Source organism: Capsicum annuum, chromosome 7 (genome assembly GCF_002878395.1).
Source record: "Capsicum annuum cultivar UCD-10X-F1 chromosome 7, UCD10Xv1.1, whole genome shotgun sequence".
Lineage (NCBI taxonomy): Eukaryota > Viridiplantae > Streptophyta > Magnoliopsida > Solanales > Solanaceae > Capsicum > Capsicum annuum.
Window position 1 is genome coordinate 22,206,702 of NC_061117.1, and position 51,316 is coordinate 22,258,017.

Here is a 51,316-nt window from a genome sequence, read left to right on the forward strand (position 1 = left end):
GTCGCAATAGATTAAAATAGGCGTCTCAATAACTCAAAAAATAACCGTCGCCATAGGTAAAGCTATGACGAAGGTTGTTTGAAACCGTCGCCATAGCTTGACCTATGGCGACGATTCAGACAACCGTCGCATAAACCGTTGCCATAGACCTATCGTAACGCCCACCTATGGGACCTTGCTGAACCGTTGCGGTAGATCTAGGGCAACGGTTTTTCTATCTATTGCAACGGTTTTGCAACCGTCACCATACGGGTAATTTCTAGTAGTGCATAACAAGCACAACTACAGCAACAACAACAACAAGCCCAGTGTATTCCCACAAAATGGGGTTTGGGAAAGGTAAGATGTACGCAGTCCATACCGCTACCTCCAAAGTAGAGAGGTTGTTTCCGATAGACCCCCGGCTCAAGATAAAGAATAATAAACAAGTGGATGGATGACACAACAGAAATCAGGGGTAAGAAATAATAAACACGTGCGATGCACGTGCTGTTAAACTAGTCAGGTAAAATAACCACATAGAATAATTTTAATAGATGTTCTGAACTACAATCCTTAGCAATAGATATCCAGTAAACTGCGTCTTCTTTCTCTCAGAGCAAATTACCTAATAGAAGCCACATATCCGATCACAATCATTTAAGATACATCATTTCAACTTTCAGCGATCCCAAATGATCCAAACTGAAATATTTTGTTCAAAAGGATGGCATTAGCACCTATTGTGTGTAGCTGCTGATATCAAACATGATCTGAAATTTGACAGGATAGGTTCATCTGTAGACTTACTGATTATAATAGGCCACTATTTATCATGCTAGTATAAGAAAAAGTGGAGAGGAACTTCATAAATGTCTGTTGTATGAACACATGAATCTTTTTCAATACCAACTTTAATAATCCCCCCAACTGGAATTACATTTACTTTGTCTTCATCAAGTTACACAACATAAAATAATGTTAAATCACACAACATAAATTGGTGAGGAATTGTCTTTCCAGTAAGTATAAATTGACTGGAAGACTCCATATTTGATTGTTAGAGATTGCAATGCATCAACAGCAGCATCAAAGCTTAGACCATAACAAGCACCAAAACTAAAAAAGGTGGACACAGTAAAGCATAACAAAAATTCTCAACCAAAACCTGGATGGGGAACCACCTCCAAGCAAATTCCAGCCTTCCTACCTATTAACTGATGTAAGTTCTTTTGTAGGGCCTTAAATAATCTTGAAATATTTTCTAGTGTATTAACTAATTCTTTCATATAATTTGTCCAACAAATATATATATGATAAAGTGCAGACGTGATGAGCTACTCTCGCAAATCACAGTAAATCAAACACACAAATAATAGAGTTAAGGTGTGTAGTCTAATGTCTACTTTTTTTAATAATTCATGCCAGATTGTAGTTGTGGTCAATGTCTATAGGACCAAAAATATGATTACGCAAAATACTATAAACTTCTCTGTCCAATAATTAAATCGGATCCAAGGACTCAAACTAACAGAGGAAAAAAGAAAATTTATTTCTTACTGCTTTGCTTTGATATTTGACATGCAGACATAAGGAATCCACACTAAAAGCAAAACCATGATCATCTCCTCCTCACCCCTCCGAGAAAGCTTTTTATGTTCTTTATATATCTTTACACCTCAAAAATATAACATTGTATCCCACACTTCAAGAGATTTTCGTCTCTTTCAAAAGTAGCCCATCCTATGGGAAGTCAGCTTATGTAACGTAACATTACACACAATTAATAGTGTTACAATGTCCATAACCTTGTTTAATTTCAAGCAGGTTGTTTAAAGGGGACTTGCCTAGTACAATTTACCCCTCTTTTATAGTTTGCGAGCTATTAAACTGGAACATAATTTACCTTGTACACATCCAAAGGATAACAAAGAAAGAAACCAAATAACTTACCTTTGAATTAGGTTCCTGAGTTTCAGTAACATGAATATCAGCTAGAAGTTTATCTTCCACAGTATCAACAACACCAGTAGCTGCTTTCGCCACGAATCGATGTGTCTCCAATTAGTGCAATGAAAGCTGTTGTTGCTGAAGAAAGGAGGAGAATTGGTGGGAAGAGAATTGATGGATTGAATTGCATGGAAATAGGAGTTGTCATTTCTGTTTCAATAGTAAACTAAAATGTTGAATATTGATGATGCACTTGAAGATAACAGTCCTCTGTTTTCTCTTAAGCAGTTTCTAAAGTAGGATAAGGTAAAAAAAAAAAAAAAGAGAATAGATGTCGGTGCACTAAAGTTTTCGCTATGTTCATGATGTTGGAAAGCGTCCGACTATAAGGATATATTATACACAATCTTATCTTATATTTTCTGCTATCACGTGATGCAAGGAAGATTTGGAGGCGTTCAACTTTGGTAATTTGGTGCTAAATAGTTGAGCTTTTGAACTAATTTTAATGCCAGGTGGTAGGTGAGCTGTACACTATTCTTTTTATTTTAGTTTTTTATAACGGTTGTGTCCGAGCTATCTTCCACTCACCCCGACTAGTTCCATAAGTACCTGCTACCTCCCACCGAGACTTGTGAATCAGATTGTTGGCCAACATTAAAAAGACCACAGCATCAACATCTGTAGCCTCGCTAAAATACTCATTGTACTTCCCTGTAAATCCCAGATTGATTCCATGGTGAACATACAACATAGAAGTTATTCCATCAAATCGAAATCTGTCAAACTTATACTCTTCTAGAAACCACCTCAAGTTGGAAAGAAGGAAACGAAGAACTTCCCAATTGGCATAGTTGAACAGCCTGCTATACCACAACTTATGGTACCCTCGCTCTCTGGTATAAAAGTAGGATTCTTGAGAACTTTGGGCGATGTCAAAGCCATTGAGGCCATCAGTGACATTGTTGCTTGCATGACTGTGAACTACATCCACCAGAACTTGTAAATCCAAGCTATGTGCTTTATCTATCCTATACTTTAGGTCCTCCGGGATCTACTGCTCACAACAAAAAGGTTTGTAACATGATATCTAAATGATCCATAGTAAGAATGTTTCATTCCAACCATCAACTGGACAGTGTTGTAGTTATTTGCCTTGATTTGGGGTAAAACATCATCTGGGAACTTCCATTACCAAGTCTTTTAACTTATGTCAGGGCGAGCGCAACTTGGATCGGACACAACGGTTATAAAAACTAAAATAGAAAGAGTAGTGTTCATCCCACCTACCACCTCTCAACTAGTTACATATACTAGGGTTAATGATAATATACCTGATATTGTTGTCTTTCTAAAAATTAAGAAAAATGTCTAAGCAAGCATATTACTCAATTTATAACAGACAAACAGCAAACTGCAAAAAAAATCATTGTTCGCGGGGCTCTATTGTGCAATCTATATAACTATATAGTTTGAAAAAACAGAACACAATTCACTATATACCCACTATGATTGCTCATGTACAGATTCGAGCAGTATTTTCTTAAAACCACAAAAGACACATGTAAACAGACTTTGTCGGTGTCATATAAGAGTTTGTGCTTGGAGAAAAATGCATACACCTAGTTCTCTCCACTGACTATAAGTAAGAAACTAATTTCTCTTCACAATACTAATAGCACTACCAATCAGATTTTCAGAAAAGAAAGTAGTACCAGGTAAAACAAACAAGAAAATAAGACAAAGAAGAAAAATTTACAGATTTAAACCTAATTTTCAATTTAAAAAAAAATACTCAAATCATACACCCAAACAAGAGAGAGAAGAAATATTTAAACAAATTTTTGACCAAAATCGCAGAACAAATTAATTATGAAACATACCTTGAGATTCTTGCAAAAATCACAGTGAAGAAAAGAGAGATGAAAATTCTAAAATTGGGAGAGAAGTGACAGTGAAGTAGTTCTGAAATTTGGGACAAAGGAGAGTGAGTGTTGTTGGGAGTGGGGGTAATAACCCGCGCCAGTCTTTTTTTTTTTTTTTTAGAAAATGACTTCCTACGCTAGGAAGTCATTTTTCTGAAATGAAGAAAAATGAGTTGGTTTAGAAAATATTTTCCTAACATTCTTTTATAATCAAATAATGGAAAATGAGATAATATTTTTCAAAAAATATTTTTCATCATACCAAACACACCCTTAAGGACTTAGAACTTTAGGAACTTTAAGACTTGGGAACTCCGGGAGTTTCTTCTGACCGACATAAATTATGTGAGCTAATATGGAGCCCAACATCTTGCCCACGTTGGGGAGACCTGTTCTATCCTTGCCATCGAAATAGAACCTTAACTTTAGTGATCACTATCTCGGCCTCGAACCCATAAATCTCAATCCTACGGTGGCACGTAGTTCTGGTACATGAAACCTTGGAATAATACCCAACTCGATGCTAAATACTACTCCCATACTTAGGCTTATGGGTGTCAAACGGGTTGGGCTGAGCCCACCCGGAACCGGCCCTTCTATTTTAATCGGGTTGAGGGCTGGTTTTGGCGCTAAACTGGCCGGGCCGGGTCGGGCCAAACAGTAAAAAAATTAAAACCCACCCTAACCCGGCCTACTTAATCCAACCCGGTCAAACCCACCAAAATCCGGTCAAATCCGATTAAAAAATCGGTCAAACCCGGTCAAAAATATTTAAAAAAAAAACTTTCTTTCAATATACATTACATATATCCACCTATATACATTATAAATACGTTAAATAATATATATATACACTATATATAGTATATACTACATTAAAATTTAAAAAGTATATACACATATACACAATTAGACAATTACTCATGTATACGCACCATTCAATGTATATATACTATTACTTATAAAATATACTACAATATATATAGATATGCTTATATACTAATTCATAAAACATATACACATGTATACATTAAATATACACGTGTATATGCACCATACAATATATATATACTACTACTTATAAAATATACTACAATATATATACATTATAATATATATAGATATAGTTATATACTAATTTATAAAACATATACACATGTATACGTTAAATATACACTTCTATAGAAGATATATACATGTGTATACGTACTATTCAATGCATATATACTACTACCTATAAAATATACTACAATATATGTACATTACAATATATATAGATATATTTATATACTAATTTATAAAACCTATACACATGTATATGTTAAATATACACTTCTATAGAAAATATATACACATGTATACGCACCATTCAATGTATATATACTACTACTTATAAAATATACTACAAGATATATACATTACAATATATATAGATATACTTATATACTAATTTATAAAACATATACACATGTATACGTTAAATATACACTTCTATAGAAGATATATACACGTTTATACGCACCATTCAATGTATATATACTACTACTTATAAAATATACTACATTATATATACATTACAATGTATATAGATATACTTATATACTAATATATAAAACATATACACATGTATACGTTAAATATATACTTCCATAGAAGATATATACACGTGTATACGCACCATTCAATGTATATATACTACTACTTATAAAATATACTACATTATATATACATTACAATATATATAGATATACTTATATACTAATTTATAAAATATATACACATGTATATGTTAAATATACAGTTCTATAGAAGATATCCAATTTATAAAACATATACACATGTATACGTTAAATATACACTTCTATAGAAGATATATACACGTGTATACGCACCATTCAATGTATATATACTACTACTTATAAAATATACTACATTATATATACATTACAATATATATAGACATACTTATATACTAATTTATAAAACATATTCACATGTATACGTTAAATATACACTTCTATAGAAGATATATACACAAATATACAAAACATATGCTACTTAATATAATAAATTAATAATATTTGGTAGTAAATTAATAATATATTAGAAGTAAGTTTTTAATTTAAAGTAGAAAACTATAAATTCAATTTAAAATTTTAAATCGTTAAATGAAAAAATATAAAAAGTAAGGACTAATGAGTGAATGAATTTGGGTAATTTTATTGATTGCAAAATGATCCAAAATTTATATTTTACATGAATGAAAAATCTATAAATTATGCATCATTTTTTCCAACTCATTCATGTTAATATTAGCGGGAACTTGCATAGGATAGTCGAAGTCAACGGGGGCAAAATCATGCATTGGACTTGATTCTTCTGAGTTCTCCCATAAAGTCATAATTTCTTCAGGTTTCAGCTCGTCGCTCGGCTCCGGTTCCATTCCTTCGTTTCTTCTTTCCGCTCTAATCCAATCTCTAAGACAAACTAGAACATTTATTGTATTGCTTCCCGATGAGTGTCGGTTGTCTCCAAGTTGCTATCGTCCCTGACTAAAGACGCTCTTTGATGCAACGGTTGACATTGGAACATTCAAGATATCTCTAGCTAATCTTGAAAGCACATGATATTGTGTTTCATTACTCCTCCACCAATCCAACGTGTTGATCCGTCGTCTGTGATCCTCTGGTGCCGTCCGAAGATAATAATTCAGCTCTTCTCGATAAGTTGATGTGTAAGTTCTCTCATCAACACTGTTCCAACAATTTAAATCATAAAATGAATCAGAAAAACCACTATGTGCCGGCCTTTTAGAAGATGATGGCTCCTCGGGAGGATGAGAAGCGACAGTTGGAGTGATATTTGTAGGTACGGCTAAATCAAATAAATCAGCATAGTGATTATATAATTTTTCTATGTAATCCTTTGCATCAGCCGTAGCCATCCACAAATCAGGTTGTACTTGTTCAGAATCATGGTTAGTATTTATTTCTAAGTAAGTATAAATAAGAGTACTAAAGTGGCACATATTATTATATTTCATGCACGGATTTAGCATAGCACCGACCAAGTAAATAGGGGAAATCGGGAAAAAATATTTTTTAAATTTCGTAAACATGGCGCCAACAGCTTCTTTATAACCTTCTTTACTTTTATATTCTTTGAGCAAACCAGAAATATCGGCTATATATGCCAAAATATTACAAACAGTAGGATAATAAGCACCGGAAAATTCAACCGTAGCTACATAAAAATTTTCTAAAAACTTAACAAGATCATTAATTACAACTCAATCAGAATTATGTAGCATGCAATCAGCAGAATCAGCAAATGAACCGCAATGTTGGTTAAAAGCTAGTGTAATAGGAATTCTATATTTATAACAAGTTTTTAAAAATTCATACGTAGAATTCCATCTAGTATCAATTTCCTCAGGCATCAAAATCGGTGTAAGTTCATTTTCTTGATATTTAACTTTAAATTCTCTAATTCTCGATCTACGAAAGACGAATTTTTTCAATATAAAGCTCAAAAAACTCAAGACCATCTTTTACATATAAATTATATATATGACATGCACACTTAATATGAAAAATTTCAGGCAAGGGCGGAGATAACGTAGATTTTAAGTTTTTTTATAGCAGTCTTGTTGTTAGAAGCATTATCAAAAGCAATACATAAAATTTTATTTTCGATACCATAATATCCGATAATTTTTACAATAGAATCAGCAATAAATTTTCCAGTATGTTTACCATAATAATCATTTTCATTTACAGCACGACCAAGATCAGAAGTTAGGGATAATCTACATTGAATATTTTTTAACAATGTTGATAAATAAAAATAATATTGTGAATGAAGTCTAAAAATATAGACCGACAAGTAGTTCTAGGAATACCGTTAAACATAAGATTATAAATTGCTTGTATATAACGAATAAAGGCATCAGAAGAAGAAAAATTAAAAGGCAAACAACCCACAGCTACCATTTTAGCTATTTCTTCCCGGTCCCTCAATTTATTATACTTCTTCGCTACGTGACCGGTTGCTGGGTCCATTCTAGTTTGCGTTGACCCACCAACATCCCACCACCTTGTGCAATATTTAACTCTCTTTTATGATCTTCATATGTCTCATTAACGTACCCGTACCCCTTGCTTGCCTCCACTTCTATGCTTATATATTTATTGATAAATATTGCATTGCACCTCAATATCTGATATATGTTCAAAAAATTGTCATGCAACACTAGTTCTTTTACGAGGTTTTGGGGCACTGGGAGGACGGGGAGGGAGATTAACCGATTTAGATCTAACGTTAGCATCTCCTACTGCGGGTGTCTCAGCAATATTTTCATTATCTTCGTCTAAATTAACCGCATCTATTTCATTTTCTTTTTCTATACCATAATTTTTCTGAGCTTCTACATAATCCATATCGTGAGCACCTACACCTATTTCTTCCTCAAAAGGTAGCCTTTCTCCATCACAACAATTGTATCACAATTTTGTATAGTACTTAGCCTATGTGCCACAACCACACTTGTTCGCCCAACCATCACTCACTCAAGTGCATCTTGTACTAATTTCTCCAATTGACTGTCCAATGCACTTGTCGCCTCATCCAACAATAACACTCCTGGATTTTTTAATATTGTACGAGCTATCACGATTCTCTGTTTTTGGCCTCCTGATAACTGTAGTCCCCTGTCCCCGCACCAAGTCTTATATCCATCTTTTAATGATGAGATGAAACCATGGGCATTTACTGCCTTCGCTGCTTCAATTATCTCCGATTCATCCACTTCTTCTGATGCTAGCGCTCCATAGGCTATGTTTTTCCTTATGGTTCCTGCAAATAATGTAGGTTCTTGGCTTACAAGTGCTATGTGCTTCCTTAAAAACCTCAAATGGTATGATCTTATGTCTCGTCTGTCAATTTTTACCACGCCACTTAAAGGATCGTAGAATCTTTCTATTAGAGCAATTATGGTGGACTTTCCCGATCCACTTTGTCCTACCAATGCAGTTGATTTTCCTTCTTCCATATTTATTGAGAAACCCTTGAAGATAATTACATTGGGCCTAGAAGGGTATGCAAAAACCACTTCACACATCTCGACTAGGCCAGTTATTTTCTTGGGCTTTGTAGCCATCTGAATCCTCCGGGTTGATTAAGGAACATCAATTCAACATTGAGAAGACTGACCCAACAACGTCTACACCTCTAACGAGATCCTTAGTCATTGTTCCTACATCCGCAATGACACGCCCAATGTTAATTAAAATCATAGAGATCTGAAACAGGGCTTCAGCTCCCGTATAGCCTTCTGCCATGAGATGGCCACCATACCAGAAAAGGAGAGCCCAGGTACATGTCTGCAGACTGTTGGAAGTGCCAAGTACAATCCCAGCGAATCCCAGCGAACCATGACTGCCGTATACTTTCTTGTTGAGGACCTTCTTGGGCTTTCTTTAGCATTTGAAGAATTCTTAGCTGGGAAGAAAATGCCGTTACAGTTCGTAGATTGGTAACTACTTCAGCTGCTAACTTGCTGCTTTCTTCTTGGGCCTTGATGGATTTTTGTGACATGCTTTTCAACAGCACCCCCTTGTAATAGAAGCAGAGTATCATGACAGGTTGGACCACGATCATAACCAATGCAATTCTCCATGCAATAACTAGGCAAATTGTGAAAGTGGTGGTTAATGCTCCAATTGTTTGAATGAGTAATGACATCCTGTTCCCAACCAAAGACCTCACCTGCACAATTATTAAACAAGAAAATGTTGTCATTAATAGCTCACACTGTATGACATTATTTTCTCCTTAATCTGATTAAAAAAGAACACACTTTTATATAGTTGGAAACTCTTTAATTTTAATATATTAATTTGTACTCAATGAAATGACCTTAGAGCCACAGAAATGTAGTGAAAGTCTAAACCATGATTCGGAGCAAAATGTAGCTCGTTCTGAAGCAGTGTGATTAGTCATAGACCACAATATAAAATGAATCTGAAAGGATAGAGAACGTACCACAGTGGCATCCTCAGCAAGTCTAGAGCATATCGCGGCAGTGAAATTCTCTTCCTTGTCGTACCATCCAATTTCAAAAGTAAGTATCTTGGACAACATCCTCTCCCTGACCCTTTTGGTCAATCTCTCTCCCATGGACGCGATGATATAGTGCTGAAGTATATTGAAAACAAGGCAAAGAAATGCTATCCCCAGGGAAGCCAGAGCATATATCTTAGTCTTCTCCTTAATCTCGTTATGACTAGGCAAGAAATACACTAATATCATTGACCCCATTACAACACCAAATGCTGGTTGAACTCCACCGACTAATATTGCTCCTATACATCCTAAAGTTGCTTGCTTCCATTCTGGCAAATTCATAGCCAACAGCCTTTTAAATGAAGGTACAGGAAATAATGCTTGCCCTGTAGTAGTCGAAACCGTTGCCTTTTTTATGGTCGAATTTGCTTCTATCAAGAGGCTCGGGATACTTGTGTATTTTATGTCACCGTGATATGCAGTTAAAGAAAATTGTGGGACAGAGGCAATGGTTGTACTGGGTTTTTCAGTTTTAGGTAGACAGACTGAGGACGCGTATAGTCCGTTTTCTTGGTTTTCAATTAACTCATCGTGTGAGCCAATTTCCTTAACCTGGCCATTTTGGACCACAGAGATAAGGTCAGCATTGCGGATAGTGGAAAGACGGTGGGCTACGATGATTGTGGTGCGGACAACTGAGGCATTGTCTAGAGCTTCCTGCACCATTCTTTCTAAAGCAGAGTCAAGTGCACTGGTTGCCTCATCTAGGAGGAGTATTCTGGGTGACTTAATTATTGCTCTTGCTATGGCTATTCTCTGTTTCTGTCCCCCAGACATCTGTATACCTCTCTCCCCCACCTGCATGTATGTTCTTCCAAATTATTAGTACTAGTATTATATTTCTAAAAGTAACCTCATAGTATTAATATCGATAGTAGTAATTTGTGATGCCCCAAATAGGAAGATAGAATATAAATTGCAATATACTCAGCAGTAGTTTTCAATTGATGCACGCTTGTAACAAATTATTCCAACAAGAGAAGACAGTCAAGTCCAATTCCTCTACATTATCCGTTATATTGAGTTTGCTCATACTCTTACCAATATCAAATTGTCCTCTAGTTGCCCTTGTCCTTACATAGCTTGTTAGGAAATAAGATTTCTCTAGAAATTCTTAGATATTAGATATTTTTTGGAATAGATTCTTCTAGAATATCCTAGTGTAGTATCTTGAATAAATATCTTGTAGAATTATCTAGATATTCTAGAGTACCAGAAGATAAGGATCACTAGATGTTGGATATTTCGGGTCATGGGTCGCCGCCCATATGAACCGACCCGACCCGTTTTCTCATTTATCAGGGAAAAAAAGAAAATCAAAGACTAAATTTTGAATTTTGGGGGGAAACAGTTACAAAAGAAAAAAGTGTCCCACACTCCTTATATTTTAAGTTTTCTTCTTCAGCAAAGTGTGTGACAAAAACAGAAACACAAAGAAAAAGACTCATCAACAAAAACACTAAACTGTAAGCATTTAGTTTGTGGACTTACGTTCCGTTTCCGAAAGAAACGAAATTAACATGGAGCGATTCTTTCGGTGGCAAAATCATCTTCTTCCGCTGCAACAGAAAAAGGTAAACACTGATTTTGCTCTGAATTTTTCTAACAATGGCATCAGAGAATAGGTTGAATTGTCCTATTTTAACATTATTTCTCAAGTTAAGTGTGTAAAAACTCTTGAAAAAAATTGTAAATTACCTGAAAAAATTAGTCTCCGGTTAGATGCGCCGCTAGTCCGGTCAGACACTGCTTATATGGTCAAACGGACAGCGGCTGTTGGTCGCCGATTATGGCGTCTTCAGACCATTTTCGGCGATGGTTTCGCCGTTGGTGGGTGGATTCGGTGGTGGAAAGTGTTTTTTTTATTTGGAATGGCTGAATTCGGCGAGGGACGGATGATTCCGGCGAAAAAAAATTCTCATCGAAATCTGGAACCAGACGCGCTGCTGTTGCATTTTCAGATTCAACTGATAATTTTTTTTGGGTTTCTTCTTCGTTTTAAGGATCCCATATATTTTTTCCCCTTTTTTTGACAAGAGTGAAGCATTGTTGATTAAAAAAAAGAGGGGTAAAAGATATGTACAGAAGATTGTTTCTGTGAAAAAAGATAATGAAGAAGAACCCACTTTTAAGGCACTACTTTAATATTGTTGTTGTTTTGAAAAACGTGTCTTTGGTGCCTTTGGTGAAAAAAAATTTTAAATGATAAATTAAGAGGGAAAAGGGTAGAAAATATTATATTACTGTTGTTGTATATTTTTTTATATACAGATCTTTTTTATGTTACTTCATGAATAGTAATAGATTTCCTTTTAAGGTATTAAAAAATGACTATTAATTTTTTTGGTGATACAAGTGGTTGAATTAGACTTGATATTTTTTTTTGCCTTAATAAGTCCATAACAATTTTAATAAATTTTGTCTTTCACGATGAATTGTGACATAAGTGTCACATTATGTGGTGAAACCATTCTCATTGTTTCTTGGTTCCTATTTCAGAAATGGCTGAATAGAGATGAACTCAAATCACTCCAAGTGGGAGTTCTGGATGTCGAGCAAAGAGACAAAGTGGATGAGCACGTCATCAAAGGGCATGTTTTCGAGGCCGTGAGATCATACGAAATGGTGTCCCCAGGGCAACACAAAATCTATTACGAAGTGAAAGGGCTATACAAAGGGAAAGAGAAAAGAAATTGAAAGAGTTTAAGTCTTTTATGATGTCACCTAACATTAGTGTTGCTAGCTTTATACATCTGTTTGAAATGAAACATGTAGAACTAGAAAACTATGTAGAAATCTCGGATTGGGAAACATTAGCTATTTTAGCAAATTCTTTCCGTGACCCTTGGGGCGAGAGATTAATTGATGTTTACCACGAGATTTGGCCTAGCGAGCCTTTTTGGGTGTACATAAGTCGCCTAGAATATTTGTGGAATGACTTTTATTTTTAAATTGACTTGTAACATGTAGTTATTTATTAACTTTATATTATATATATATATATATTACGTCGTTTATCTCTTTTTACGTGAATTTCATTCATTTATTTGAGTTTAAAATGACTTAATTGAAAACTATCATCCTGATACACATTAAGAAATTAATTTCTAATTTTTGTCAAGTGTTTAGTTCGTATACGATGATTGAATTCTTAAGTGTCCTTTCAATTTTACACTAAACATAAAACCTTTATATGAAATGATTTTCTTAAATGTGTAACTTGCATGCATAATTGATAAAATACTTCCGTGATTGTCTCTTAATAACAGACATGACATCAAAAAGTATAATTGCTGACTTGAACAAAGGAGAAAAACTAAATGGAGACAACTATGACAGATGTGGTATGTATTGGAAGAGCAAAACTCTTTTGAACGTATTAACCATGTCTTAAGTCTACCAGAAGAGGGAAATATTACACAACATAGAAAAGAACTTGAAGCTTATAAGGCTTGGAAAAAGGTTGATTCCATTGCACGTGGAATCATTGTAAGTTCTGTGGTTGATGACCTCATACATGAGTGTGAGGAATTTCCTACTGCCAATGCTATTTGGGCACAGTTGTGAGGAACAAATGGGGGTACTTCTGTTACTCGCCTCAGACAGTTGACCATCAAATTTGATACTTACAAGAAGCGTCATGATCAGAACATCAAACAAAATCTTAGGGTGATGTCAAATATGATAGCTCAACTCAAAAGTGTTGGTCACGTTCTCTCGGATGAGCAGCGGGTTTAGGCAGTGATTTGATCTCTTCCAAATAGTTGGAAACACTTGAAGGTCTACTTAACCCACAATGATAGCATCAAAACTTTTTCTGATGTTGCACGTCACATTGAACTTGAAGATGAGCAGCTCGGTGCTACAAATGCTGCTTCTAATACTTTTATGGAAGAATCAAGTGGTAATAACTCTTCAGGATTCAAGCATAAGAAAAGTGGAAAAATAACGAGAAGGGTAAAAAGACCGAAGAAAGACCCTCTAAGAAAAAGAACAAGCCAAATTCCAAGAAAGGAAAAAGTTTTTTCAAGAAGAAAGACAAGAGCAAGATGCAGTGCTACAATTGCCAAAATCTGAGGTATTTTTCTCGTAAATGTCCTAAGCAGAAAAAGGTAGCATTTATAAACGCAACTCTTAGCGTTACATATATTTCTAGCACTGCTTTATTAACTGATTCTTATCCTATGTGGATTGTAAACTCAGTAGCCACTGACCATGTGAGTCGAGATCGAGAAGCATTTGTGGAGTTCCATGGAGTTTCACCTGGATCAAGGTGGATCTATGTAGGAAATAATGCAAGATTTGAAGTCAAAAGGATTGGCACTTGTAAAGTAGATTTTCATGGAGGTCGGTCTTTAATGTTGCATAACATCCTACATGCTCCAGAAATTCGACGAAACTTAGTATTTGTGTCTGTTCTTTTAGATGTTGATTTTCATTTGTTTTTTAGTCGTAATTATGTAATAATTACTCTAGATAATATTTTTTATGGTTTTGGACATCGTTATGATCGCTTTATTATTTTAGATTGTAATCCTTCAACTTATGACTATTATGTTGGTCATTGTGTAATGTCATGTTATTCAAGTAATACTGATGCTGATATACTTACATGGCATGCTGGATTGGGTCACATAGGGCAAGATCGAATGAAAAGATTGGCAAAAGAAGGACATCTAGGTTCTTTTTCCAAAATTGAAATGCCAACTTGTCAAAATTATCTTGCCGGAAAGATTACATGTAAACCATTTGGGAAGGCTAAAAGAGCCGAATTTCCATTGCAATTAATCTATTCTGATATCTGTGGTCCAATGAATGTGAGGTCAAGGACTGGTGCTTCATATTTCATTATATTTATTGACGATTCCATGCGCTTTGGTTATGTCTCTTTAGTATCTCATAAATCAGAAGAACTTGAATGCTTCAAAAGATACATGAATGAAGTTGAGAATCAATTAGACAAAGGTATAAAGGCATTAAGAACCGACAGAGGACGTGAATATCTGTCAAAATAGTTTGAAGAACTGTGTATTAAAAAAGGCATTATCGGACAATTGACTACTCCATATACACCTCAACAAAATGGTGTGGCCGAAAGAAGGAATAGAACATTGTTAGATATGACAAGGTCCATGATGGCTCAAGAAAATTTACCAATCTCTTTTTGGGGAGATGCTCTATGAACTGTGGCCTACATATTGAATAAAATGTCTTCTAAATCAATATCTTCTACTCCTTATGAACTATGGACCGGTAATAAATCAAACTTTAATGATCTATGACCTTAGGGTTGTGCTGCATATATTAAAGATCGTTTTAGTAAGTTTGAAAAACTAAGTCCAAAAGGAAAGAAATGTATCTTTATAAGATACTCAAAACACTCCAAAGGATATGGGTTCATTGGTGAATTGAAAGATAGAAGTACTACTGAAATTGAATCACGAGATGTCACATTCCTGAAAAATAATTTTTCAAAGAGAAATGAAATAAAGGAAAATGAGCCTCTTTACAAAATGTAGAATTCAGATGATCAAATAATGTCAGAGGACATCCTTGATAATTCAATTGTTCAAGAAATGATTCTTAGTCCAAGTGGGATTCATGAATCCCGAAATCCTATTGAGGAATCTGAACTTCAATTACGTAAGAGTACCAGAAAAGGTGTACCTAGACGATCTTGTGAGATTGGGGATTATGTTTTCTTGGTATCTCCCATGGAATTGGATGAACCTAACTCTGAATGAGGCTCTATCGAGTCCTAAAAAAGATGAATGTATAAAAGCGATGAAAGAAGAATTAGAGTCTATAAAGTCTGGGATCTAGTTGACCTTCCTTCTAGGCGTAAAGCTATTAGGAACAAGTGGATTCTCAAAGTTAAACGCAAATCAGATGGGTCAATAGAAAGGCACAAAGCACGATTGGTAGCAAAATTTTTTACTCAAGAAGCTAGAATAGATTATGAGAAAAAAAATTTACCAGTTGTAAAATTTACCTCGATTCGCTTACTTTTTAGCTATAGTTGCACATTTAGATTTAGAATTACATCAAATGGATGTGAAGATCGCTTTTCTCAATGGGGAACTAAATGAGGAAATCTACATGGAACAACCTGTAGATTTTGTTGTTAAAGGCCAAGAAAAGAAGGTTTGTAAATTAAGCAGATCAATATATGGCTTTAAGTAGTCTTCAAGGTAGTGGTACCTAAGATTTCATAAGGAAGTGATTTCATTTGATTTCACCATGATCGATGAAGACCATTGCATCTATGTGAAAAAGTCCAATGAAATGTTTGTGATTCTTTCGCTTTATGTGGATCATATTTTATTAGATGGAAATAATTTAGAGTATGTAAAAACTGTTAAGTCATGGCTTTCAAAGTCATTGGATATGAAAGATATGGGTGAAGCAGACTATATATTGGGTGTTAAAATCCAAAGAGACCGTTCCAAGAAAATTTTGAGTCTATCTCAAGAGACATACATAATGAAAATTTTGGAACGTTTTCGAATGAATAGTTGCAAATCCATGGATACTCCTATAGCAAGAGGTGAAACTGTAAGCCTTGAAATACGTCCAAAGACTGAAAAGAAAAAAGAAGACATATCTTGAGTACCATATTCCAGTGCAGTTGGGAGTTTGATGTATGCTATGATGTGTACTTGTCTAGACATTTGTTATGCGGTAGGTCTGGTTAGCAAATATCAATATAATCCTGGAAGAGATCATTGGAAAGCAGTAAAGAGAATTTTTCGATACCTGAAGGGAACTGCTGATTATTCACTATGCTATAGTGGATCCAATTTATCCATAAGAGGTTATACAGATGTTGATTGGGCTGGTAACCGGTATGATAGAAAATCAACTTTCGGTTATGCCTTCTTGCTAAATGGTGGTGCGATTTCGTAGAAAAGAAAGAAATAAACTTGCACAGCCTTGTCAACTATGGAATCCGAATTTGTGGCTTGTGTATCTGCAGTACAAAAAGTTTTTTTATTTAAAAGATTCTTTGAGCATTTGCACATCACAAACAATTCTAAAGGTCCTATGATTTTATATTGTGACAGTCAAGTGGATATCGCATATACGAAGGATCCCAAATATCATAGCAAAACCAAGAACATCGATATTAAGTATAACTTTATAAGAGACATAGTAGCAAGTGGAGAAATAAATTTATAATATATTCCTACACGAGAAATGATAGTTGATCCCTTTACTAAAGTGATATCTAGAGACTTGTTTGAGAAACATGTTATGGCTCTAGGATTACATAGGATATGATTATGTATTGTAGATGACTTGATTATAATTATTATCAATATAAGGATCTTGAATTTATTTTCAATCTCATATGCATGCGAAAGTGTATTTTATTAATATAGTGTGTTGAACAAGTCGCGAGATTGGCTCTCTCACACGAGCAGTTGCCTCTTACGCAGAGGAACGTGAAGAGAAAAGTTCCACTATAAGATAATGACTTATTTTGTAAGAAAGATGTGAGTTTCTCTAAGAATATGAATTTGAGGATTATTAAAGAAAGAAACTCATGTTAAACATTTAGAAGTGTCTACAACTAGATTTGTACTATGTTGAATGGCTAAAAGAATAAGACACACGCACCAATATAAGGTGAGAACATCGTAGCACGTGTTTCATACCATGTGTGCTTAGCGACCAATGAGTTAATAGAAGAATGAATCCCTGCTTCTTCATTATGTGAGACCCTAAAAAAAAGTTATTTTAACTTTTCATTGAAATACTCTTAGACCTTTTACTGTTTCTTGAAGTTTCAATCGGTGTTTCTACTTCAGCATGTTACTAATAGCCATGAGAGATTCGGCAATGTGGTGCATGTCTAAGAAAGTAGTTGATCAGAACACATAGATTCAAGTAGAAAGGGAAGATGATTAAAATGAATGTTTTAACTTGTTTACACAAGTCGGCTATTACACTAACCATATAAGAGTCAAATGTAATTGTGTATATAAAGTTAACCATGAACTCGAGTTCACCTCTTTAATAGGATAAGGGATCGGATAAGTAACTACTGAAGTAGCGAATGATGTCTGGGGTATTGTAAGTTAAGTATCCTCATATTATAGAGAATTCTTTCCACATGTGATTAGATTCCTAAATGTCGCTTATAAAACCTTGAAGGTAAAGCTCGTAATGCTCATAGGTCGCACGAACTATTTGCCATATGAATTTGTGTCTTGTTGGTGTAGTACTTGCTCGGGTCTTGTCCACCATGTGCGAAGTGGGAGATGTTGGATATTTTGGGTCATGGGTCACCTATGTGAATCGACACGACCCGTTTTCTCATTTATCTGGAAAAAAAATCAAAGACTAAATTTTGAATTTTGGGGAGAATAGTTACAAAGAAAAAATTGTCCCACACCCCTTATATTTTGAGTTTTCTTCTTCATCAAAGTAAAAAAAAGAGCATCCCGGTGCACTAAAGTTACCGCTATGCACGGTGTCCGGGGAATGGCCATACCACAAGGGTGTATTGTAGGCAGTCGTACCTTGCATTTCTGCCAGAGGCTATTTTCAAGGCTTGAACCCATGACCTCCTGGTTACATGGCAGCAACTTTACTAGTTACTCCAAGGCAAAGTGTGTGACAAAAATAGAAACACACAGAAAAAGACTGCATCAACAAAAACACTAAATTGTAACCATTTAGTTTGTGGATTTGCATTCTGTTTCCAAGAGAAACAAAATTAACTTAGAGCAATTCTTTCGGTGGCAAAATCATCTTCTTTCGCTGCAACAGAAAAAGGTAAACACTGATTTTGCTCTAAATTTTTCTAATACTATATTTTTCTTGTAGATGTATCTAGAAGGATATCTAGAAAACAAGTATAAATAGGAGGCACATTGTGTATTTGTATCTATCCAGAAAAATAGAAAACAAAGAAAAAAAGTTTCAGTTTTTTCCTTCCCTGCAGTTTCTTTTGTAGCAATTTACATCTGCAATTTCTTTATATTTTTCTCCTTGTAGCTTTACTCTCCCCGTTCCTTTTGTTTTTTGATATGGTATCAGAGTCCATTTCTTACGGGATCTAAATCTATTTTTTGTTGATTGGTTTATCTTATTTTTAGTTCTTTTTCTTGGATCTATTTGCTGAAAAAACATCGCACCAAAAAATCAACCAACAATAGGTCCTTCGATTTTGTCAGGGAGAATTACCATATTTGGGCCATTAAAATAAAGGCTTATTTGAAGGCTCTCAACTTGTGGGATATTATTGAGAGAGGAGAACCTGCTGTCTAGCCATTGAGAGACAACCCAAGGAGAACCTGCTGTCTAGCCATTGAGAGACAACCCAACTCTCAATGATATCAAAAAGTATGATGAGTTGGTGACTAGATCTCCAAGAGCTCTTACTTCCATACATTCAAGCCTTATGGAAGTGATGTTTACAAGGATTATGGCTTATGAGACCGCCAAAGAAGCCTGTGATAAGCTAAAGAAGGAGTTTGAAGGCAGCAGTAGAGTTAAGTCTATTAAGGTATTAGCTTTGAAGAGGGAGTTTGAGCCCTTGAAGATGAAGGATTCGGATGGTGTGAAAGAATACTCTTCTAAACTGATGGATATTGTGAACCAAATAAGGATACTTGGTGAAAACTTTCTAGAAGGTTGTAGAGAAGATCACATGTTGATCGATAAAATTGGTATATCGATAGTGCGTGCACAAGGCACATGGCGATTGATGAAAATCTATTTGTTAGCCTGGACAGGCCTAATAGAACCAAAGTGAAGTTTGGAGATGGTGTACTAGTGTAGGCTCAAGGAAGAGGATCAGTGAAATTCCCTACGGACGAAGGTATGAAAATTCTAAACGATGTTTTTTATGTGTCAAGCCTGACTCAAAACTTGTTGAGTGTTGCTCAGTTGCTTCACAATAATTATTCACTTACTTTTAAGGATAAAAAATATGACATTTATGATCCTAAAGGTTGTGAAGTAGCTAAAATTAGCATAATTGGTAATTCATTTCCAATTTTATGCTATTCTGCTTAAAGTTGCTCTTTCAATGTTGAAATGAGTGATACTTGGCTTTGGCACAAAAGATTCGGTCATTACAACCTTGGTTCATTGGTGAATATGCAATCCAAAGGTATGGTGCTTGATGTACCTAAAATTGACATGTGCCGAGATATTTGTGAGTCATGTCAATTTGGTAAATTGCATAGACGATCCTTTTCTAAAGGAAGTCTTTGGAGGGAAAAGAAAAAGCTAGAGTTGGTTCATACAGATATATGTAGACCAATGAGGACCGCTTCTTTGAGTGGGAATAAATATTTTATTCTCTTTATAGATGATCTAACTCGAATGACATAGGTTTATTTTTTAAGTAGCAAAGTTTAGGTGTTTTCTGTTTTCAAAGAATTCAAGGTTATGGTAGAAAGGGGGAGTAGATGTTGGTTGAAGTATATCAGGTCAGATAATGGAACTAAATATACTTCGCATCAGTTCAGCAAGATTTGTAAAGATGTGGGCATTCAACAACAATTTATTATGAGCTAGACTACAGAACAAAATGGCATTTCTGAGAGAAAAAATAGAACCGTGATGGAGATGGGGAAATGTATGCTAGCAGAAAAGAAGATACCCAAATGTTTTTGGGCTGAGGCAGTCAATACCGTAGTATATTTTCTAAACAGTTTACCAACTAGAGCACTCCAAGACATGACTCCATTTGAAGCATGGAAAGGTATAAAGCTGTCTGGAAGACACTTAAAAGTCTTTGGTTCAGTCTGTTACACATATGTTCCTGATGCTAAAAGAGGCATATTAGATAACAATGCAGAACTCTGTATTTTATCAGGCTATAGCATAGCTGCAAAATGGTACAAAATGTATAATGTTTGTACGGAAAAGGTGCTTATCAGTACAGATCTTGCGGTGGATAAGTATAGCTACTATGATCGGGATCGAGATATTATTGTAAAGAACCAAGATGGGAGTACTTCAGTTGCAGCTCAAAATCCACAGACGAGTAATATTTCTTCCAATCCTATTATTGGAAAAGAGCACAATTAAGATGTTAAATTAACTTCAGATTCTCCTGTGTTGAAGACCAGGTCACTAGTTGAAGTTTATGAGCAATACAAGTTTGCTCTTATGGAACTGTCTTTCTTTAAAAAAGCAGCAGGTCATAAAGCTTGGATTTCTGCAATAGAGGGGGAGCTTTTCATGATTAATAAAAATGATACTTGGGAGCTGGTTGATAGGCCCAAACAAAAGAACATCATCGATATCAAATGGGTCTATAAAACGAAGTTCAATCCAGATGGCTCCATCTTCAAACATAAAGCTAGGCTCATAGTTAAAGTCTATTCCCAACAGCCTGGAGTAGACTTTGGAGATACATTTGCTCCTGTTGTGAGGAATAAGACAGTAAGATTTCTAATTGCTCTGGCAGTACAATACAAATGGAAAATCTACCATTGAGACGTCAAATCTGCATTTTTAAATAGCTTTCTTAAAGAAGATATTTTTGTTGAACAACCTGAGGGTTTTATAGTTGCAGGTGATGAAGACAAGGTGTATAATCCTAAAAAGGCTTTCTACGGCCTTAAACAAGCTCCGAGTGCTTGGTACAATAGGCTAGATACTCATTTGTTGTCTCAAGGCTTCAATAGAAGCCTAAATAAGCCTACTTTATACTTCAAAAATCAAGCTGATGGGAAGTTAATTGTGATATCCGTTTATGTTGATGATTTGATGATCAAAGGTGAAGATTCTCTTGCGGTTCAAGAAGTTAAAATGCGATGCTAAAAGTTTTTGAAATGTCTGATCTAAGAGAGATGTTCTTCCTGGGAATGAAAAATTCTCAATCTTCTGAAGGAATTTTATTTTCCCAAAAGAGATATGCCTTGAATCTCTTAAAAAGGTTCAAGCTTGATAAGTGCAAACCTGTTTCAACTCCACTTATTGTGAATGAAAAGTTAATGAAGGATGATGGAGAAGAGCGAGCAGATTCAAAACTTTATAGGAGCCTTGGAAGTTTGTTGTATCTGACTGCTACTAGGCCAGATGTAATGTTTTCAGCTAGTCTACTATCCCGATATATGCAAGTCCTAGCACCAAGCATCTTGGAGCTGCTAAAAGGGTGTTAGGTATATTAGAGGGACAACTGATTATGGCATTTGGTACAAAAGTGTGGAGAGTGGAATCCTTATTGGCTATTCAGATAGTAATAGGGATGGATGTTTCGACAATTACAAAAGCACATCTGGTTAATTTTTTTCATTTGGTTCTAGCATTTTTTTGGAGCACAAAGAAGCGGGATATCGTAGCTCAATCTTCAGCAGAAGCCGAGTATGTGGCTACTGCATCTGCTACGAATCAAGGAATTTGGTTGAGAAAAATCTTGTTTGATTTGGATCTTTTGCCAAAATAACCAATAGTGATCTATGTGGATAATAAATCAGCCACTGCTATGGCTGAAAATCCAGCACAAAACGAAAGGACAAATCATATTGACATCAGATTTCATGCTTTACGAGATACAGAGAAGAATGGTAAAGTTAAGTTGGTGCATTGCAGAAGTGAAGAAAACCAAGCCGATATTCTAACCAAGACTCTTCCCACTAACAAGTTTGAGTTGTTGCAGGGAGTTTCAATAAAAAATCTTAAAGACGAGTGTTAGGAAATAAGATTTCTCTAGAAACTCCTAGATATTAGAATTTTTTGGAATAGATTCTTCTAGAATATCCTAGTGTAGTATTTTGATAAATATCTTGTAGAATTATCTAGATATTCTAGAGCAGTAGAAGATAAGGATCACTAGATTTTTCTTGTAGATGTGTCTAGAAGAATATCTAGAATCAGCCATAGACAAGTATAAATAGGAGGCACATTGTGCATTTGTATCCATCCTGAAAAATAGAAAACAAAGCAAAAAAGTTTTAGCTTTTTCCTTCCCTACAGTTTCTTTTGTAGCAATTTACAGGTGCAATTTCCTTATATTTTTCTTCTTGTAGCTTTATTTCCTTATATTTTTCTTCTTGTAGCTTTACTCTCCCCGTTCCCTTTGTTTTTGACAGAGCTCTACCGTGACAATAGATGGACTCCATGTGTCTAGTTACTTTGAGAACAAAATGAGATTTTGTCCTAACATACCTTCGTGTAATAACCCTGAGGTAGTAGACAGATGAAGTTGTGTGCATTAGAAGCTTTTGCAGCCTCAATAACTTGTTCCATAGTTGCATCTTCCTTGCCAAACATTATATTTTCTTCAATTGTGGTTGCAAAAAATGCAGGCTCTTGATTCACAAGACTCATCTGAGACCGCAACCACTTGAGCTGCAACTTATTAATGGGGACTCCATCGAGAAGAATCTTTCCTGCCAGTGGATCATAAAATCTCTGCAACAATGCTATTACTGTTGATTTTCCTGATCCGCTTCCTCCCATTAGCGCCACTGTTTTCCATCTTGGAATTGTTAGGCTAAAATCTTTCAAAATTATACATTCGGGCCTTGATGGATACGCGAATTCAACACGTTTGAATTCTATTTCCCCTGTCATTTTATCCAGTATTTGGCCTTCCATATTTTCTGAGTCTATCTTGGGTACCTTTTATATCACTTCCATCACACGTTCACTAGCTCTTATTGCTTCTGCAAAATACTTTATATTGGACAAACCAGAACCCAAAGATCTGTTTCGAGGATAAGAAAACCATGTTTCATAAATTAATAAATTATACTGAAGAATATGAAACATAAGTAAAAACTCTGCAGCACATAAATACTTGGCCGAATTCGTAGACAACACAGGCGTTTAAGCTTGTTTTATCTGGGAATAAATGATCAACAATCCAAAATATTCAACCAAAAATAAGATTTTATGGTGGATGCAAGTTATATGCATAGATTGCATAAGCTATTATTCTGTTTTTTAATACAGTATATGTTATGGAAGTAAGTTATTCTTTTTGTGTACATGTCATATTACCTCCATTTTATTTTACTTAGCTCTCATTGTCCCGACACACTTCTTAAGAAAATTTTAATTAGAGAGATAATATTTTACCTAAGCTTAGTAATGATTCTTTGGAACTCTAGTTTGACGATTACTACAATTATTTAATATTAAGAATAATTCCAAAAGAAATTTAAAAAAAAACTCTATTACTTCTCAAAAATAAACAAATAAATCAAAAAGTGTTATAAAACAAGAAAGAATAAAGAAGAAGAGTAGAGAGAATAGAGAGAGTGGTTCTTATTTCTTCTCTTGAGGGATGAGAGATCATAAGATTGTAAATACAATGAACAAAACCCCTCTATTTATAGGGGAAATTTACTCCTAGTCTGAGTAAAAGACGGATGCGTCAAATCCTAATAGATATCAAAGTAGATCTTGATAGATCTTGATAGACATTCACTATAATGTAAACACATTTATAACACTCCCCCTTGAATGTCTAATTGGTAGATAATGTGCCTTGTTAAAACCTTACTAGAAAAAACAAGAATCTAGTGAAGGAAAAAGAGTACACATCTCTAATAATACGCATTTTGGTTGCCTCATTAAAAACCTTACAAGGGAAACCTAGTGGGATAAAACCTCATAAGGAAAAAAGAGTACAGCGCGTGTTAACTCCCCCTAATGAGAACATCCTTGACCTTTGCATCTCGATCTTATGCAGTATCTTTTTGAAAGTTGCAATTGGAGAAGATTTGGTGAATAAATCAGTCACATTGCCAGTTCAATAAATCTGTTGCACATTAATATCATCATTCTTTTGTAGCTCATGTATGTAGAAAAGCTTTGGCAAAATGTATTTCGTTCTATCTCCATTTATGAATCCTCCCGTAAGATGTGATATGTATGCTGAATTATCTTTGTATAAAATTATGGGTAGATTGTCATATTTCACACCATATTTTTCTCGAATGAGATGTATCATGGACCTCAACCATACACATTCTTGGCTTGCTTCATGAATAGCTATTATCTTAGCATAATTCGATGAAGTGGTTACGATAGACTGCTTTGTATATCTTCAAGGTATGGCAGTACCACCACATATAAACACATAGCCTATTTGAGACCGAGTTTTATGCGGGTCAGATAAGTACCCAACATCAGCATGACCAATAAGATCGGGACTGCAATCTTTTGAATAAAACAAGCTCATGTGTTTTATCCAATTTTGATGTCTCATAGTAGGAGCAGAAATTGTAGTATTTGCAAGGTACATGAGTGCATCAATTGCACTAAGATGTGGTACTTCATAACCAATCTAATTCGGTATATTTTGAATTTCAGCAAATAATCTATTTCTTTGAAAACTCTCCAAGAGTTTCAATGATGTTCAAGCAATAAGCTTATGCAATATAAGGATTATAAATAAGTTTCCCCTCAACTTTTATATGCTTCAAGCATTTTGAATCCTTAAAAGTTTTTCACATAAGTTTTGTCAAGTGACAATATTCAATATTTCATAAGTGACACCTTCAAATATCTGGACTACAAATCAAATAAGTTTAATACTTACCAAGGTGCATCCTTTCATGTCACTTGATAAATGTTTCTACGTCAGCATGCTTAAATAAACGTAGAATTCAGATCCTCGTAATCTTTCACAATATTGCGCCAATATTGTGTCAAAGATACTGATGATATATCATTTTGTATCGGTTCACAATGGACATAATATTTTGAGATCTCATCACTTTATTATTTTCAGGTACATGAATCTCTCATAAGGTTTCATGAAGTGGTATATCGTAGGATCTTCAAGAGCTCATTGCCTTATTATTATGATTATTTACTCCTTATTTTTCAAGGACTATTTCATTTGGAACCAATCAGTCTACCACGTTTCACGCATGCATAGACTTTGTCCTTCAAGAACACAAAATAAGAGCACTTGCGCTTAATATGAGATGCTTTCAGCATTTGACTTGAATTATCTTTTGAATGAGGATATGGTGATAATTTCTAACATATTTTATAGCGCTTATAATCTCCCTCTTATGTTAGGAAAACTAACATACATCTTCTACTTCTTTGAGAAATCCATCGTTGTGTATTATGGTATATTCATTAATCGTATACCGTACATCAAAATTATTAGATGGAATAATTGGTTCCCGACCTTGAACCAATTGAGAGAGAAGAAATAATCATAATTTTTTGGTCTAATGCATACAAATCCTATTGCAATATATCATATTTCAGATCAATGCATTAAGTTTTGTTCTCATTAACAATGGTTTAGATATTTATCGAAGACATTCAATGCTAAACCATCATCATCAAGATAAATTATCTTGATTACACAATCTGAAAATTATGCTCAATTTATATTGAACAAGTAACTTTATGAAAGTCAAACATAGGTTGACCATGAATGTACATGTGATCATCTTATTAATGCATCTTTTCAACATATCACATGATAGGTGAACGGGCCCTTATTCGCCTTTTATTCTTTTTCAGATTTAAGGAATTCAATCCCAACATTAGTTGGTCCAACCAACTTATCATGAGAACACACGACATAAACAATTCTAGAAGAATCTTCTAGTTCTTCAATAAATGTCTAATATTCAATATGCACATCTTCGAGATGTCACAATCGTTCATATCGATTTATGAACTTTTATTATAGTAAACTTTAAGTTTACCATGACATGTACTTTTTTCTTTAGTAAATTTCATATTTACTATTACATGAATAAATTTCAAATTTACTACTTTAGAAGTAGATTTCAAAATAACTCTTCTCAGTTATTCTGCCTCATTCGGAGGTAAGTTGTGATACCATCACAATCAAGTACACATTTGCATTAATAAGCTTCTCATTCCCTAGGAATGGAATATAATCGTATCTTAAGCCTATCAAATTATGATATCTTATAACCCCTTTCAAGATTTCGCTACTTCAGAAGCAAATTGAGGTATACATATGATGTAGAGAATTTTTCTCTATCATATCTTATGATCATAATATGCGTATGAAAATATCATCACTCTTGATGATCATAATCATATTGTCCCTTTATGCTTATATTCGTGTATTCAATCACTAGTCTCCTTTCAGACATATTATGCACTGCTGCCACATACACCTCAAGAATGAAGTAAGTTGTCATATTATAGACTTATCATATATTGCTACCACATTCACTTCATGGAATAGAGAATATTCAATGGATCGGATTTCATGACTTTTCACCAAATACCCATTATTTGCCTTAACCATCATAATATCATCAGTATGGTGCATTGAGTTTCAAACTCAACGTCTTATCCATATAAAGGCGTCTTAGGCATAAATCAATGGGACTTGAACCCAACATCTTATTTTCATAGTGTATGCATTCATATCGTCCTTTTAGGATGATGTCTTTCTTTTAGGCTATTCCACAAAACAAGTGGATCCTTAGTAGTAAGATATTCAATTTTCAGAATTTCGTCAAGATGATGACGCAAGAAAATCATAACCTTAGCACGATTTTGATTAGATGTTGTATTTTGTTTCTTTATGGCGTCTCCAAGACCCATAATATCTAAGTGGATTTCAACATCCAACACCCGTGAGAGGTAGTTCTTGCTCGAGGCAACGAACTCAAGTTTTGTAAAATTATTAGTCATATGAAAAGAAATAAAATAAAATAATACCTAGTAAATAAAGACTTACCTTTTAAAGGTCATAAATGGATTATGAAGACAGAACGATAACCTTTTTCCTTTTTTTCTTTCAATCAAAACTTTACCTGACATCTCTTGCTTTTATCGTAGAATAAGTGCTCATGATAGAGTCTCGTGCTGATAACGTATTATAAAACAAGAAAGAATAAAGAAGAAGAGTAGAGAGAATAGAGAGGGTGGTTCTTATTTCTTCTCTTGAGGGATGAGAGATCATAAGATTGTAAATACAATGAACAAAACCCCTCTATTTATAGGGAAAATTTACTCCTAGTCTAAGTAAAAGACGGATGCTTCAAATCCTAATAGATATCAAAGTAGATCTTGATAGATTTTGATAGACATTCACTATAATGTAAATACATTTATAACAAAAAGTAAAATGATCTAGTAAAATGAAACAGAGGGAGTACAAAACAACTTATTTTTTCTGTATGCGTCATAGAAGTACTTATTTGACAATTTATGATTTGCAACTGTTTCATAGGAAAAACTTTTGAAACTTGTGTTATAAAATATTCTTTTTATTTTTAAATATTTGTCACTTATATTAAAAATTGATGATCCACAATATTTGTCATATTAGAAAATCAAGATGTAATTAATTGTTTAGTTTTACCTTTACCCTTAGTCGTAGAGAGATATTAATATAATGTAAAGAAGAGACCAACAGCAGTGGTGGTGCAGCGGAAAGGGGTTGCCCCAACCTACCCAGAGGTCGAGGGTTCGACCCTGGGTATGGACAAACACTCTATTGGGAGCTCTTCTCCCCAAATGGAGCCCAACGCGGGGCGAATCCGAATATAGTCGGACTCCTAAAAAGCGGGTACTGAACACCGGGTGGTTTAAACCAAATATATATATATATATAGAGAGAGAGAGAGAGAGAGATAATGTAAAGAAGAGAAGTACTAAATAACTAAAGATTAGTAATAAATAAGTGTAATTTAGTTAAATTATTTCCTCTGTTCGCTTTACTCGTCACTTTTTGACATATTGATACACCCATTAAGAAAATAATTATTGATATGATTATTTTACCATACTACTCATAATAATCGATTTTTAGAGTAATATGTTTTGACAATGGTTTGGAAGAAAAAATAATTAATAGGGTAAAATTAAAAAAAATCTTTTATCTTTTCTTGACATGTTAAAAGTGACAAATAAAAATGACAATTCAATAAGAGAAAAGTGACAGATAAAAGCGAAGGGAGGGTCTACCTTTATTAAATCAAAACATGACAAGTGCCTCCTTCCATTCCTATTTACTTGTAACATTTTTAAGTCACGCACACTTTAGAAAAGAAATTAATTAGAGGATAATTTGACTAAATTATCATATTTATTACTCCATTCAATTTAATACCTTTTTATTTTTTGCACCATATTAATATCTCTCGATATTTATGTCAAGGATAAAATGGAAACAAACAATTAATTTTGTAAAATGACAACTATTGCTTCCTATGTTCACTTTTACTTGTCACTAATCTCCTAATTAGATATCTACTTTTACTTGTCACTTTTGACATATCAAGATAGTACAACTTCTTTTTTTGTATTTTATCCTTAGCATTAATTGTTTTTTCTCCAAATTAATTTTAAGATATAATGTAAACATTATTTAATAGGACTACTATGATAAAATAGTCATGTTATTAATTATTCTTTAATGTGTGTGTGTCAAGTCAAAATGGGACAAGTAAAATGGAACAGAGGAAATATGAAATATCTACTTTTAATAAGGACAATAAATATTTAGGAACGGAAAAACTATTCCGTCCCAAATTGAGATGACACATTAATTAAGAAAAATAATTAATAATATGTCTATTAAATGATGTTTATATTTTAATTTGAAGAAAAAGTAATTAATACAAAAGATAAAACATGAAAAAAGAAATTGTCTCTTCTTGATTAATGAAAAAAAATAAGTAAAATAGAAAATTAAATTAAGAAATTTGAAACGAATAATTTTGGACGGAGGGAGTAGAAACAAAGGAAGCAAGTGATAAGTATTTCAATAGTCGTAATTGGGAATTGGGATAGAGGTACACTATTACTAAGTAAAATCTTACTCGACAACCATTAATGTTGATCCGAAGTCAATAAATATTTGACATGTATCTGTACATAAATTTTTAACATTTAACAATGGTAAATTTATGGCATGCAGGCATTCTCACCAATCAATTAAATTTACATAATTTGGGGTGAACACTCGGTTATCTACGTATTTATCCTAGTTATTCTAGATTACCGCTCAATCCTTATTTGATATATCTACGAGCAATTAATGTTTTTTAAGTGTTACAAATATATAATTTTCATTCACAAGGTTGATGCATGTAATTTAGACTCTTTTATGATGGCTACTAGTAATTAGAATTTTAATGGAAAAAGTAACTTATGCATCAACAGGTTAAACAACACAGATAATATAAAAGAAAAGGTAGAGATAATTACAATCCACCGACAGAAATTGCAACAGTGACAATAAAGACGTCGCCACCATGAGCTCAATTGTACATGACCAATCTGCTACCATAATAAGACATGAGAGCTCTAATTACAAAGCCAATGGCAGTACTTCCAACGAACAATCCTTTAGCTAAACCTTGCCTTACTCCCAATTCCACACACCTAACAGAAGAAATTGCTTGTTCCACAATAGTTCCAGCTTTACTATCTCCGTCCCTGATTTTCCTGGATATTCCCATAACAGCCCTCCCATATATGACACCTGGTATCACCAACAAAAATACCATGGGAAATCCCACTATCGCAAGCCTCCAAATCATCAATAATGCTACCACGTATGCACCAATAAAATGTGATACGTTCGTCAGGAAACATGGAACCTATTTTCCAAATTATAAGCATTAATTATCTCATATTAATGACGTTCATAAATAATTCGGAGGCGGAAGTTAGGTGCGAAGGGGTTCAGTTGAATCAGTATATGTTATTTACCAACATGTACTTCTGTTTACCGTGAAAACAGTATAGTTTAATTTGTAGATTACAGGGGCGGACTTACACATAATTTTTGAGTGCTCTGGCACCCACTAAACTCGATGCGGAATAGGTATAATTACATAAAGATATATGAAAATAGGTATAAATTATATAAAAGCACCCATTAAACAAGAAGTTGGCTAGGTGCACTGATATTTAGGTTGATCTTTAAGGCTCTCCACCGGTAAGTGTGCTCGGGTTCAAACCTGGTTGAAGTAATTTTTTATTTTTTTTCTGTATTAAGCATTCACATTCCTTAAATCCTGTGTCCGCCACTGATAGATGAGGTTAAGAACCTGCATGTTAAATCTAACTCTTTTTATATTTGTTTGCTAGTGGATTGATTCTTTATGTAACGGAAGACAGTATACAAACATAGGAAAATAAAGTAAAACAACAGAGATAAACAAACCAGCAAAATGAGGTTCTTGACTATATCCTTCGATAATAAGGATTCCTTCCACGAGAGTTAAAATGAGCAGGAAAGTGAAATGAGGAAGTAATGCTTAGGGAATAAGCTAAGAGAGTGTAGTATTGCTTCTTGATCTAATTCTAGATGCTTTACAGGTGAAGAGTAATCCCTCTTTACAGCGTACAACAGATGAGTAGTAACCCTCTATAAAGGATTTCGTCACACTACTATAGTCAATAGCATAATGACAAGTGTAATATATGTTGCAGGGACCATCCATTATCCTCTGCCTAGGCCAGACCTAACAGTTACAACGCCTTTGACCCCTGTCATTTTCTTCCACATCGTCCTCATCTTTTGAAAGAAGGCATTTCCCTCATAAAGTGCCTCCCTTGAGATGACATTAGGTGTAGGTTCCGCCGATGGTGTCGTATCCATGGCTCATCTTGTAGCACTTACTCACGAGAGGGCGCCCACTCCATTCTACAACCCTCGAGAATCTTTATCCAATATAGATAGTCCGTCCATTCCTTGATTGCAATGTCAGTGGAAAATGAGGAACGAAAAAATTTCCTTTCCTTCATGTCAGAAGCATTTCTGAGGTTTCGAAGCATTTCCTTGTTAGATATGATTCCTTACGTGTGAGATCTCGAACATCGCTTTACCTAATAAAACCTTTATATTAATAAATCTTCATCACTACTTATTCTTTATATTTTCTCCAAGATCCTTATCCTTATTTTGGGCTTCATTCTCCTAGTTTCCCCTTGCCACCATAAACTTCTATAAGCTTTTCAACATGCCTCCTCAGACTCGAAACCTTCTTTCGACATGATCTTTCATGACTCATTTTGCTTTATTGATTATTTCAAAGTTAATCTTAAAGAGCCTAAACACCATCCAGTCGATGACCTAGGATCCTTGGTAAAGGGAGCAAATACCTCAACCATTTATTGCGACTATGAACCCCTTAAAATTAACCTATCATATGAAGGCACTCGACCAGTTTGAAAATATTATTTTGGCAAAGACGTATTACTTTGTCGTCGATATCTATCCCTTTTTCCTTGAGTTTTGGGGAGGCAATCATGAATTTGATCATTTTTTTTTTTGTGAATTTTGATTTGATCTTTGCCAAATTAGCCTTAGTATCCAACTTCTAAGTGGATCTCATCCACCTGTATTCTGTAGGTTGTATTGCGGCATTGTGGTCTTATTGGCTCATCAAAGTAAAATATCCCTTTTTCCATAGCTTGGATGATGCCCAATAGCAGGGTTGGACCTACAGATTCATCGATGCAACATCCCATATTTATCAGATATTTTTTCATGTTTTTTGGATTATCCACGGAAAGTATTATTCCTCCTCGCTCTTGGTTCTCTATGTGTGATTTGTAACTCAGATTGCTTTCCCTTTTTATCTTTATTCTAGACTTAGGATGGCAATTGAAATCGAAGGCCTAGAGACACTAATAGATAGGGCCCGAGCGTTGGTCACAAAATTTTTGAAAATTTCCACCGTAGTGGCTCGATCATTGGTAAATTAGCTGCTAACAAGGATGGGAAACAAAATACCACAATTTGGTAGCTCATTCGTCTTTCGTGTACCTCACTGTCATTCCACCTGGCCTCATAGTTTTATGGCCAAATCCATCGACGGCCCCTCTAAACTTGACACCATCTTTTACTTTGACACCTTAAGTGGACGTTGTTCACTTTTGGCACCTCAAGTAGTTATAAAACATGTCCTTTTGGCATCTTCCGACATCAGCTTTGGTGCGTGGGTCTCACTCGCTGCCAACGTGGATTACCCGACCAATTAATTTGTGTCATCTAATTTTATATTGCCACATCATTATATATACATATAATTAGTTTTTTTTAAAAAAAGGTCAAAATACATGGCAATTATATCCAATAAATTAATGACACATGTTTTATTCCCTAAATAATTACAAAAAAGCCCCCCACCCACCACATTGTCTTCTCCACCCAACTTTCTTTTAGCTTAAACCTTCATTAATGGAGATTGAACTTTTCAATAATGATAAACATACCTCCTCATTTTCTAACAATAATAGATCTACATTAATAGCTTCACAAATTCTAGATATATGATGAAAAATACGGGGAAGGATGAATTTCAGATCTACATTGATTCTTTCCTACTAGTAAAGAATCCACTATCCTTGTGGAAAATAAAAAATAAATTGCATTTCCCCTCCTAAATAATTTCATTTTTCTTTGCACACTTTGTGTTTGATAAAATTCTCCGAAAAAGTAAATCATTGAATTTTTAGTGATTCTTTGCATTTTTGAGGAGTTTTGGAGAAATATTAATTTGGGTATTTCTTATTGAAGTCGTATGTGTCTTTTCAATAGGTACAACAAAATGGAAAAGAAAGGATTATTTTGGTGTGTTCTTTGTGTGGGTTGATGGAATGAACATTGTTTTTTCTTTTGGGTATTAATGATGTCGTGGGTGGAAGAGGAGAATTTGAGTTGCTGTTTTAGGTGTAATGTGGTTGTTGTTAGTGTGGTAGTGTGTTCCATTAATTCTTGAAAAATTCAAAGAAAATTTGTGTGGAGAAGATGAAATTTTAAAAATCTTTACGTATAATTTAAAAAAAAAAATTAAAGATGAAAAAATTATAAAAATGCCCCTCAAAAATTACAAAAATACCCCTGAAACGCGCCCAAAAGTGAGTGTAATATACTCTCTTTGAATCAGTAAAAGGTGTCAAAGTGACACAGTTTATGACTACTTAAGATATCAAAAGTGAACAACGTCCAGTTGAAGTGCTAAAGTGAAAGATCGTGCCAAGTTTAGGAAGCTACCGATGGGTTTGACCTAGTTTTATTCAAACTTTCATCTCTTGTTTAGGTCTATTAAGCATGTGAATCATCCTTTCATCCCTGGAAATTAATTCTTCCACTATTATTATTTTGCAATTAGTGTAGAAATATTCTAATAGTGGTTTTTTGAAAAAACAGAAGTTTTTAGAGGTAACTAGCTCCATTGAAGGTGACTGGGATATAGATAGTTTTTCTAATGACATTCTTGTGGCAAAAGATTGGACCTCAGGATCTAGCACACGTGGTGTGTCCATGATAGAAAATTATTTCAAGAGATGGATCTAGTTACTGTGTCAATCCTCACCTTTTCTACCCCTCTTTCCTCTTACCCAGTTGTCGTCATATAAGATACCCTTCACTAGACTTGGATATTGGTTTCCCTCGATGGGACTGAGCTGGTGCAAGATCTAAGGTACTATCATCCTGTGCACATGATTTACAAGACAGTCCCTTACTTACTCCAACTCGCAATTCACCTTTTATCAGTAGCCCTAGCCTTGATGGATTTAGAATGAGTGACTACTCTTTTTCTTTATCAGGTGTCTTTGCAGCTCAAGTTTTTGATCCTTTTTGATTATAAGAGGTTTCTAAGATACGTTCGAACATTGATTTTATATAGAGGCCAACTTAGGTAGCTATATATTTGTCTCCTCTATTGTCGTAGAGCGATTAGGAGCTCATGTCGAATAGATGTCCCATGTTATTGAGAGGTATGGGACTTCAAGTTCCCTGAATTCCTGCTTCTACTTATACTTTTTCCTCTCTAGGGTTTCTCCCCTTAATACTTTCCTTCCACAAGACCATGTACAAATTGCTGAGAGCCTTTAATGCTTCTTTATAGAGAAGAATGAGCTTTCCTTAGAGATTGATGCTCTTCAGAAAAAGATCTCTTTGTTTTGCCATATATCAAATACTGAGAACTTGTTGGCTACCTGTGATTTTTTAAATTAAAAATTTTGAAACTGATCTATTTGTTGTTAAGATCAAGGGGGATAGATACGTCTAAGATGACAAAAAATTAAATAAAATGGAATCAGTCTTATGAAAGTTGAGAGCTTCTTAGGTTGACCAAATTAAAACCATTGTTCAGGGACAGTTCATTCTTGACAAGAGGGTACGTCTTCTAAATTCTAGGGTGGTGGGTAATGCGGATGTGAGTCCACCAATGAAGTCAAGGGACTCTCTTAAATAAGAAGTAAAAAAAAGGACAACCTAGTGCATTATAGCTCCCTCATGTGCAAGGTACGGGGAAAGTCCCTACAACAAGGATCTATTGTTCATTGCCTTACCTTGTATTTATGTCAGAGGATATTTTCAAGGCTTGAACCCGTGACCTCTCAATCACATGACAATAACTTTACCAGTTACTTCATGGCTCTCCTTCCTCTTAAATAAGAAGTATATTTCCTTAAAAGAAAGTTTATTTTGAGATCCAAAAGTTTTTTCTCCAGAGGTACAAGAACAATCTTGACAAGGTTCTTGACATAGTAGTCCCAATCCCAAACCCCCAAGCAAACATAAGAGGGTTGTTTTGATATTGATGAGAAAGTATTTGAATCCCAATGCTTGTTCGATAAAGCCTGAGGGTATTTATATCTTGAATACCTTGTATCTACATCCATTGAGGATCTTTTATACTCAAATGTACCAACCGACCTTCACGACAGTGGCAACCATGAGTAGAAATTTCCCAAAGCTTTCTCATGTACTAGTTCTTAGAGAAGGCATATTTATGTTTTGATTTTTCTATATATAACCCTCATACGTGATAAATTTTGAAAGTTTCCCTTATCACTTTTTGAGTTTGTCTTAAAGCGCAGGAAGACAAAAAATAATCTTTTTCAATACAACAATCTTTATAGGGATATGAAAAGTAACTCCTGAACACTTTACTTTCTGTGAATCTTCAGGTCATGTTTTTTCATCCTTAACTACAGAAGCCTCATGGATTTCAACCATTGGTGGTAGTTAATATGATTCGGTGAGATCATTTAATGAGTTTTAATCAATAAAAACAGTCTCCACCCCATTACTCTCTGCATTTTTTTTTACCACTGTTCGTTTTAGAAAAATAGGAAAGACTTTTTCCTTCAGAATGGTATCACTTTCTAAATTTATCTTTCTTTTTAGCCATATTTTCTTTCATGCTTTTGATCTGGGCCCTGAACATGTTTTTCAACTACTCGGGGCATTGGCAAAATTAAGGTAGTAGCTAGGGATAAGCCATGTGGCAAAGACCGTGAAGATGGTTGGTGATGGTCCACTATAAACTTGTATTGCTGGAGGATGCATTTCTTGCCTCAGTGATTCCCTGAGTAAGTACTTTTTTTACTCATATAATGTCGTTACTATGCCTTATCCATCACACTTTTAAAGAGGAGACCTAGAGTAGTGAAGCTCTTTCTTTAGGCAAAGAATTCATCATCCTTTAAAGAGAAGGTGGGTGATAAGGCACGGAGAAATATGGGGAGAGTCTTTTAGAGTTTACCCCCCGAATACCTCTCTATCTTTATGTGCGACTTCTTTCTTCCTTCTTTGCAACATTAAGGTAGAGACGTTTGACAATGAGTAACCAAGCTACAAATAATTAGAGATTAACCCTAGGTGACTAATGGCAATACCATTCTATTAACTTATCATATCCTCTGCAACATACCATTGACATATGATGGAGCCGTAAGATTACCAAGCAACCATATTTACTGAATGTAGTTCCTTCTTCAATAGTTCGCCAATATTTGACTCTCTTTTATAGAAATACTAAATATAGACCCTTTTTTGGAAATTTTTGTAGTTTGATATATTTTTGGTAGCATCAACTATAAAAATCTCTTTGAGTGCTTTGAATAAAGAATACCTTTTGTGCTATCACACTTTTCTTGTCTACTTATTTATGCAGTTGCCATTTTACTTCTCACCTCTATTTACAATCCTTTAAACCCTCAAAGTGATTTTTGATAGAGGACCTAAATTAGGTAGCTACTCTATCTCTCATGATTCCATTGTAGTAAGAAGTCAAAGTTTCACTAAGCCTCCTAGGGTTGTACTGGTTTATTCTTAACTCGTTTCTTACTAAGGACCCAAAGAAGCTTGCATTGAGGTTGAAAATATGCGGTTTCATTTATGTTGATGATAAAAGACAGTTGCTCGAGTGACATTTTCATTTTTATCATGTCTCTCACTATATCTTATTTATAGGAATATGGGGAGTGTTTCCCATCCATTCTGGGACATCTAATCCCTTGTTTACCCTCATCTTTCAAGGAGATCTCTTAATAAAATTTTTGTAGATCATTGTGCTGCCAAATCTTGATGAATCTTGAATACTTAGAGTTATAGCAAGGGGTGAGCATCTTATCTCTTAGCCATTTATCAGTTTTAGACTTTTTCAGTTTTATTTTAGGGATTTTGTTATGTCAAGGATACAATATATTTGACATATGATTAAAGGTGGTCATCCCATTATAATTATGTCAATCGGTTTCTATAACTTCCCTAATATTATCACGAGTCCATATTTTTAGAACGTTACTTGGATTATTTTTCGCCCCTAGCATTAGTCTTTCCTTTTGGCATTTAAGATAATTAAAGGTAGGTCTCAACCAGAGGGCATTCTTGGTGTTTCTAGATCCTTAGTCCCTAGCCTCAGAGTAGGACCTTTTTTTATTCAATTTTGTGAGGGCTTTGCCACTTTCTTGATTTTAGAACACTAAGTTTTCTTTTGGACTATAGAGCATGACATTGATTTGCAGGCTTTTTTCTCATGTGCTGGCCTAGAGGTGCTAGTGTTGTGGGTTCTCTGGAGTCCCTAATTTGGGAGGAAACCATCATTTTGGATATAAATAACGAACACCTTATTTAGTCTTAATATGTCAAGTTGACTTTCCATTTGATTTGGGAAGAAGCAGCAAACTCGCATTTCCTTATTTAAAAGACCATTTTATTCACCTTTCGAGAAGCAAGAGTTTGGGATTGCACACGAGATATTCGACTCTTTACAAATTTTTAGAAAGAAAATAAAAGAGCTTGGTTACTTTCTCGATGGCACTCCATGCTAAATCATTAAAAACCTTGCTACAAAAAGCCAATGTGGATGAAAATTATTGCAACAAAAAATAAATATAGCTTGAGGTCTCATACATGTATTGTCGTCTCCCACTCTTTTTGCCTTTTGAATCTTTTTCTACTATAATTAACTTTGTTCCCCTTATATTAGACATTATTTGTGAGCTCTCTGGAATATGCTCGAGCCTATTCCTTGCTCATGTAAAATATCATCTAGAGAGGTTCCTATCAGGCCAGTAGGGGACCAGGTAAAATAGTTTGAGAGAGTCCTCATGTATTTTAGAATCTTCTCCCTATGTATGAGGTTAATTCCCTTGCCTAGGAATATTTTCACATTGTAGAACTCTGAGTGTAAAATGGTTAATTCAATGTCGATGACACTCAAACCTAAAGTCACTATACCACTGTTGGTGACCTGAAACCTTAAATTTTTTTTGGATAAATCTACCCTTCTAAAGCACTATGACATGACTGCACTCCTACAATGAGGTCCTATCATGTAGGTACTAGAGTTTTCCTTTCATTTTATGTTTAATCGAGAAAGTATTTATGCAAAGCCCTTTATGACTTTCTTCCTACAAATTTTGTACTCACCCCCAGTCCTTGGGCTCAGACGAGAGCATACCTTTTGGAAACCTTTTGCAAACCCATTTATGTAAATTCTAAACATACAATCAACTGATCCAAACTCTTCATGGGCTAAACGCATTTTTTTACCAATCAAAACTCCATCTAGCGCTACTTCTGCTTCCAGTCTGGTGATCTTTCCTCCTATTTCTGTCATGAGTCTTGCTATAGGGGGTCTCCACACCAACACCAATATACACCTCACATCACATGCCATGTTGTGCTCTCTTCTACTCTTTCCCCTTAAAATATACATAACAAACAAGCTACTAACATAACAGTGTTAGATCTATGCACAACTACTTTGGGCCCTATGGTGTGTTACAAATTATTTACCCTAAAAATGTACAGTTGAATTTCTATGTGAAGTCAAGAGCACACACGCTAAATCTAGTTCTATTAATGTTTGTTTACCAATTGATTGATTATCGATGTCATGAAAGATAATACAAAAATGTAACAAAAATAATCTAAAGCAATATTGATAAATAAATCAGCAAAATGAGGTCCTAGATGATGCCCTCCAATTATGACACCCCAATTTAGGATAAGAAGTCACATATTGACAAAATATAGGAGATATGTTAGGTATATAAGTAAGCAGAGCTTACTCCCTAGTGACACATTTTAAAGTCATGCAGGTGTAAGTCTAAAGCGGATATTACTACTAGTCAGCCGGTCCATTACAAATGATATCAGAGCCACTTTGTCCCAGCCTTATTGAAGTAGGACATAGTTCAAACTAAGCAAACTGGTTCTAGTGGGGCAAATATTAACGAGGACGCTGAGACCATAAGAGAGGGTGTATGTAACACCCCACATTAGGACCTCAATCCACATTAGCGAGGACGCTGAGACCATAAGAGAGGGTGTATGTAACACCCCACATTAGGATAAGAAGTCCCACAATACCATACTGCTCCCTAGTGATGCATTTTAAAGCCGTCTGGATCTAGGCACAAAGCAAACAATATCAATAGCGGGTTGGACCTTTACACTAATAGCAAGGATTCTTTACACGAGAGTGAAAACGAGGTATTGTTTTTGGTGTAATTTCATATGCTTTACAAGTGAAGAGTGATACCTATTTATAGAGTTCAATGAATGAGTAGTAACGCTCACAGGAAAAGGTTTCCTCACAATACTATAACCAATAGCATAATGGCAGGTGTGCTATCTGTTGCAGGTACAAGCCATTATATTCTGCCTAGGTCAATCAAGTATGTTGTGTATCCGCGCACCTCACAGTTTTGAAGCCTTGGTCCCTTGTTCTTTTATTCCATGTCATCGCCGCCCTTTGAATGGAGGCATTTCCCTCATAAAAGTGCGTCTCTCGAGATGCCATTAGGCGGAGGTTTCATCATTGCTGTTGCGTTCATGACTCGTCATGTATCACTCACTCGCCAGAGGAGCCCCTGCTCCATTACGCAACACTTGAGGATTTTTTACCCAATACAGTTTTTACATTCATAAAAATTGTTAGATCATCGTGACGTAAGCAACGATTTCAATATTGTAGTAAAATTTAATGTAAGCGGATCAAAATGAATTGAATTAGGAAGTAAGCTAGTTAAAGGTTATTTAGGCAGAGTGAGATAGATTAAAATGGTTTAAACAATGCCATGTAGTCTAACATGCCATAATCAGACAAATTTGAATTAAGAAATGAACTTTGGCCTAGTCATACCCCAAAAATCTAAACTCTGACCCTAATCTTATCTCAAAAGCTAACTCAAGCGGAATATTGCCCACTAATGTATGAGGAGGCCAAAATTTCTAGAAGGATTGATATATGACTATTCAACAATCCCTAACTAGTTCGTTTTTTGAGACTAATTAAAAAGAAATTAAACTAACCTTTTCACTAATGCAGTCTTGGATTATTAGACTGTCACCAGAAACGCTGTCTATGACCTTGGACGTGCTTGCAACATGTAGATCAAAGTAGCTCACATCTCGTCTTAGAACTGCTTTCAAGTATCTTATTCGTAGCCTTGAAGCTTGCCTTTCTTCTGTTCTTGTCCAACAAAAACCCTCTGGAAAATAATAATCATAATATAAAACGAATAAGAAAAAGCAATCCTTACAACAGAACAAATTAATTGAAGTTATCATCGAAAAAATGGGAAGAGATTAGACAAACCTAAGAAAGAGGCGATCCATTTTACACAAGCATGGTAAACTAATAACAAAACAAGCTGCAGGTAAACAAAACTCTGATAATTAATTGCCCGTAAATTTAAAGTAATCAATCCATATTGCTTGATCTATAGCACATTACTATACTCCCATATTAATTGGTGTTTAATACTTCCTGCCTCCATTTTTACTTGTTCATGTTTGGCTTATTGAAACACTCCTTAATAAACATAAATTAAAAAAAAAATTAATGTTATTTTACTATATATCTCTGTTAATGATAAGTCGTATAAATGATGAAAAATAAATTGTATGTAATAAAAAAAAAAGGTAAAATGGACATAACATGGTAAATTCTCTCTTCATTTTTCAAACTGGACAAGTAAGATTAGAGAATTATTTTCGTATAATGGTGAGTAAAAATTAATGGAGGGAATAATGAAAATCTGCACCACCTAAGTGTGCGTTCAATTCTAATCGTCCACGTACCTCATTGATATTGTGCATGAAGTTATGGTCATCTGAAGCGTCTGCACCACCAATAATGTTCATGAGTTTGCCGGTGATAATCACGCTGATCGGAAAGGAAACACCGTCGAAAACAGCCCCAATAAAACCTAGAGTCATCAACGAGATATCAGCTCCATCGGCATGCATAAAAACCGTCGTCATCATTTTTCACCAACTACGTACCCTTTATATTTGTTGCTACTAGTTAGGTTACGCGCCCGCGCGTGTACCTGTTCAACGAGTTCAATTTGATAAAATTATTTTAATATTATAAAAGAAAATATGTTTGAATTAATGAGCAAATTGATGATTTTTTTTTTTTAAATATGAAAATACTTGAACAAAAATTAATACATTCATATAAAATTATATAAAATCATATAAAGTATTAAAAAAAAAATTAAAACTTATTAAAAAAGACTCCCAAGGTTATAGAACGACACCCCAAACACGAGAAGAGAAACAATTGAAAATCAAATCGTGTAAGATAATATATATTAAAAAAAATACGATTACAAATAAAATTGATATACTTTACGTAGAATGTAGAATATATATAAACAACTTTAGACTAATTAAGAAAAACTGTCGAAGTTATAGAACGACATCTAGTGGCGGATGTACAAGTATTCTAGGGGTTCATCCGAACCCCCTTCGTCGGAAAATTATACTATTTTTACATGGTAAAAAAAAAATTATGTATAAATAATAGAGGCTGAACCCCCTTCGACTAGTTCGTATATGTACTATTGAACCCCCTCACTGAAATTGAACCCCCTCACTGAAAATCCTGAATCCGCCCCTGACGACATCCCAAACACGCAAAGAAAAGCAACTGAAAATCAAAATATGTAAGGTAATATAAATTAAAACGATATAACTACGGATACAATGGATATAATTTACGCAGAATGTGGAATATATATAAATAAATCTAACTCGAATGTTTGAAGTGTTACAATTTGATAGTGAAACAAAATAAAAATAACAAATCTTGTTTTAGTTGGTCCTTATTGATAAGAAAGATCGTTCATCTTTAAAGTAGATAATATTGTGAACGAAAATCCTCATCTCATTCTAGTTCTGGAAATTCTAATTCTGAAAATAAGAAGAGAAAAAGTAAAATAGGTGTAAATTACAGTTAAATACAATTATATCACAAAATCTAAAATAAATATTCATCAAAATAAAGCATCATTATTCAATAATCGTAAAAAAAAAAAGTAAGCAACCGATTTTAAAATCTTAAATACTAAAATTTTCAGCACGTTTAATTCATGAAAGAATAAGATAAATTAATATATATATATATATATATATACACATACATGCATATACCTTAATTTTGATTTGTTATTTCTGTTGGTCGTAACACTCACGAAGAAGAAGCTAGTCAGTAAATTTATATTTTTCCTTTGCATCGGCAAAATCTGCTAGTAGTGAAAATATTGGAATAGATCAAGAAAGGTTGAACACAAATAAGCATACAAAAATATGTATTAAAAAGGGAATTTCAACTCTTAAATAGATAAGCTTTTGTCTGCTTTTAGTCATCCTATAAACATGCATATGAAAGGTGTTATATTGTTATAATATAAAAATTGAAAAGAATCTACAACACGTTTAAGGTTAGTGAAAATTAGTGTAGCAATTTTCTTTTGCCGGAAAAAATATATACTTCAGGCCTTAGCATTTCTTGTTTACTTGGATTATAACACTTCTATTGGTGGACACTATTTTTTATTTCAAATATTAATTTAAGACTCTTGCATAGTTTAAATAAGGAAAAGAATTGAAAATTAAAAGTTTAGTAGATTTCAAATTCTACATGTAATTTAATAATCAAAATTTAGTTGAATTTTAAGGCCTACATATTAGGAGAATAATTAAATATTAATTTCTAAATAATTATTAAAATAACAAATAAATAATTTTGTCTATTACGGAGATTTTTAATGAAGGTAAAAATTTTAAATCACTTTTTTAAGCATCTTCACACTTTTAATATATTATAGAAAGATTATAGAGAACTTTCGTATTTCCTTTTCCTTTTATACCAAACTATATTATTTTAAAATTTTATTTTTAGATTGAAATTAAAAGGTGCATTTGTATACGTATGAAAAGTTTTCAAAAGTTACCTTCAATAAACAAAGATGTAAAAGAATCTCTTTCCATATATTTTAGGAGTCCTTAATTCAAATATATTTTTTTATATATATTTTAGGAGTTCAGTTAATATTATAAATATAATTAAATAATAATTGAAAGAAAATAGTGAAAAGACGATTTTGCCTAAATTTATAAATACAGAAGCATCTTCACACTTTTAATATATTATAGATTATAGATATAGATAGATTATTCACACTTTTAATATATTATAGATATAGATATAGATAGATTATAGATTATAGATATAGATTATAAATACATATTATAGATAGATAGAAAACAAAAAGGTGAATTGATGAAGTAACTTTTAAGCTAGCATATAACAATTAATATTGTGTTTAAATTAATTACTAACATTACCAACAATATAGGAATAGAAAACATAAGAAAAACTTGAGTTTATGAAAAACATGAATTGATGAAAGAAATTGTATCTAAAAACCTGGAAAAGAGACAAAAGCTGAGACAAATTTGGCGATAAAAGTTGAGACAATAGGAGACAAATTAGTTCGATGTTATGAACGTATTTATAGAAGGAGTGAGTTCTTTGTCCTAATTTAATTAAAATAGGATTTTGCTTTTTTATTTTTGGGGGTTTCAAGTAATTCACCTAATTTAAATAGGAGAGTTTGTAATGTAAGTAGAATGGGACTTTGTTGGTTTGTTTATTTTGAATTCGTGTGAACGAATAGGACTTTGTTGGTTGGAATAGTACTTTGGATTTGGTTTTTCAAATTTACGTGATTGACTTTAAATAGGATAGGACAAAATTTTGTAATTTAAAATATAATTTAAAAGGTGAAAAGACGATTTTGTCTAAAGGAGAGACTTTTAATGAAGGGCAAAAAGTTCAAACGTGATTTATAAGGCCCTTCACACTTTTAAAATATATAGAGAATAAAGATCAAAACAACAAACTGTACCTCAATGGGAAATATTAAAACCTATAAAAAAGAGTATTGTATATCATTATAATTAATTAGTTTATATATATTCAATACATTAAATATTGAGGTTAAAAAATTTAAAATCAAAAAACTTATTGACTATTAAAAATTTTCATAATTAAATAATGTACTAAAACCCTAATGAGTAGGAATCATAATATGGGTATTTAGGGAAAAAGTCATACTTTTTTAGGAAAAATAATCACAAACGTTATTTTATATTTATCTACATCTACATCTACTGAAATACCCCGGACTTTGGCCCTTGAAAATTTTCTAAGTCTTGAGCTTACTATCTTGGTTTCGATTTGACCCCACGAGTCGTAGGGTGTCTTAATGGGTCATGTGACCTAATCGTAAGGTGTCCAGTGAATGTTGTAGAGTTTCTGTCCTGGCTATGACTTGGGGACACGAGTCGTAAAGAATTGTGACGAGTCGTAACCAAATCATGTAAGTTGGTGGCTTGATTATGTTCTAAGTACGAATGGCTCACTACGAATCGTAAGGACTCATTACGAGTCGTAATGGTCAAACCGTAGGATGCCCATTATTCACCCTATTTGGTTCTGCTCTGGTTACGAGTAGGACCCTATGAGTCGTAGGGTCACTTTATGAGTAGGTTGGTTGAGTCGTAAGGATAACAGTGTTGGGGGTGGTGGAGACTGTCCTGGTTACGACTCGTGGTGACGAGTCATAATATGATGTTACGAGTATATGGATGACTCGTAACCAAGGATGATGCTTTTCCAACTTTTAAGTTACGGCACTTTAGACATTTCTCATTTAAAACTCGTTACACCCCACATCCATAAAACACTTTTGGGGCATTCATTCAACACTTTAATGGATTAAACACTCTATTTACTCTCTCTAAATCCTCTCAAGCAAGTCAAGCTAGGGTTTCACCAATTTGGTCATCTAAGGGCTCAAGGATCGATTCCTCTCCGTAAATTTTTGTGATTCAGGTATGTGATTCTTCCCTCATTGGTAATTTTGTAAAAGCACGTGATTTAAAGTACTGTTCATGAGTCATTGACATAGTTTTAAAAAGGGTTGAGAATTTTTAATGCTTATTGTTGAACAAGATTTTTCCATGATTAAATTATGATTATCTATGCTTTAATTATGGTTTTGCACATGTGGAATGATGATTTTACGAAGGGGTCACAGTTAACCCTCAATTTGATGATTCTGCCTTGGTTTTGGCTTTGATAATGGTACACCCTCAACTTGTTTGTCAAATTATTAATGAGAATGACCTTGTCATAAGTTTGAATTATGTGTTTAACTAATGCATTGGCATGAAATGACTAACGAATGATGAATGACTTTATGAAGGCCTTGATGGCCATAACTGATTTAAATTCTAACCTTGGGGTTTTGTTGGCTAAATGGGTTTGCATCCCAAATGTTGCATTAACTTGATCTTTGTTTGGGCAATGGGTTCGAGTCCCAAATTGATGAAATTATTGTTATGGCATATTATACGCTTGCAAGTGGGATTGGTATGACGATACCAACAGATGCCTATATGTATAATGGGTTAATAAATGATGATGCTTATCAAATATTTTAATTTGGGCTTAAAATCGAGATGTGTAGCTGGGTCGTGAAAGTTGAGGTCCCAAAGGACTAACACTGAAAACCTCGCTAGTCGATGCGGGTGTCTAAATAACCGAGAGGTTCGAGTCCACTGTATTGAATATATAATGGGAGGTTTAAGTCCCCCATGTTGTATACATTGGTGCTTAAGTCACCTTGAATATGTTGAGAGGTTCGAGTCCCTCATAAAGGCATCTACGAATATGGATATTCTCTAGTTCATACAGCTACACGCACTGGAGCCCTTCCAGCTAGGGGAGAGTTGGGCCCATGTAGCCCGTGGGTGCCTTGTTATATGATGGTTATTCTACACAACCCAGGTCAAGGTCTTCAAAGTTCATGCTAGGCCTTGCTCCCTACCCCCAGCATGTGATATTATATATATGTATATGTATATGTATATGTATATGCATATGTATATGTATATGTATATGCATATGTATATGTATATGTATATGTATATGTACATGTATATGATACTATGCATTGAATGATGTATTGGTTTAAAACTGTTATCATGGCATTATTTGATTCCTTTATCCCTGAGTTACATGCTAGCGCTCCAACCACTAACCATCTTGGATGTTGTATCCCCATGCGATACAAGAGTCGACCATACTTCTATATCTCTTTCTCATTGACTTAGATTCGGGATCAGCTAGCGATCCAGATTGAAGTGGTGAGCTTCCATCCTACGGTAGGCCCCATTTCATGCTGTGGTTTTCTTTTTATGAGTTGACTATTTCTTTGAATATTGATTTTGGCTATTGTCGGGGGCATGTCCCGATATTTTATTGACTTTTGATTTTGTAGAGGCTTTGTTGATGTGGTTTGATCGATTGGTTGGTGACGGACGATTGTCCGATTATCGGTGGTCGGTATAGACATATAATGAGTAATCATAAGTTCTATTATACACTATCTTGAAATAGTGAATATACATATACTAGAACAAAATAATACAATAGTGATCACAAAGCTTTAATTTTGATGAAAATAATTCTTGTCTGAGCGAAAATTTTGACATTAAAGAATGACTTGAATGAAAACAAAGAAGATATATATATATATATATACACACACACATTGAATTCTATAATGTTGACAAAAGTAGTGAAGAAGTTGAGGGTTAGAAAATTAAGCATCCATCAATCTAGACATGAAATCGAATCAAGTTAGATGAGCATCAATCATATTTTCCCAATAAGTAAATCAGTTTTTTCTCCAGTTTAACGTGCATCTCAATATTTATAGAAGTATTTCCTTAATAGAGTCCTATTTTAGAAATATTTTTCTATCATATTTTAGGAGTATTTTTCTAATTGATTAGTACAAAGAAAAATATTAATTGATTCTCCTTTCATATAGTTTAAGAGTCCCATATATTTTAGGAGTCTAGATAATATAATAAAAATAATTAAATAATAAATTGAAGAAAATAGTGAAAAGATAATTTTGTCTAAAGGAGAGTCTTTTAACGAAGGACAAAAAATTCAAATAATTTTTCTAAGGGGCTTCACACTTTTAATACGCGCTTTGCGTGTGTATCTATATTAGAGTATTTTATTTTTTTCTTTTTAAATAAAAACTCAATCAACATTTCGATTAGGGGTTTTATTATAATAGTCCATCCAAATATTTAATATAAAATAAAATTCATTTAACATAAAATTTTGCTTAACATATTTTACAATCATCGATCCAAAATCATTATCGAATCCTGCTCAAGTGAAAAGACAAAACAATTAGCTATGGTTAACGCTATTACAAATTGCTCAAAGTTTAATATATATCTTTCTTTACGTATAAGAATCTGCCTACCTCTTAATTAATTCACGTACCTATCAATTAATTTTATCAAGAAGAAATAACTTACGTGCTTGTGTCTAAATTAACATAATATATTTAACTCATTTGCTTGGATATAAAAATGGAGGCTAGTTGAGCTTTCTTCCAATCATACTTGGAATGGAGGACCACCACTCGCTTCCCCTTTTCCTCCCACGTCCATCGTAGTATTACTTAAATTAAATAAAATTGTAGAATTTTTTTAAAATATAAGATAAAATTTTAATAGATTTTAAAGTGTTGAATATTGTGATTTCTTACGTAAATTAAATAAGGACTTTAATTAATTTCAAAATCATAAAAAAAAATTCGACAATAAAAAAATTATAATGTGGAAAGAAAATTTTGTCTATTGCGAAATGTTTTAATGAAGGTTTAAAAGTTCAAATCATTTTTCTAAAAGTTTTCACACTTTTAATATATTGTAAATGTAAATATTCATATAGATATAGATTATAGATTAGACAAAAAGGTGGCCTGATTATCATAATTCATATCCTTATGACTTCCGATGATTAAATTTCTTTACTTATTTAGTATGATCTAGATTCTCCGGCTATGATGTCATCAACTAACATTGATATATTCCCCGTGTTGTAATGTGATTTTTTCACTATAATTACCATAAATTATATTTAACCCACAAATTTTAATGTAAATATTGGAGGTCTTCTTTTGTTCTGTGAGCAGCATTGTCCTAGCAAACAAAAGGAAAAGAACGAAGGTTAATATTATTTGGGTTTTAGGATTTGTATTTACCAATATTATTTTATGTTACAAAAGGAAAAAAAAATTCAAAGAATCAATATCACAGTAGAAGTCTTCAAATTTAATATATGTAGGTGAAGATCTTAAAATTCAAGTTACGAAATAAAAGTAAAATACCACCATAAATAATTTGATATCATACTTGATTTTTATTTTTCACAATTTAAAAAAATATTTTTATATATTTAGGTAATCTCTAATGTGGATGACCAGGTTTTTGTTTATAACACTTTGTTTGGATGGTAGTTACCCACACCATAGTGTGTGGTATCATTCTAAGAGTACCATATATTTGTTTTGATTGTCTTTTGATTTAATTTCATGATTAAGTAACCATAAAAATTCTCACTTTATGAGTCCATATAATTAAGGATTGACAATGATAGAGATATTTTACTAATCAATACCAATACTGTATCTATATGGGATATGTATACTTTAACAATATTCAAGTTAATTTGTGCAAGAATTCATAAAAGAGAAGATAATCGTTTAAAACACTAATGATATACTACGTCCACATGGAGAACATTTTGACATTGCCTCTCAACCAACATGCTAATACTACTCTGACCATGCCAATTCTTCAATCCACTTCATAAAGGAATCAGTTATGTGACTTTCGTTAAATATTAGAAAAATAATTAAATATTGTTTCTATATATAGAAAAAAATAAATGACGATTTTATTTATTGCAAAGTATTTAAATAAAGTCAAAAGGTCTAATATTTAGTACTTTGAAATCAACTAAAATTTTATTTTTAAAATCTTTTCTTACTTGAACTATATTGAAAATTCTAATATTCAAGATTTTAAAACCAAATATGACCGCATTAATTTGAAGAAACTCTTTTTATAATTAAGAAAAATTATTTTAAACCTATATAAAAAATTTAAAAAGAAAGTCTTACAGAATATTAGGATAAATAATTATAGTCTAAGGATTACTTGATTTTGCTGTGTGTGTTAATAGTGAGGAAGGTCACAGACAACTTGTCTGTCAATGTGTTTCACTGCTATATAATAGATATTTAAAAGTTGCATTAATGAAATTTTAGTAGTATTCTGAATCCGAAATTGAAAATACAACAATGATGTTTAGACGAAGAAGGGTTTCATATGATAGTCAAATAAATGTTAAATATTTTAGGGTTTCATATGATAGTCAAACAAATGTTAAATATTTTATTCAAAAGATTATAGAGATCACATGAATTCGTGTAAATTTAAATCGCAAGAAAGAAATTTTACTTAAAAAAAGATGAAGAATTAACGATTTTCGGCAGAAATCTTCTAGGCCTTGCTCATGTGGAAGTAGTATACTAATAAAAATAAATAATAACTCACTAAAATAAGCAAATTAAAACAGTAATACAAATTAAAGAACTTCAATTTTGAATGATGATAAAACTAAGCATGAAACAAACGTGAAAAATACTTTCTACCTATGCATGATATATACATCAGGCAAGGAAATAAAAGTAAAGTGTGTCATATATTAATGTAAGAAGAAGAGTTTGGCTCGAAGAAGGGAACTATATACCAAATTTACATGATATTAATTGGGTAATCTAAAATTAAATATCAATGTGTCAATGTTGGGGCAGACCAACTTATAGTTTTTGACTTATTTTAGCTTAAAAGCATTTATTTTTAAGTACTTTTGATGTTTGCCAAACACCCAAATAAGTCAAAAAAATATTTTTAAGTTGGTTTGACCAGCTTTTAAGCCAATTCAAACATCCTCTAAGTAAGACTGTCACATAAATTGAGATCCGATGAACAAAAAATTAAAATTAAAAGAGAATAGAAAGTTAGTACAGTAAAACCATTCTAAAATTTGTTAACTTGATAAAACAAATTTTCACTACTTAGAGTTGTTTGTTACTTCGTTTAAACATTTTTTTCCCCAAAAAAAATTAGTCCATAACTTATAATAATTTTTTCGGGGCCTAAAATATTTCGAGGCCTAAAGCAGCCGCCTCGTTCGCTTGGCCCCCTTGAGCCGGCTCTGCATCCATCTCAAATCTCAATAGACATATCAATAAAAAATACAGAATCCATGCATTTGAATTGCACATGTATCAAGCGTTTTCTAAAAGTAAACATATAGAAAATCTTTATTATGACCGTCCCTCATTATTTTTATAGTTGAGATTTTATATATTTTTACTTTACATAAAATGTAATTATAATGAAAAGATTTAAAATAATATAAAACATATAATTTAATTTAGAAGATAAATCGCAATAATTAATTTTTTTAATTTTGTACTCATTTAAAATACTTTATATAAATTGATAAATAGTGAGTAAAATTTATTCAAAACTTTAAAATGTTATCTATATAATAAATTTGCATATTGAAGAGTAAAACGAAAAATTATGGCCCAAATCCGAAAAGGACAATAATTTTAAAAATACAGAAAAAATGAATTAGGAAAATAAACAAATATTAATATTTATTTTTGTCTGAACTTAAGAAGCTTTCTTTTCTTCTGACGAAATTCTCTCTTTACTCAAACATTTCCTCTCTGTTATGATATTGCATATTATTTTATCAATTTTTTTTTTTAAATAAACGTATAGAAAAATATATTATAAGCTTTATATTGTGTATGTTTTGTTATTAGAATATTTTAAGTATATTGTTAATAAGTTTGTCCGAATGATACATATTGATAAGTTTTAT

At 33.5% G+C, this 51,316-nt stretch overlaps 1 long non-coding RNA gene and 1 pseudogene across 2 annotated transcripts; both read right to left on the reverse strand.

The window, feature by feature from the left end:
• Positions 1-440: 440 nt before the first annotated feature.
• Positions 441-3,953, reverse strand: LOC107855715. 2 transcript variants are annotated; one of them, XR_007042645.1, is made up of 3 exons: positions 3,813-3,953; positions 1,933-2,139; positions 441-684 (listed from the first exon to the last, which is right to left on the reverse strand). It is a non-coding gene; the product is annotated as an uncharacterized LOC107855715 (long non-coding RNA). The 2 variants fall into 2 exon arrangements; XR_001670349.2 differs by lacking the exon at positions 441-684 and having other exon boundaries at positions 1,731-2,139.
• Positions 3,954-8,310: 4,357 nt separating this feature from the next.
• LOC107877735 lies at positions 8,311-41,484 on the reverse strand (annotated as a pseudogene).
• Positions 41,485-51,316: the final 9,832 nt, after the last annotated feature.